A 70,991-nucleotide genomic window follows, 5' to 3' on the forward strand; every position below is an offset into this window, starting at 1 on the left:
GTGTAGAACTCAAGGATCATGTGCAGATCATATTTTGTCTATTTGAAGAACTCAAGGATCATGTGCAGATCATATTTTGTCTATTTGAAATACATAGAAATAGAGAAGGGATCATATTTTGTCTATTTGAAATACATAGAAATAGAGAAGGGGAAGTGCTTTGTCTATTTGAAATACATAGAAATAGAGAAGGGGAAGTGCATTTCTTTCCATCCACAAGGGGATTCATTCCTGCCTGATTTTGTAAAGGATGCATATATGTTATTAGAGTAGCATCATATCAGACTTGCGTTAGTTGTACGTGTTTAGCATCTTCAGCTTTTGCTGCAAATGAAAGTAAAAATGGATTGTAAGTATATCCTTCCTTCACACTTTAACATCTGATCTATATCTTTATATTTAATGGCATTTTAATATATATTATTATTTATAATTTATAAATGAACCGACTGTAGTATAAAGAGTAGGACGGCTGGAGTAGGAGAAGACACAGAACATGTTGTATTTGTGAGTTATGTTTTTCCTTTTTATTAAGTATTTTTGTTGGTCTATGATGTGTATCTAGTATAGCTTAATGTTATGAAATATATTGGAGGGTCCAAAATGATTTCATTTAGCAATGTTGTGAATGCAGGAATTGAAGAATCAACAATTCAGAAGAATAAGAAGATGGTGAGAGCGGATGCCCATCTCCATCCTCTACATACACCTACTTTGTCCATTTCAAATACATATAACAGAGATGTGGTTGATGGTAGACAACTAGACATGCGGGTTGATATATAAGTGCTTTAATATTTTAACCTTGCATTTAAGCTTAATTATTTTGCTTGCCATTTGCTGTGATTTTACCCAAAGTGTTCCTCATTTGATTCATTTGTCTGTTTAGGTGTAATTCTTGATAATTTAGATGAATTAAATGATTTCTGGAGCATTTTGTATGCATGGGAATCCATGGGAATCTTTGGGAGGGCAAACTAGCCAACAAGAGCAACAGCACAGTCCTCATGGTGATGAAACAGTCATTAATGAACACCACTCACCAGATCCTCCTTATGAGCAGCAAAGTCCAAACTCAATTGATCAGCCACTGCCTATGGACAATTCACCAGAGGTCTCCATTGATCCTCAACCTGGGATCCACTTATTGAATGAAAATGTCAATCAGACACAGCCTAGGAGATCCACAAGAACAAGAACTATCCCTCACAAACACCAGGACTATCTATGCCAGTCTACAAGAGTACAATGCCCTGGTAACAGAACTTCACCACATCCTATTGACAAGGTCATATCCTATGCTCATCTATCTCCTAGCCATAAAGTTTGTGCTTCCTCTATAACCTCCATACATGAACCTCAATCTTACAAAGAAGCTGTCAAGAATGAGGAATGGAGAAAGGCTATGCAGGCTGAAATAGAGGCATTAGTTCTTAACAATACTTGGACTCTNAGATCATATTTTGTCTATTTGAAATACATAGAAATAGAGAAGGGGAAGTGCATTTCTTTCCATCCACAAGGGGATTCATTCCTGCCTGATTTTGTAAAGGATGCATATATGTTATTAGAGTAGCATCATATCAGACTTGCGTTAGTTGTACGTGTTTAGCATCTTCAGCTTTTGCTGCAAATGAAAGTAAAAATGGATTGTAAGTATATCCTTCCTTCACACTTTAACATCTGATCTATATCTTTATATTTAATGGCATTTTAATATATATTATTATTTATAATTTATAAATGAACCGACTGTAGTATAAAGAGTAGGACGGCTGGAGTAGGAGAAGACACAGAACATGTTGTATTTGTGAGTTATGTTTTTCCTTTTTATTAAGTATTTTTGTTGGTCTATGATGTGTATCTAGTATAGCTTAATGTTATGAAATATATTGGAGGGTCCAAAATGATTTCATTTAGCAATGTTGTGAATGCAGGAATTGAAGAATCAACAATTCAGAAGAATAAGAAGATGGTGAGAGCGGATGCCCATCTCCATCCTCTACATACACCTACTTTGTCCATTTCAAATACATATAACAGAGATGTGGTTGATGGTAGACAACTAGACATGCGGGTTGATATATAAGTGCTTTAATATTTTAACCTTGCATTTAAGCTTAATTATTTTGCTTGCCATTTGCTGTGATTTTACCCAAAGTGTTCCTCATTTGATTCATTTGTCTGTTTAGGTGTAATTCTTGATAATTTAGATGAATTAAATGATTTCTGGAGCATTTTGTATGCATGGGAATCCATGGGAATCTTTGGGAGGGCAAACTAGCCAACAAGAGCAACAGCACAGTCCTCATGGTGATGAAACAGTCATTAATGAACACCACTCACCAGATCCTCCTTATGAGCAGCAAAGTCCAAACTCAATTGATCAGCCACTGCCTATGGACAATTCACCAGAGGTCTCCATTGATCCTCAACCTGGGATCCACTTATTGAATGAAAATGTCAATCAGACACAGCCTAGGAGATCCACAAGAACAAGAACTATCCCTCACAAACACCAGGACTATCTATGCCAGTCTACAAGAGTACAATGCCCTGGTAACAGAACTTCACCACATCCTATTGACAAGGTCATATCCTATGCTCATCTATCTCCTAGCCATAAAGTTTGTGCTTCCTCTATAACCTCCATACATGAACCTCAATCTTACAAAGAAGCTGTCAAGAATGAGGAATGGAGAAAGGCTATGCAGGCTGAAATAGAGGCATTAGTTCTTAACAATACTTGGACTCTGACAGACCTCCCAGCAAACAAGATCCCCATTGGCTGCAAATGGGTATACAAGGTCAAGCACAAGGCAGATGGCACTATAGAAAGGTACAAGGCCAGATTGGTTGCCAAGGGCTACACACAACAATTAGGAGTGGATTATCTTGAGACATTCTCTCCTGTAGCTAGAATGACAACAATCAAAACCTTCTTGGCAGTGGCAGTTGCAAAAGGTTGGGAAATTCAGCAGCTAGACATCAATAATGCCTTCTTACATGGTGACCTAGATGAGGAAGTCTATATGGTGCTACCTCCAGGTTTTCAAACAGACAAGCCTAATCAAGTTTGTAGGCTAATGAGATCATTGTATGGCCTGAAACAAGCAAGTAGGCAATGGAATGCAAAGTTAACCAAAGCCTTACAGGAGAATGCCTTCCAACAGTCCTCAGCAGATCCTTCTTTGTTCACCAAACACTCAGGAGGTTCCTTTATTGCTTTGTTGATTTATGTAGATGACATTCTTGTTGCAGGGACAGACCCTAATCAGATCAAAGAGTTGAAACAGATGCTAGACAGGTCTTTCAAANAACCTGGAAGGAACTCTACTTGAACAGCCTGAAATCTTTAGAAGATTGGTTGGGAAGCTCCTATACTTAACCAACACTAGGCCAGATATAACATATGCTGTCCAGCAGTTGAGCCAATTTGTTGACAAGCCAAGAGATAATCATTTGGTTGCAGCTCACAGGGTGCTGAGATATCTCAAGGGTTCACCTGGAAAGGGTTTGTTCTATTCCTCAAATCCTCACATTAAACTACAAGGATTTTCTGATTCAGATTGGGCAACTTGCACAGAAAGCAGAAAATCTATAACTGGCTATTGTATCTATCTTGGGAACTCTTTGATCTCATGGAAGACCAAGAAACAAGCAACTATATCTAGATCATCTTCAGAGGCAGAGTACAGGGCATTAGCCTCTACAACATGTGAAATACAGTGGCTTATATACTTATTAACAGACCTCAAGGTAGAAGTGAACAATCCTGTAGCCTTGTTTTGTGACAACACTTCAGCCATTGCCATTGGAGAGAACCATGTGTTCCATGAACGAACAAAACATATAGAGATTGACTGCCATGTGGTCAGACAGAAAGTTCAGGAAGGGGTGATTAAACTCCTAGGAATCAACTCCCACAATCAGATTGCAGATGGCTTCACTAAGGCATTGTCTAAACCATTGTTTGATGTGTATCATGCTAAGCTGGGCCTTCAAGATCTTCACGCTCCAGCTTACGGGGGGTTGATGAAGTGAGCAGCAGCAGCTAAAGAAATGCAGTTAGAAGCCAAAAAGGGCTTTCTTGTATTTCTACACTTACCTCTGGCAGTTATAACTGCCACCACCAGCTTTGTATATAAGAGTATTGACTCTGTTTACTTCACACTAAGTTTTTCCCTTCCATTGTATTCACTACATACATTCAGAGTTAAGCAGCAAACACTTTGCAGCCTTCTTTACTATGTGTTGAGTTTTTCATCAGTTAGAATCAACAAGAGCCAATGAGAAATTATGGAGATGCGGCAACACCTCTTGAAGAGTATGAGGAAATTGAATTTGAGATCCCAATTCAACAAGGATATGCACATTTGCATGATGTGCAGAAGATACTTTGTGTAGTTGAAATACATATATAGAAACAGAGATGGAGAAGTGAGCTGAGGTTCTTCCCATCCAACAGGGGATACTGTCCACATTTCACTTCAAGTCTTCAGAGATTCTCTACATTGCTGTATTCCAAAAGTTTTGAAGCATACATCCTTTGAAATCATTAACAGGGTTTTTTATCATAATGAGTTTGATGGAGTTGGTGTTAATGTGAGATGCATAAGCATTGGTTCTTGGATTCTATGGCAAAAAGCTGAAGAGCAGAAGATACAGAAGATGTATGTTGCAGCATTTGGGAGTTTATCCTTTTAAGTGTTTTTCTTGGGATATATGTTATGATGCATGCATGTGTAGCTAGTATCATGCATGCATGTGTAGCTAGTATCAACATCAGCTGTTAGAGTATGTAGCATCTGATATATATGGTCTTAGCAAAAAAGGCTTTTATATCCTTCACACCTCATGTATTACCATTTATCCCTTTTGTTGTATATTTAATGACATTTCATTCTAATTTTATATATGTATAGGCAGGTGGTAAGAGCAAGATTGGTAAACTAGTTTTTTTTTTTGGGTTACGAGGAGAACTTGCTGTCACTATTTGATACTATCAAGTGCGTGAGACTTATCGTGACGAAAGAGATAAGAAACCTGCAATTTCAAATTATTATTATTATTATTATTATTATTATTATTATTATGCCACAAGCAATCATCCAAATTAAATCAACCAAAAAAAAAAAAAAAGATGAGCTACACATAAGTATTAAGCTGAAGTTTACCGGTAATAGCGCAGCTCGTTGAAATGATTCAATTGTATTTCCTTTAAACTTTAGAGGCTATTTAAAACTTTTTTTTTTAGCTCAAGGACATAATTCAATTATTTCTAAATAGTTTGAGAGTTTATTTACCCATATTCCTTAAATTATATAACCTAATTAAGTACCTAATTGAGTTACTTTCAAAACACAACAAAGTACAGTCAAAATGTTTGCAAACTCTTAATTTGCATATTTTTAGTTTTCTTACACTCAAGTGCAAAAATCGAAACCCTCACTCTCGGGTACTTACATCCCGACCTTATAGAAATTCTAAATGAGTAAATTATGGTAATTTAAGTCTGATGACGAATGTATGGTGTTCACAAGAAATTACTCTATATATAGTACAAGAAGATGAAATTTCCATACTCCCACACTACGACTGTGATAGGACTCAAACCTAAGTCTTTAAGTATAACTTATCACCCAAGAATCAACTAAATTGCTCGTGATTACTACTTTTCTTATACTGTTAGAATGTTATACTTAACCATCAGAAAGGATAGCAAAACCTTACTGGCAGACTTCCATTAGCACTTAAAGAGTCAGTTATAGGTTATTTTCTGCCCATAACATTAGTGTACATAGGGTGGTTATTATCTAATAACATTAAAGTAAAGGTTATTATCTAAAAATTTCATTGGAGTTTGGCCATCATAGGGAGGAATTTTCCTATATGGACTTTTAAAAGTTCAAATCATCCTACTCAAAATGTTTATTATTACTTTTAGACCACTTTACAACTTGAGCACCAACCTCACTCTAAAGTGGCAAAATGGTGAATTCTGTCCGTGGTAACAATTCCAGTTATATTTATTTTTATTATTTATAAGAAATTTAGTTCCTTTCGAAAAAAAAAATTAGTTTCAAAATAATGAGATAGATGGGGAAAATGATATTTTTTTCTCCTTCAATTATATGCTTATAGTATTTTTTTTTCTTTGAATTATTCAATATCCACATTAGCCCTCTCAATTATTTAAAAAGTGGCGCGATTTTTCACATTTTCTGTTAATTAGATTTAAAAAGTGGCGCGATTTTTCACATTTTCTGTTAATTAGACATTTTTACTCTTAAAAATAAAATTTTCATTTATTTTTATTCTCTAACAAATTATTTCTTATATTTGAGAATCATAATAAATGCGAAAAAGAGTAGACACCATATTAAGGATTTGAGTAACTTAGTTGTTTGTAACATTGGATATGACATGAAATTCATGGGATTGAATCCCACTATTAGGATTTTTGTATATTTTACCTTCTTTTCTTTATTTGAGCTCCTTCAACCTTTAATAAATTAAATGTTCTTTTTTAGAGTATACTTTTTTGTGAATCATTTAGTTAATGTAGTTCACAAGTTTATATAATACTTCATCCTATTCAAATTAATTTAGAAAAACTTAAAGTTGATCTAATTAAAAGAAAATTAAAATTAAAGTATTTATAAATATANACTATTAGGATTTTTGTATATTTTACCTTCTTTTCTTTATTTGAGCTCCTTCAACCTTTAATAAATTAAATGTTCTTTTTTAGAGTATACTTTTTTGTGAATCATTTAGTTAATGTAGTTCACAAGTTTATATAATACTTCATCCTATTCAAATTAATTTAGAAAAACTTAAAGTTGATCTAATTAAAAGAAAATTAAAATTAAAGTATTTATAAATATAATGTATAGTATTTTCTATTCAAACTATTTTATCTATTTTATCTAATTGATTATGTTTTATATTTTACCATAAATATTTTTATAACATTTTAAAGTGTTTTAAAATTTCACCCTATCCAAGTATAGTTTTGGCTAGCCCCTAATTATCTTATAGTCTATCATAAATATTGTATTGTAATGTATAATGTATTTTATATTTAAAACATATTATGGGTGTTTGATATTTGGTCATTGACATTTCTAAAATCATTTGAACTACGCCCCACTCAAATAATTTTCTGGATCCGCCCTCTTTATATCACAATTTTATTAGTCAGTAATATATTTTATCAATTATCTAATGTATAAATTTGAAAGTGTATGTATTCAATAGCAAATACTGGCAAGGTTTCAAGTGTAAAATTTAATTAGGCATGAACCAAAGTACCAAAGCATGAGCACTTGATATGGTTAGGAAAATAATATACAAATTTTTTCATGTTGTAAAATTCCAGAGACAATTCAATTAATAAATTATGCACTTATTATAATATAATTGTCATTTTATGTACATTCAATGTATTTGCATGTATATAATCTATTTATTGAAGAGAGTAATTTGAATGTCAGTTTGGATCAAAGTCCATAATACAAGGTGAATCCTGCTTAATAGTATAATTCGCCATATTTTTATTATTATATCTTGAGCCTATAAAATGATAGGAACAGTAAGAATTGAACTTAAACTTTTGAAATAAAATCAAAGATTTATGATGTTTGTTAGGTTACAACTTACAAGCTATAATTTAAAGTTTAGGTTATAATAATCCAAGAAATTTCCTTTGACTTTCGCAATCATGGGAAGGAATTTTCCAGCAAATTATGCTATGGATCCGGGTCCATCTTGCAAGTTGAACTCGAGTCTATGTTCACAAATTTAGAATTCTATGTTCAAAAATTTAGAACTCTACGTTTACAATTTTAGATCTCAATATACAAAATTACATTACTCAATATTCACAACTTTTGAACTCTATATTCACAATTTTGTTATATAGATTCAAAAATTGTGTTATAATGTTGAACATAAAATTTTGATACTGTTGAACATAGAGTTATGAAATTGTGAACATAGAGTTATAAAATTGTGAACGTAGAATTATGGAATTGTGAACGTAGAGCTATGAAATTGTGACATGAAATTATGAAATTGTAAACATGAAGTTATAAAACTGTGAACATGGAGTTATAAAATTGTGAACATAGAAATATGAAATTATGAACATAGAGTTATGAAATTGTGAGCATAGATCCGAGTCCATGGCATAACATCCCGAATTTTCCTATATCGGCTCGAAACATCATCATTATACTAATATGTCAATAAGTCATATACTCATATATCCATCATCATTATATTAAAAGCTTTATTATGTATACTTTCATAGTTTTATTCTAATAAATAAGATATGTTCTTTTTATTATGTGAGTTCTCAAAAAAAAATATTCACATCAAGAATTTAAAAATATGAGTAGAAAATAAGAATCTACATCATATTTTTCTCATATTAACCTGCTAGATACTTCACTTAATTCCGTAATTATTTGATAATTTTCAAAAAAGTTTTTGACCTATAGTTAGATGTTTTATTTAAAATAATTATTACTAAATCTTAAAAGTAGAAATTAAATACACTTCAATATCTTATGCTTAATTGTACGTGACACTAACGTAAGAAAAAGTCATGATGGCCCTGGGCTGGTATGTACAATTATTGTCTAGGTACATNAAGTGGCGCGATTTTTCACATTTTCTGTTAATTAGACATTTTTACTCTTAAAAATAAAATTTTCATTTATTTTTATTCTCTAACAAATTATTTCTTATATTTGAGAATCATAATAAATGCGAAAAAGAGTAGACACCATATTAAGGATTTGAGTAACTTAGTTGTTTGTAACATTGGATATGACATGAAATTCATGGGATTGAATCCCACTATTAGGATTTTTGTATATTTTACCTTCTTTTCTTTATTTGAGCTCCTTCAACCTTTAATAAATTAAATGTTCTTTTTTAGAGTATACTTTTTTGTGAATCATTTAGTTAATGTAGTTCACAAGTTTATATAATACTTCATCCTATTCAAATTAATTTAGAAAAACTTAAAGTTGATCTAATTAAAAGAAAATTAAAATTAAAGTATTTATAAATATAATGTATAGTATTTTCTATTCAAACTATTTTATCTATTTTATCTAATTGATTATGTTTTATATTTTACCATAAATATTTTTATAACATTTTAAAGTGTTTTAAAATTTCACCCTATCCAAGTATAGTTTTGGCTAGCCCCTAATTATCTTATAGTCTATCATAAATATTGTATTGTAATGTATAATGTATTTTATATTTAAAACATATTATGGGTGTTTGATATTTGGTCATTGACATTTCTAAAATCATTTGAACTACGCCCCACTCAAATAATTTTCTGGATCCGCCCTCTTTATATCACAATTTTATTAGTCAGTAATATATTTTATCAATTATCTAATGTATAAATTTGAAAGTGTATGTATTCAATAGCAAATACTGGCAAGGTTTCAAGTGTAAAATTTAATTAGGCATGAACCAAAGTACCAAAGCATGAGCACTTGATATGGTTAGGAAAATAATATACAAATTTTTTCATGTTGTAAAATTCCAGAGACAATTCAATTAATAAATTATGCACTTATTATAATATAATTGTCATTTTATGTACATTCAATGTATTTGCATGTATATAATCTATTTATTGAAGAGAGTAATTTGAATGTCAGTTTGGATCAAAGTCCATAATACAAGGTGAATCCTGCTTAATAGTATAATTCGCCATATTTTTATTATTATATCTTGAGCCTATAAAATGATAGGAACAGTAAGAATTGAACTTAAACTTTTGAAATAAAATCAAAGATTTATGATGTTTGTTAGGTTACAACTTACAAGCTATAATTTAAAGTTTAGGTTATAATAATCCAAGAAATTTCCTTTGACTTTCGCAATCATGGGAAGGAATTTTCCAGCAAATTATGCTATGGATCCGGGTCCATCTTGCAAGTTGAACTCGAGTCTATGTTCACAAATTTAGAATTCTATGTTCAAAAATTTAGAACTCTACGTTTACAATTTTAGATCTCAATATACAAAATTACATTACTCAATATTCACAACTTTTGAACTCTATATTCACAATTTTGTTATATAGATTCAAAAATTGTGTTATAATGTTGAACATAAAATTTTGATACTGTTGAACATAGAGTTATGAAATTGTGAACATAGAGTTATAAAATTGTGAACGTAGAATTATGGAATTGTGAACGTAGAGCTATGAAATTGTGACATGAAATTATGAAATTGTAAACATGAAGTTATAAAACTGTGAACATGGAGTTATAAAATTGTGAACATAGAAATATGAAATTATGAACATAGAGTTATGAAATTGTGAGCATAGATCCGAGTCCATGGCATAACATCCCGAATTTTCCTATATCGGCTCGAAACATCATCATTATACTAATATGTCAATAAGTCATATACTCATATATCCATCATCATTATATTAAAAGCTTTATTATGTATACTTTCATAGTTTTATTCTAATAAATAAGATATGTTCTTTTTATTATGTGAGTTCTCAAAAAAAAATATTCACATCAAGAATTTAAAAATATGAGTAGAAAATAAGAATCTACATCATATTTTTCTCATATTAACCTGCTAGATACTTCACTTAATTCCGTAATTATTTGATAATTTTCAAAAAAGTTTTTGACCTATAGTTAGATGTTTTATTTAAAATAATTATTACTAAATCTTAAAAGTAGAAATTAAATACACTTCAATATCTTATGCTTAATTGTACGTGACACTAACGTAAGAAAAAGTCATGATGGCCCTGGGCTGGTATGTACAATTATTGTCTAGGTACATCGTAGTGGGAAATTATTAAGAAAGACCAAGTCACTGGACAAAGATTCAAAAATCTTTACTTTTAGACTTTTCGTACACTTGACAACTTAACACCAGCCCCACTGTAAAGTGGCAAAATATTTTAAATAGTGAATTTTGTCTGTTGGTAACAATTTCATAAAGGGTGTGTTTGGAAAGCAGGAAAATGACTTCTGAAAAATGTTTTCTGGAAAATGAGTCATTTTTCAGAAAATGGTTTAATTTTCAGTGTTTGGATGCATTCTGGAAAACTGTATTTGTGTGTTTGGTTCATTTTCCGGAAAATGGATAGAAATATATAATTATATATTTTTATTACTTTATTTAAAATATTAAAATATTTATAATAATATTTAAAATAATATTTATAATTTATAATAATAATTAAAATTTAAAATCCCCCCGTTTTCGGCGGAAACCATGGTATGGTTTCCGCCGGAAACGGTGATGTGTGTGTGTGTTGTTGTGGGCGGAAAATGACTTCCGCCCAAATTTGGCGGAAGTCATTTTCCGCCAAATGAAGCTTATTTTCTCCAGTCAACGGAAAATGATTTTCGTTGACTAGGTTTTCCAATGCTTGCCAAACACCCAAAGCTCGAAAAATGATTTCCGGAAATCATTTTCCGGGCTTCCAAACACACCCTAAAAGGAGCCCAAGAATGATCTTTTATAGCCCCACTTTAGTGGTCTACTACACGCATTTTCCAAATCTATTGAGTGAAAGTTGAAACCATGCATCTAGCTAGGATGTGAAGATGGTTTGAAGATGATTGAAATTTTGGCATGGGTAGTGTTGGTCCAACACAATAATATTCTTGGTCTTAAATTTATAGGTGACACCTCACTTTTAGTCATTTTTTATTAGAACATTCACATTTGGTCCTAGTATTATTTTGACATGACCATTTTGTTCATCTATCAACAAAACAGTTTTAATATGATTAAATACAAAGGCATTTCGGTCTTCAATTACTCACTTTTCAAAAAAAATAAACATAAAAATATCGCATGCTCAACTCACGTTGTATAAAATGATCGAAATGCCTTTGTATTTAACCACATTTCAACGATTTTGTTGACGGAGGAAAAAAAAATGGTCATGTCACAATAATACTAGGACCAAATGTGAATGTTCTAATAAAAAAAGACTAAAAGCATAATGTCATCTATAAATTTCATTTTAATTTCATAAACAACACGAACAATAATAATTTTTAAAATTAAATTATTGTGATATTTATATCTATTGGCTGGGATGAGGATATAAAAACATTTTTGCTTAAGGATAAATCATGAACACTTAATATGGTTGATGTTAAAGATGCAGGTGGGGTCTAGGAAAAAGACAAAAGTTATAACATGTCACGTGAATGATCCTGTACCATGATTGATGGAAATTATTTTATGTGGATGGTCCCATTACGTAGAATTATTGGTGTAGTGGGAAATTATTAAGAAGACGACCAAGTCAATCAAATATATGGTAGTGTACACATAGCAATCTTACGCAGGATTGTCTAAGAAATTTCCATTGAGTTTGGCAGTGGCCGGAAGGAAATTTTCACTACGGTATCGTCTGTGTACACATGCATTTCCCAAGCTCTTTAAATCTTTAGAAACTAGCAAATCAAGATACAAGATAGTGTTCTCAATTTCGAATATGGCTTCTTCTTCTTCATCTTCATCTAGTACTGCCTGGGTGTATGATGTTTTTTTGAGTTTTAGAGGAGAAACACGAAAATCCTTTACTGATCATTTATATGAAGATTTGCGTCAGGCTGGAATTAACACATTTCGAGATGATGAAGAAATCCGTAAAGGTGAGAACATATCTGATGAGATATTGAAGGCCATCGAGGGGTCCAAGATATCCATCATCCTATTTTCCAAAACATATGCCCAATCCAGATGGTGTCTTGATGAACTGGTGAAGATTCTAGACTGTAAGAAAAATTTGCAACAGATGGTTCTGCCTATATTCTATAACGTTGATCCTTCAGAGGTTCGTAAACAAACAGGTGAATTTGGTAAGGCGTTGACTCAACATCGACAACGATTTGATGATCAAAAAGTTGATGAGTGGAAAGTTGCACTCACTACTGTTGCTGATTTGTCCGGTTGGGATTTGCAAACCATGACAAACGGGTAATCCTCTTTTCAAATTTGTGTGTGTATTTTTTTTTTTTGCGTGATAATAGTATGTTATATTTGTCACAATTTGGCTCACTAACTCATTGTCAATAAAAAAAAAACTCATATTGTCAATAATATTAATTATGTTAGTTTCGCTAATTAATAATTGCGTCCTAGCATCTATACATGCATCTTTACGGATGGATTAATATTTTTGGTAAAACAAACATGCATCTTTACGGATGGATTAATATTTTTGGTAAAACAAGCATGCATCTTTACGGATGGATTAATATTTTTGGTAAAACAAGCTAAGAAGAATCTGGATGGATTAATATTTTTGGTAAAACAAGCTAAGAAGAATCTGCACTGTTTAATATTTTTGGTAAAACAAGCTAAGAAGAATCTGCACTGTGTATTTCTTTTGGTAAAACAAGCTAAGAAGAATCTGCACTGTGTATTTCAATTTATTTGTCATAAATATTAACTCCTTTTAGTAATTATAAGAGTTGTTTACCTCAAATTAAACAATATAATGGAACCATGAGAGACTAAATATACATATTTCGTGTTCCGTAACGTGTGCTCTATTTAATTTCTTAGTTTTATGTTTTCCACCTATATTTTCTTTAATGATTTATATTGACATGCATTCATTGGAAAAAATGTGATAGGTATGAATCTAAGTTCATCAAAAAAATTACTGAAGAGGTAATGCGGGAAGTGAATCGTACATACATTAATGTTGCAAAGTATCCCGTTGGAATTGAATCTCGTGTGAGTGATATACTTCATTTATTGTAAACTCAAAAACATAATGATATCAAGATGTTTGGAATTTTTGGCATGGGTGGTGTGGGAAAAACAACCCTTGCCAAAGCCATTTACAACTTGAGTTTTCAAAAGTTTAAAAGTTGTTGCTTTATCGCAAACATTAGATCACAAGCTTCGGATGGGTACAATGGTTTAGTTCGTCTACAAGAGACACTTCTTTGCAAAACACTTAATAGAAAGAAACTTGAAATAAAAAATGTTGATGAAGGAATAAGTTTGATAAAACAAAGACTGCGATCAAAAAGTGTTCTTATTGTTCTTGATGACATAGACGATACGTGTCAACTAGAATCATTAGCAGGGCAACGGAATTGGTTTGGTTCAGGGAGCACAATTATAATAACAACTAGAGATGTTCAATTGTTGAGTGATCTGGAAGCACATGAGAAGTACATGGTAGAAAAGTTAAGCCATGATGAATCCTTGCAACTCTTGAGTTGGCATGCATTTGGTGTTCCTATACCATTTGAGGAGTATGTTGAACTATCCCAATGGATAGCAAGATATACTGTTGGACTTCCATTAGCACTTACAGTTATAGGTTCTCATTTGCGTGGAAGATCCGTGCAAGAGTGGAGAGACAATGTTGAGAAATTAAGAAGAACGCCTAATGATAAAGTTCAAAATATTCTTAAAATAAGCTATGATGCACTTGATGAAGATACTAAGAATATCTTTCTTGATATTGCTTATTTTTTCATTGGGCATGACAAAAACGACACTTCTATGATATTGGAAGCTTGTGGTTTTTATGCTAAAATTGGAATTAAAACTTTGATAGAAAGATGCTTGTTGACAATAGATGGACGTGGAGAGTCTGGAATGCTTCAGATGCATGATTTAGTACGAGATATGGGAAGAGAAATTGTTCGAAAGGAATCCCCACGAGAGCCGGGCAAACAAAGTAGATTGATTGACCCAGATGATGTCTTTGATGTTCTTCACAGGAACAAGGTAAACCATTTCTTTTGTATTTGAGTTATTCTAGTTAATTCATTTGCTTTCTATACTAAACTTTATTAAAATCAAAAATTTCAAAATATCTAAAATCTAAAATATTGTTATATAAATGTTTTTTTTATAGGGCACAGAAGCAATTGAAGGGATGATTGTAAATACTTACATGTTAAAGAATGTGCTTTTGAGTACTCAAGTATTCAAAAGGATGGTAAAGTTGCGAATACTCATATTGGATGGTATGTGTCTCAGCGGATCTTTTAAATATTTATCCAATGAGCTTAGGTTGCTTAGATTACACAATTGCCAATTGAAGTGCATACCATCTAATTTTCGCTGTGAGAAACTTGTTGTGTTAGACATGAAAGGTAGCAATATCAAAGAATTCCAATGCAATATGCAGGTTAGTATGTCTAATGTTTCTTTAACATTAATTGCATATTTCTTAATTAAGAACTTTGACTAGAAAAATTGAAATTGATTAAACCTTTTTCTACTTTTTTTGAACAGCATTTTAGATGCTTGAAGATCTTAAAGTTTGATTATTGTAAACAACTTAAGAAAACACCAAACTTTACTGGGGCACATACTCTTGAAAAAGTATCCTTTAGGTGGTGTTCAAAGTTGGTCAAGGTACACCCATCAATTGGAAGTTTGGAGAGACTTGTTGAGTTAGACATGGAAGGTTGTAATATCAAAGAATTCCAATGCAGTATGCAGGTTAGTATGTCTAATGTTTCTTTCAACATTGCATATTTCTTAATTAAGAACTTTGACTAGAAAAATAGAAATTGATTAAACCTTTCTCTACTTTTTCTTTTTCTTTTTTTTCACAGCATTTTAGATGCTTGAGGATCTTAAAGTTTGGTTATTGTAAACATCTTAAGAAAACACCAAACTTTACTGGGGCACATACTCTTGAAAAAGTATACTTTATGTGGTGTTCAAAGTTGGTCAAGGTACACCCATCAATTGGATGTTTGGAGAGACTTGTCAAGTTAAGTTTTAGCTGTTGCAATAAACTCAAGGTTCTTCCAAGTAGCATTTGCAAGTTAAAATCACTTGAATATTTATATTTAAGTGAATGCGAAAAACTGAGGGAGCTTCCAATTGACTTGGGAAAATTAGAGCAACTAAGAGAGTTACATGCTTTTGGAACTGACATCTCACATATACCATTTTCTTTGGGATGTTTGAGAAATCTAAAGGAACTGGATCTGGGTCAGCACACTGAGAGATCACGTGATGGTTCTGTTTTTTTTCCACCTTTAGTTGCAAATTCGTGCTCCTTTGAAGTTATTGAGAATTTGACCTCATTGGTATATTTAAGTTTATCAGGAAGAATTTGTAATCTTCAAAGCTTATCCTTTCACCTTTGTCATCTTTCAAACTTGAAAGTTCTCTACTTGGAGGATTTCCAAAATCTTAGAGTACTCGTAGAACTTCCTCCTAGTTTGGTGAACCTCTTTGNTTACCCTTCCGCCTTTGTCATCTTTCAAACTTGAAAGTTCTCTACTTGGAGGATTTCCAAAATCTTAGAGTACTCGTAGAACTTCCTCCTAGTTTGGTGAACCTCTTTAGAGTACTCGTAGAACTTCCTCCTAGTTTGGTGAACCTCTTTGCAAGAAATTGTGTCTCATTGGAAAAAATAGTAACTATATCAAACTTGAAGAAACTTGAAGAGTTGGATCTTGAAAACTGTGAAAGTTTGGTTGAGCTTCCAAACATGGAGAGTCTTTCATCCTTAAAAAAGCTTAACATAAGGAATTGCAATGCTTTGAGTATTCGTGATAACTATTTGCATGAAGAAGATTTTCCAATTGCTCTTAGGAGTTTGTCCTCCTCGTTGAATGAAATAGATTTAATGGGGAGTTATTATCTTCAAAGTTTACTATTATGCCTTTCCCATCAATATTCCAATTTGGAGAGACTCTTCTTGGACGATCTGCAGAATCTTAGATCACTTCCACAACTTCCTCCTAATTTGAGGTTACTCTCTGCAAAGAATTGTGTTTCATTAGAAAAAGCAGATGTATCCAACTTGAAAAGACTTGAATGGCTAGATATTCAGAATTGCAAAAGTTTGGTTGAGCTTTCAGGCTTGGAGAGTCTTGAATCCTTCCTATTTCTTGGGATAGCAAATTGCAGTTGTTTGAGGATTCCTCCGATTGAAAAGTGGTTCAAGGTTAGTTAATTTTATATATATGTTCCCTTCATCTCAATCTGATATTATATTAGAAAATATGATAATAGCTAGTTATGGTATTATTAATTGTTATATTGTATGTATGTATTCCGTAATGTAGGTACATAGTAACTATATTTATGTGGTAGTACTTGGCCGGGGTAGAATAAACTGCCATTTTGGAGTCCTTGAAATCCTGCTGAATGTGATTGATCCCAGTGAAATTGATGGTGGTAATAGAATTGATTTGAGTGTGAGAAGCAAAAGCAGTGGTGCTAATTGGATTCTAATGGAACCCAAATATAAGCAAAAGCTGTTGTGGTGCTTGTTTGACGTTCCAATGACAATGATGGGAGAAGTATTGGAGGTGTATGTAGAAGTCCATGATTGGCAGAAGATATTTTGTGTAGGTGAAATACATAGAAACAGAGAAGGGGAGGTGCGTTTCTTTCCATCCCCAAGGGGATGCATTCCTTCCTATAATAAGGAAGATGGAGAGAGGAAGAGGAAAAGGAAGGTGGAGATAGGTAGAGGCGGACAGAGGGATTTCCTTCCAATCACAAGGGGATTGATTCCTTGTTTTATGATTAGACAATTATCGACACGACCCATTAACACGACATTGAAACCGGACACGAAAATAACGGGTTAGTTTTTAGCCTTAACCTATCCCGTGTCGTTAACGGGTTGACCCGTTAAAGACCTGTTAGGTTTCGTGTCTTAACGGGTCAACCCGTTTAACCCATTAAGAACCCGTTTAATCCGTTAATATTATCGTGTTAACGGGGTTAACACGAACCTGTTAATAACCCGCTATGAACCATTGTTATAATGTTATTTTACTTATTTAACCCGCTATGAACCATTGTTATAATGTTATTTTACTTATTTAATAATTAATATAAAAGGAAATTAAAAACTAAAAAGCCTAAAAGACTTAGAATTTGGAAAGTTATATTTATTCAAGTGGGAATTTACATGGTTTCTGGTTTTAGCTCAATTCTTACCGTGAAATTGTCAAAGGCTTCAAGAATAAACCTTAGATCTCCAAATACTCCCTTGAACTCTTGAAGGCTGAACTGTTGATGCTTTACAAATAATCTACTCCATAATACTTTGATCGTCACTACTTACGGTAAGTTCATAATACTTACAATTCTGTATGTTTAATTTCTTTGTATGTAATATGAAGCTTTCGGCTGTCATTGCAAACTGTAATTTATATATATATATATATTAGATCCATGTCTCCATTTGTAAACTGTATTATATGCATTATTATATTTAATATATATTGTATGCGTTTGTAAACTGTATTATATACATTATATTACTATTTATAAGTTTATTTATATTATATATTATAGATTTACATATTGGAATCTGGGATTAGGGAGTTTTTCAATTTTACCTACTGCTAGTCATTATATTGTTTAGAAATTTATATATATTAAGATTTACAGATTATAGATTTATAGTTTATTTTGATGGATTGAAGTGTAGGTTATATATTTTTAAATATATATAACTTTATTTCAAATTTTGTGTGTGTGTATATATATATATATATATATATATATATATTAATATTAATAGGTTTAGCGGGTTTAAACGTGTTTCGTGTTGACACGACCCGAAATTTATTAACAAAACGTGTCTATCGTGTCCGTGTTAAGAATTTCAACCCGTTAACCTTAACGTGTCGTGTCCGTGTTTAGTCTTATCGTGTTCGTGTCGTTATCGTGTCAACCCGTTAACGAACCCGTATACACGAATTGCCAGGTCTAGTTATGACCCAGCTGGGACAAGATGGACAAAGGAAGAGGAAAAGGAAGGTGCAGATAGACAGAGGCGGCATATCTATCCGGCAGAGGCGGTTATAATCTTCACCTTTTAATTTGCTGCAAAAAGGCCCCATTATTATTATAGTAACTTGTAAGTATATCCACCCTTCACACTTCACCACACTTCTTTAACATCTACATCTTTTCTTGTTTATTGAATGTCATTTTAATATTTATTTATTATTTATAATTTACGAATGAACCGACACTGTAATATTTGAATTATCACATTTTTTTATATTTTATTTATTTTGATTGAAGCGTAATTAACTAATTAAAAATATGACTTCACTTACTTTCATTTTTCATCCTATTTTACATCATATTTTTATGCTTCAAATTTAGTGATTAGGTTCAAAGAGCTTTTATTTGCTTTTGTGTGTGTGGACAGGTACAATTTAATTTGATCAAAGCAATTAACAGTGATTTTTATACCATTTGGATGGAGATGGAGTCAATGATGGGAGAAGAATTGAAGGTGTATGTAGAACTCCATCCTTGGCAGAAGATAATTTGTGATTATCTCTCTCTCCCCCTCTCTCTCTATTATAAAGTTCCACTGAATGATTAAAACGATGACTTCAAGTTCATATTTGGTCTTAGTTTATCTCATATTTAACTTTGTTTTTATGCTTAAAATGTAGTGTTTGTGTTCAAATTAAAAGAGCTTTTATTTGCTTTGTTTGTGTAGACAGGTACAATTTAACTTGATCAGAGCAATTATACATGAGTGGTTTTTATACCATTTGGATATGGATGGAATCAATTGGATGATGGAAACAAAAGGGATCGGAGATAAAAAAAAAAAAAATTGAACCACAAAGCCTCAAGTCAGACTGCATGTCAAGATTTTGCTTTAAGTATGTAATTAAAACATTTGCCTGTTGCATTATTCCAACGTTTTCGAGGCATGAATTTGTTTATATGTTTTCGATGGACTTTCGTTTTGGTCACTGCAGGCAATGGATCGGAGTTGATTGGTATCACTACCAGAAAGCAAAGCCAGTGGTGCCTCAGCAAGTAAATATCATAATATATTTATGCTATTGTAGGTTATTTTATATGTAATTAGCTAACAACTAATTTTACCAAATACATTTTACAATTAGCTAATACTATGTCAAACCAACTAACTTAATAAGCTAACTCAATAAGATATCAGCTATCCGCTAATTGTTATATGGAATCCAACAATGCAGGCATGTTGTGAAGGTGACAGTGTCAAGATTTCGCCTGATGAAGTGATACATTTGTCAGTTGCATTGTGCCAACGCTTTCGAGGCATGGATTCATTTATATGATTTCGGTGGGCTTTTGTTTTGGTGACTGCAATGGAGTTCGTATCGCTACGAGAAGCAAAACCAGTGGTGACTCAGCTTGGGTTGGAGATGAATGCTGTGTGGAGAAGAAGAAGAAGTATGGAAGAGTTGATTTTGAGGTGGCACTGTGGCAGTAATGGTGGGGAAGTAGTGGTAAGTGTTTGCAATAATCAAACTAGTGGTCTTCTCTTACAAGAATCATGTTTCACCCCACTCGATTATCTTTTGAGACTTTTTTCTTTTCTTTTTTAATCCATGTGTATTGCAAATTTGTGCTCCTTTGAAGTTATTGAGAATTTGACCTCATTGAAATATTTAAATTTATTAGGAAGAATATCTTCAAAGCTTACCCTTCCGCCTTTGTCATCTTTCAAACTTGAAAGTTCTCTACTTGGAGGATTTCCAAAATCTTAGAGTACTCGTAGAACTTCCTCCTAGTTTGGTGAACCTCTTTGCAAGAAATTGTGTCTCATTGGAAAAAATAGTAACTATATCAAACTTGAAGAAACTTGAAGAGTTGGATCTTGAAAACTGTGAAAGTTTGGTTGAGCTTCCAAACATGGAGAGTCTTTCATCCTTAAAAAAGCTTAACATAAGGAATTGCAATGCTTTGAGTATTCGTGATAACTATTTGCATGAAGAAGATTTTCCAATTGCTCTTAGGAGTTTGTCCTCCTCGTTGAATGAAATAGATTTAATGGGGAGTTATTATCTTCAAAGTTTACTATTATGCCTTTCCCATCAATATTCCAATTTGGAGAGACTCTTCTTGGACGATCTGCAGAATCTTAGATCACTTCCACAACTTCCTCCTAATTTGAGGTTACTCTCTGCAAAGAATTGTGTTTCATTAGAAAAAGCAGATGTATCCAACTTGAAAAGACTTGAATGGCTAGATATTCAGAATTGCAAAAGTTTGGTTGAGCTTTCAGGCTTGGAGAGTCTTGAATCCTTCCTATTTCTTGGGATAGCAAATTGCAGTTGTTTGAGGATTCCTCCGATTGAAAAGTGGTTCAAGGTTAGTTAATTTTATATATATGTTCCCTTCATCTCAATCTGATATTATATTAGAAAATATGATAATAGCTAGTTATGGTATTATTAATTGTTATATTGTATGTATGTATTCCGTAATGTAGGTACATAGTAACTATATTTATGTGGTAGTACTTGGCCGGGGTAGAATAAACTGCCATTTTGGAGTCCTTGAAATCCTGCTGAATGTGATTGATCCCAGTGAAATTGATGGTGGTAATAGAATTGATTTGAGTGTGAGAAGCAAAAGCAGTGGTGCTAATTGGATTCTAATGGAACCCAAATATAAGCAAAAGCTGTTGTGGTGCTTGTTTGACGTTCCAATGACAATGATGGGAGAAGTATTGGAGGTGTATGTAGAAGTCCATGATTGGCAGAAGATATTTTGTGTAGGTGAAATACATAGAAACAGAGAAGGGGAGGTGCGTTTCTTTCCATCCCCAAGGGGATGCATTCCTTCCTATAATAAGGAAGATGGAGAGAGGAAGAGGAAAAGGAAGGTGGAGATAGGTAGAGGCGGACAGAGGGATTTCCTTCCAATCACAAGGGGATTGATTCCTTGTTTTATGATTAGACAATTATCGACACGACCCATTAACACGACATTGAAACCGGACACGAAAATAACGGGTTAGTTTTTAGCCTTAACCTATCCCGTGTCGTTAACGGGTTGACCCGTTAAAGACCTGTTAGGTTTCGTGTCTTAACGGGTCAACCCGTTTAACCCATTAAGAACCCGTTTAATCCGTTAATATTATCGTGTTAACGGGGTTAACACGAACCTGTTAATAACCCGCTATGAACCATTGTTATAATGTTATTTTACTTATTTAATAATTAATATAAAAGGAAATTAAAAACTAAAAAGCCTAAAAGACTTAGAATTTGGAAAGTTATATTTATTCAAGTGGGAATTTACATGGTTTCTGGTTTTAGCTCAATTCTTACCGTGAAATTGTCAAAGGCTTCAAGAATAAACCTTAGATCTCCAAATACTCCCTTGAACTCTTGAAGGCTGAACTGTTGATGCTTTACAAATAATCTACTCCATAATACTTTGATCGTCACTACTTACGGTAAGTTCATAATACTTACAATTCTGTATGTTTAATTTCTTTGTATGTAATATGAAGCTTTCGGCTGTCATTGCAAACTGTAATTTATATATATATATATATTAGATCCATGTCTCCATTTGTAAACTGTATTATATGCATTATTATATTTAATATATATTGTATGCGTTTGTAAACTGTATTATATACATTATATTACTATTTATAAGTTTATTTATATTATATATTATAGATTTACATATTGGAATCTGGGATTAGGGAGTTTTTCAATTTTACCTACTGCTAGTCATTATATTGTTTAGAAATTTATATATATTAAGATTTACAGATTATAGATTTATAGTTTATTTTGATGGATTGAAGTGTAGGTTATATATTTTTAAATATATATAACTTTATTTCAAATTTTGTGTGTGTGTATATATATATATATATATATATATATATATTAATATTAATAGGTTTAGCGGGTTTAAACGTGTTTCGTGTTGACACGACCCGAAATTTATTAACAAAACGTGTCTATCGTGTCCGTGTTAAGAATTTCAACCCGTTAACCTTAACGTGTCGTGTCCGTGTTTAGTCTTATCGTGTTCGTGTCGTTATCGTGTCAACCCGTTAACGAACCCGTATACACGAATTGCCAGGTCTAGTTATGACCCAGCTGGGACAAGATGGACAAAGGAAGAGGAAAAGGAAGGTGCAGATAGACAGAGGCGGCATATCTATCCGGCAGAGGCGGTTATAATCTTCACCTTTTAATTTGCTGCAAAAAGGCCCCATTATTATTATAGTAACTTGTAAGTATATCCACCCTTCACACTTCACCACACTTCTTTAACATCTACATCTTTTCTTGTTTATTGAATGTCATTTTAATATTTATTTATTATTTATAATTTACGAATGAACCGACACTGTAATATTTGAATTATCACATTTTTTTATATTTTATTTATTTTGATTGAAGCGTAATTAACTAATTAAAAATATGACTTCACTTACTTTCATTTTTCATCCTATTTTACATCATATTTTTATGCTTCAAATTTAGTGATTAGGTTCAAAGAGCTTTTATTTGCTTTTGTGTGTGTGGACAGGTACAATTTAATTTGATCAAAGCAATTAACAGTGATTTTTATACCATTTGGATGGAGATGGAGTCAATGATGGGAGAAGAATTGAAGGTGTATGTAGAACTCCATCCTTGGCAGAAGATAATTTGTGATTATCTCTCTCTCCCCCTCTCTCTCTATTATAAAGTTCCACTGAATGATTAAAACGATGACTTCAAGTTCATATTTGGTCTTAGTTTATCTCATATTTAACTTTGTTTTTATGCTTAAAATGTAGTGTTTGTGTTCAAATTAAAAGAGCTTTTATTTGCTTTGTTTGTGTAGACAGGTACAATTTAACTTGATCAGAGCAATTATACATGAGTGGTTTTTATACCATTTGGATATGGATGGAATCAATTGGATGATGGAAACAAAAGGGATCGGAGATAAAAAAAAAAAAAATTGAACCACAAAGCCTCAAGTCAGACTGCATGTCAAGATTTTGCTTTAAGTATGTAATTAAAACATTTGCCTGTTGCATTATTCCAACGTTTTCGAGGCATGAATTTGTTTATATGTTTTCGATGGACTTTCGTTTTGGTCACTGCAGGCAATGGATCGGAGTTGATTGGTATCACTACCAGAAAGCAAAGCCAGTGGTGCCTCAGCAAGTAAATATCATAATATATTTATGCTATTGTAGGTTATTTTATATGTAATTAGCTAACAACTAATTTTACCAAATACATTTTACAATTAGCTAATACTATGTCAAACCAACTAACTTAATAAGCTAACTCAATAAGATATCAGCTATCCGCTAATTGTTATATGGAATCCAACAATGCAGGCATGTTGTGAAGGTGACAGTGTCAAGATTTCGCCTGATGAAGTGATACATTTGTCAGTTGCATTGTGCCAACGCTTTCGAGGCATGGATTCATTTATATGATTTCGGTGGGCTTTTGTTTTGGTGACTGCAATGGAGTTCGTATCGCTACGAGAAGCAAAACCAGTGGTGACTCAGCTTGGGTTGGAGATGAATGCTGTGTGGAGAAGAAGAAGAAGTATGGAAGAGTTGATTTTGAGGTGGCACTGTGGCAGTAATGGTGGGGAAGTAGTGGTAAGTGTTTGCAATAATCAAACTAGTGGTCTTCTCTTACAAGAATCATGTTTCACCCCACTCGATTATCTTTTGAGACTTTTTTCTTTTCTTTTTTAATCCATGTGTATTGCAAATTTGTGCTCCTTTGAAGTTATTGAGAATTTGACCTCATTGAAATATTTAAATTTATTAGGAAGAATATCTTCAAAGCTTACCCTTCCGCCTTTGTCATCTTTCAAACTTGAAAGTTCTCCACTTGGAAAATTTGCAAAATTTTAGAGTACTTGTAGAATTTCCTCCTAGTATGGAGAATCTCTTTACATATAATTGTATCTCACTAGAAAAATAGCAATTGTATCGAACTTGAAAAAACTTGAAGTTCTGTTTCTTGAAAACTGTGAAAGTTTGGTTGAGCTTCCAAACATGGAGAGGGTTTCATCCTCTTTTTTTTTTTTCATCCTTAGTACAGCTTAACATAAGGAACTGTAAAAGTTTGGTTGAGCTTCTTAACATGAAGAGTCTTTCATACTTAGTAGTGCTTGACATAAGCAATTGGAATGCTTTGACTATTCATGACAACTATTTGCATGAAGTAGATGGTGTTCCAATTGCTCTTAGGAGTTTGTCCTCGTTGAAAGAATTAGATTTAATGGGAAGATACCATCTTCAAAGTTTACCATTATACCATTTGAATGGAGATGGAGTCAATTGGAGGATGGGAACAAAAGGGAGATCAAGAATCTGAACCAAAAAGCCTCAAGTCAAACTTGTAATTACAGGATGTGAACAACGGCACATAAGAAGTATGTATCATCTAGTGTGCTAAAACTCAAGGAACAAAGCAAGGTGGACCTATATCTAGGGTAAAAGAAATGATTTTGAAGTCTCAACAATGATTGGAGAAAAGTGGTACAGTGGATGTGTATGCACAAGTGTAGAGCAAAATGAGTGGAATACTTAGGAGAAGATCGACACAGAAGATATTGCAGCAGCCTTTGGGAGTTTATCCTAGAGTATTTTCGTGGGATATGATGCGTAGCTAGCTGCCTAGATTAGTAACTAATTACTTAAAAATTTCTCTAAATTTCATATCTTATTGATGTTATTAGCGCTTTTAAGATGCTTGGTCATCATAAAACAAGCAATTGTTAATTGAGCGTCAGCTCTAGATTCTTGTGTTGAAAGGTCTAACCACTTTCTTCGTAATTATTTTTGATTGATCGATTTATGTTGAAAAGTTTTTAGTACTAGGCTATTAGCCCCAATCCACTCTTTTTTTTGTTGGAGATAACATTGTGACAATGACAATTATATTGTTTATTATCATAATTTTTTCTTCTTTCAAAAGTAACTTAGTTTTGCAATTTTACTAATAAAAATTCCAGTTTAAGCCAACAGTTCAAACTGAAACCTTTGGTTCGATCATTTTCAGAACCGAAATCACGAGTTCCGAACCGGAACTTTAGTCATAGGTAAAATGTAGTGGGAAATCATTAAGAAAGACCAAGTCAATGGACAAAAGATTCACAAATCTTTAGTTTTAGTACACTTGACAGCTTAGCACCAGCCCCATTGTTATAGTGGCAAAATAGTGAATTTTGTCTGTTAGTAACGATTCCAGTTATATTTATTTTTATTATTTATTAGAACTTTAGTTTTAAACTAATGAGATAGATTGAAGGGAAATTGATATTTTTTTCTTCTTGAATTATATGCGTATAGTATTTCTTTTTTCTCTAAATGATTCAGTATGCATATTAGCTCTCTCAATTATTTTAAAAGTGGTGATTTCTCATAATTTATATTAAATAGATATTTTTACTCATAAAAATAATTATTTTATTTATTTTTCTTCTCTAACAAATTATTGCTTATATTTGAGAATTATAATAAATGCGAAAAAAGAGTACACACCATTTGTAAATCATCATGTTTAATCCAAATATTCAAAAAGGCAAAGTATTTAGGGACAAGTTAAGTTATTCGGGTTTGGATTAATGAAGAAGTTTATGTATAACAATTTTATTAGTCAATCATATATTTTATCAATTAGCTAAGGTATAAATTTGAAAGTCTATACAATAGCAAATAACTATTGTTTTGTATGTATGTTCATGGCGAGGTTTCAAGGGTAAAATTTAATTAGGCATGAACCAAAGTACCAAAACATGAGCACTTAATATGGTTAGGAAAAATAATATATGAATTTTTCATGGTGTGGAATTGAAGACACAATTCAATTAATAAATTATGTAGCTATTATAATATCATTGTCATTTTATGTACATTATTCAGTGTAAAATCATGAACGGATAAACCGTTTTATCGTTCTCGTCCTGGGAATACAATCAATATAATTGTTTGTAGATATTAAAAGAGTAAACAAGTGATAGAAAGAGAATCACTAATCTTTATTATTCATCCTACCGTCGGCTACAAAGATACTTAGAATATTTAATGTACACGGAAACGAAGATGGGGAAGTGCATTTCTTTCCATCCACAAGGTCTACTTTGAATAAATTTTTGAAAGTGAAAAAACTCAGACGTCAAAAATGTCATTTTTCCTTATTATTCATTGAAAGAATAAGAATATATTAAATAAATAAGATTTTGCTTTTAACTGTAAAAATATGTCACATAAATAAAAAGAAAAAAATAAAGTCAAAATTAAGAGACTGATCTCTAATCTTTCTTTCCAAAATTTATCCATGCGACCAATTGAGTTGCTAATGCAGAAAAGACTATAACATTATTGGTATTATTAATGGTGGACAGTTGGGGGTCTAAGAAAATTAAAGTGACGTAACGTAACATATTTATATGTACAAGAATTTTCCTTTTGAGTTTTGCGTTCTTTGGAAGGAAATTTCCTATCTTGACTTTGAAATGTCTGAGTCACCGGTCGTCTACCACACCCAAGCTCTTCAAATCTATATTACTACCAAACTGCATCAAAACACAAGATAGTATACTCAGATATTTATGTGCTTATACATGTTACACATTAATTTATATCTATATAATAATTTAATAAATATAAATTTCATTTTAATTGCATAAACACAGCAACAACAATAATTTTTTAAAATTAAATTACTGTGATATTTATATCTATTGGATTGGGCTCGGGATATAAAAATGTTTTTACATAAGGAAAAATCATGAACACTTAATAAGATTTATGGTAGAAATGTAAGATATCACGTAAATATGTGGGGTCTAAGAAAAGGATGCAATATATATATCATAAGTGAGATGGTCCCGTTAGGTAGAATTATTAGTGGGAAATTATTAAGAAGACCAAGTGAATCAAATATATTGTAGTGCACAAATAGCAATCTTAGGTTGGTTGTCTAAGAAATAATTTCCATGGAGTTTGGCATTTTCCAAGCTCTTTATATCTTTAGAAACTAGCTAGCTAGCTAGCAAATCAAGATAGAAGATATATAGTGTTCTCAATTTCAAATATGGCTTCTTCTTCATCTTCATCTACTATTGCTTGCGTGTATGATGTTTTCTTGAGTTTTAAAGGAGAGACACGAAAATCTTTTACTGATCACCTCTATGAAGATTTGTGTCAGGCTGGAATTAACACCTTTCGGGATGATGAAGAAATTCGAAAAGGTGAGAACATCTCTGCTGAGCTATTGAAGGCCATCGAGGGGTCCAAGATATCCATCATCGTATTTTCCAAAACATATGCTCAATCCAGATGGTGTCTTGATGAACTGGTGAAGATTCTAGACTGTAAGAAAAATTTGCAACAGGTGATTCTGCCTATATTCTACAACGTTGATCCTTCAGAGGTTCGTAAACAAACAGGTGAATTTGGTAAGGAGTTGACTCAACATCGACAACGATTTGATGATCAAAAAGTTGATGAATGGAAAGTTGCACTCACTACTGTTGCTGATTTATCCGGATGGGATTTGCAAACCATGACAAACGGGTAATCCTCTTTTCAATTTTGTTTTATTTTTGTGTGTGATAGTATGATATATTTATCACAATTTGGCTCACTAGCTCATGTTGTCAATAATATATATTAATTATGTTAGTTAGTGTCGCTAATTAGTAATTGCGTTCTAGCATCTATACAAGCATCTTTACGGATGGATTAATATTTTTTTGGTAAAACAAGCTAAGAAGAATCTGCAAACTGCATTATTTCAATTTAGAAAATCGACGACGGCGAGAACTACGTCGCAAAATAACCCGACTTTTATTTAGAAAATTACCGACGTTAAAAGGTGTTTATGTAGTAGTGCATATAACATCCATATAAAATAATACTATACATATTTAAGTCAGACTTGTACGTACAGGATATATAGATTAATGAGTCAATTGGATGGTGGAAACAAAAGGGATCAGAGATCAAGAATTGTACCAAAAAGCCTCAAGTTAGAATTGTACGTACAGGTTGTAAAGAGTCACATATAAGAAGTACATGAGCCATCCAGTGTGCTGAAAGTGAAGGAACAAAGCAAGGTGGACCCCTATGTATAGAGTAAAAGAATTGATTTTGAGGTCTGAAGAATGATTGGAGGTGTACGTATAGTATGCACAACAAGTGTATAAGAGCAGGATGGTTGGAGTAGGAGAAGACACAACAAGCAAGTTGCATTTGCGAGTTAAGTTTTTCCTTTTAAGTATTTTTATTGGATTATGATGTGTAGGTAGTATGTATAGCTTAATGTTATGAAATTGGAGGGTACAAAATGATTGAATTTAGCAATGTTGTGAATACAGGAAGAATCAACAATTAAGAAGATGATGAGAGTGGATGCAAATTGCAGTGGTTTGAGGTTAAGTGAGTTTAAAAGAATTCACTTTAAGGTCCCAAGAGAAGTATTAGAGATGCATGTATGCAGAATTCAGTCCTACAGATCAGAGATGACATACACAGAAACAAAGATGGGGAAGTGCGTTTCTTTCCATCCACAAGGGGGTTTCAGCAAGATGAATGCAATGTGGAGAAGAAGAAGAATGGAAGATTTTGAGGTGTATGCAGAATTCCATCCTTTGCATACACTTTATGTATTTGAAATGCAAAGAAACAGAGAAGGACACCTGAAGGGATGTATTTGCTACTCTCTATGTACAAGAAGTTTCGCGTTCTTTGGAGTAGTGATACTACTACAATAACAACTATACAAACCTTTAATTTACTGCTTTATTAGTACACTTGCCGTATATACAAACCTCTATATAATTTTTGTGTGTGCGTGTATGTTTAGGGCACAGAAGTAATTGAAGGGATGATTATAAATTTTAACATGTTACAGAATGTAGCTTTTGAGTACCAAAGTATTCACAAGGATGGCATGGTTTTGGCCATGGCTGCGCCTGTTCTTGTGCCCAGCTCCTACAACATTTAAAAGATTTTGTGATTTGCTTTAAAGGGAGAACTCTTTTCACAAAAAAACACAACCTTCATTTTCCTTTCGATCATTTCCTAGTTAGGTTTAGCTATAATATAACTTAGATTAGACAACATATCTTGTTTTCTCTCCATTTCCAAGCTCAATAACTTAACATTGTAATCTTGGATACCAAAGCTTCAATATATAAGTTTTCTTCTTCATCTCTTTCATTTGCTTTTCTTATATGCTTTCAATGACTCCTTTATGTATCTATTGTTATGTTATGAGTAACTAAGTGTTTTAGGATTAGGATTTTTTTATTTCTTACTATTGATGCCTATTGAAAGCCTTATGTAGGCAACAAACAGAAACCGGTATGTAGTTTCTTCATATACACAGGGCACACCATAGCAACAATTTCATACCCAATGCTCAACTAGAAGGTAAATCTACTCACACCTCGATCTCATTATCTTGCTGATCATAAGTTTGTGTGGATTCTGGATAGTGATGCCACTCACCACATTGTTTGTGATAAAACTTGCTTACTAATTCAAGGAAGATGATTGGTATGGCTATGCTCAAAGAAGGATTATACTACCTTGTAATGCCAAAGTTGTCTACTTTGTAATCCGGTGTTCCATGAAAGAACTAAGCACATCGGGATAGATTGTCACTTTGTGAGGGAGAAATTGCGGAAGAAGGTTGTTAAATTCCTACATGTTCCCACAGGAAATCAGTTAGCTGATGTATTCACCAAATCTCGTGCTCCGGCTACCTTTACTGGCTTCATTTCCAAGCTTGGCCTACATAACATGTATGCTCTAGCTTGCGGGAGGGTGTTAGAGGACAACTCATCAGCTTGAGCTCCAAGCTTAATGCCAAAGCAGATCAGCTTACAACAAATTAACCGCTAGGCAACTGCTAGACTCTTAGAGTTGTTACTTCCTGCCTTTCTTTCTAGCTAGTATTTAGCCTACCCTCTAAATAAAATTACCTCATTCCTTGATAAATGCTAAAAGAGAATTTGTCATACACAGCATTCCTATGTAAATGATGTAGATGAAAACTTTTTGAAGACAAAACAGCAAATCAAATGATTCAAACCACCCCTCTACCCACATTCAAAAAAAGGGTCCTATTTCCACAGCATTCAATGTTAATGCAAAATGTAAATGATAGCAGCAGATAGCAACATCAATGATAGCATCAGGTGACGATTCCCACAAGTCACGATTCCCCCTGAGCGAGCTCCCGTACGTGCCTCCCGGAGCGAACGCGGGTGGACCCGGATTGTTAAACGGACGGAGAAAGACCCATTGAATTTACCACAAAAAAAAATTGATAGCATCAGGTTCAAGCTTCCATGGACAATTGCATATGATGACTATCATGTTCAAGCTTCCAATGGACAAGAGTGTGCCACTAGACCACAAGGTCTTGGCAAGTCAATACTAAATATTTTTTTTTTTGAGTACTACTGACTTTGTTACAATATAGTATCTGTTCATATCTACTTTCTCAACCTACTGAAGCACAAAGAGTTAACAGTTGCCTCCACTGAGACTCGAACCCACTCCCATCATCCATGTGGGAGTGTAAACCGGATAAAGTGCATTATTCTAACTAATAAAATACATTATCTTACCCTAAAAATTTCATTATTCTAACAAATACGGAGTATAAAATAATTATTCTAACACATCAAGTACATTGTTCTAACCCATTAAATAGATTATATTACCCCAAAATATTCATTATTTTAACTCCCGCGTGAAGAAAGGAATTTTTTTAATATTCATTATTTTACCACATGGGACCACATGGGAGGGTAAGATAATGTATTTAGTTTCTTAAAAAAAAAAAGAAGAAAAGAATTGAAGTTGAAGTCAATGGCTCCATGGGACAACATGCATTCGATTATTGCATTTTCAAAGCTCTAGGCAAGCTGCCTTCTTCTTCATCCTTGGCTAGTCTGCTACACAGGCTTTTTTAGCTGCCTTCTTCTAACTTGTACATTATTCTAAACCCATAAAATATATTATCTTACCATAAAAATTTCATTATTCTAACATATAAAATACATTATACATTTTTCTAACTCATAAAATACATTATTCTAACACACAAAGTATATTATTCTAAAACATAAAGTGCATTATTCTAACTAATAAAATACATTATCTTACCCTAAAAATTTCATTATTCTAGTAAATATAAAATAATTATTCTAACACATAAAGTACATTGTTCTAACCCATTAAATAGATTATATTACCCCAAAATATTCATTATTTTAACACCTGTGCGAAGAAATGAATTTTTTTAACATCAAAACGACATCGTTTTAGACTGTAATCCACACGATCCACACAGTTGTGTGAATGGTCCACACAATCATTTGTCCCTATTTCAAAGCACTCGAAGTTGTGTATCCAATATTGTTATGTAAAAATTTTAAACGGATTGAATAAGTCAACAAATTTGATAAAATTATTCATAGTTATAAGTGATCATTTTTAATTTTTTTAATAAATAATTTGTATAGCCAGTCTCTTATCATTTCAATTGGATTGTTGTGTCGAAAGGTCAAACGGCCAAAATTTTCCTTACTATAGCATCTGTTTATCCAATATAGTTTTGTAATTTTTTGTTAACAGATTGAATAAATCAACAAATTTGAATAATTTATTCATAGTTATAAGGTTTTAATTGCATTTTTAAAAAACTTGTGTGGAACCGTTTATGAATTCTTAACAGATCATATCAAGATGAAAAAGTGGTACTAATAAAGAATAAAACATTTGTTACTTATACGGAAAAATGTAATACTTTTAAAGAAAAAAAGTAATACTTTTACATTTTGATTTAAAAGTATAAATTTTTCTACAAAAGAATAACATTTTCCTTATGAGTAACAAATAATTTATTCCTGATGAATATTATATTCTTTCCGTACATAAACATTACATTTTCATATTGACCAAACTCATCTAATCACAGATAATAAGGATCATGAGACGATCTCATAGGAGAGTCAAACTTAAAAAATAATTTAATCTTATTGATTGCTTTGTTTGGATTGGAAAAAGTCAACATTTAAATAAATAAAAAAAAACCAACAAATTTGTTATCTTGAGAGTGGAGTTGTTGGAGGAGATAATGTCAATTGTTGTATTTTTTATCGTAGAAGATCTTTCATGTAGTGTAGTTGCTAATTGAATATTGGAGGAGATAATGTTAATTATTGTATTGTTTATCATAGAAGATTTTTCATGTAGTGTAGTTGCTAATTGAATGAAAGCAACAGTCGTTAAGGTCGCAGATATGATCGTAACGAATACGAAATCTTTTGAGCACGCTTCTGACTTCTGACTTATAATCTTATTTGAGTCATAACAAATTTTAATTTCATACTTCGAGCATGGTTGGGGACTTTTAAAAAGAAGAATAGAAAAAAGTGTCAAATAAGCCATTGACTTTATCGCTTTTGTGCAATTGGACCATTGAACTTAAAAAGTGTGCAATTCAACCATCAAACAAGCAAAATTTCTGCAATTACCTAGTATGGTAGAAGAAAATGATACTCTTAATACATATATGTTAGTAATATAATTGGATTTTACCAGAAAATTTTTGTAAAAATGGTCCAATTGCACAAATTTTGCTTGTTTGATGGTTAAATTGCACACTTTTTAAGTTCAATGACACAATTGCACGAAAGTGATAAGTTCAGTGGCCTATTTGACACTTTTTTCCAAAAGAATATAAGAATAATAACGAAGAACATGAACAAGAATATTATATTTCTTTGTGGTTATGGTAATTCACGTACAATTGACCTATTTATACTATATTACTAACATCTATAATAATTAAGCTACTAAAACAAGGTATGTAATGAGTTATTAGAATATACATAATTTTATTTTACTAATATGTAATCAATTATCCTCTAATTACACATCCTAATTGATTGTTTCCTTTCAAAAAACACATTAACCTCAAGGTGTAAAGAGAGATAAAATAGCCAAGGACCTTGTGGTCCAGTGGCATCAAACCCAACCTTCAATAGATTGAGAAAGTAATTATGAACATATACTGCATTGTCATAGAGTTAGTAATATTAAAAAAAAAAAAAGAAAGACAAAGTAGAATCATATCTGTAGGGCAAATTATACTGTGCACCACGGTGCACATAGCAATGTGCACCACGTACCTAAACGACGTCGTTTTGAGCACTGTAAACTAATCGTCCATTTTTTTTGGAAATCACGTTTCCCGTTTCGGTCGGTCTCTGTATTTATGTTAATATTTTGTGTATTCCAGGCAATCATTCTGTGTATTCTAGGCAACCGTTCTGTGTATTATAAGCAACCGTTATGTGCATTCATGTTAGTAACACATGTTGTGATTTCATGTTAGTAACACATGTTGTGATGCGTTTGTGCATTCGAATGTTTAGGAGGATGAGTTCTGTGTATTTTGTATAAATATTATGTGTATTCATGTTATTAACACAAGTTGTGATGTGTTTGTGCATTCGAATGTTAGGAGGATGGGTTCTGTGTATTATGGGCAAACATTCTGTGTATTCTAGGCAAACCTTCTGTGTATTCTATATAATGATTATGTGTATTATAGATAATGAATTCCCTGGAGTCATTCGCGTCCACTAACATCTGTGTATTTTGTGTCAATATTTTGTGTATTCTGGGCAAACATTCTGTGTATTCTAGGCAAACGTTCTGTGTATTATAGATAATGATTATGTGTATTATAGATAATGGATTCCTTGAGTTATTCGCGTCCGCGTCTACTAACACCGAAACGATGTCGTTTTACGTGCGTGGTGCACATTGCTATGTGCACCGTGGTGCAGGGTATAACGATTGTATCTGTAGCGGGCCACCATAGCTTACCATGGACTAATAAAAAATGATTCAATATATTTTTGAGTGTGATCACGGATTTGGGATGATTCTATGACTTGCATTGTCTTGTAATAGTTCTGTGACTTTTTTTTTTTTTTTTCAGACTTCCGTCTCCTAATCGTATTTGAGTCACGGCAAATTCTAAAGGCACACTTCGAGTGTGTGAGAACTCCAAGAAGAATAATAAAAAAGAATATGAACAAGAATATTATATTTCTCTATGGTTCTCATAATTCACATACAATTGACCTATTTATACTATATTACTAACACCTATAATTATTATTAAGCTACTATGCCCGTTAGGGCGGCCCAAGTGGTAAGAGAGTTACACCTGCAGTCAAGAGGTCATGGGTTCGAACCTCAAGCCCTTGGGTTTAAGCCAGTTGTGGTCCTTTGTTGGGGTTTACTTCGTTAATCCATATACATATATAATTTCCTTCTACTAATATGTAATCAATTATCCTCTAATTACACATCCTAATTATTGTTTTCTTTCTCCACTAATTAATTAGCCACCAATTATTTATTTTCTTTTATACATATTTTTTTTTGAAGATTCCTTTTATACATATATATCATTAAATTTCTTTAACTGATTGAATAAGTCAACAAATTTGATAAAATCATTCATAGTTATAACTACTTATAAGTGTTTAATTTTAATTTTTTAATATAAATAATTTGTATAGCCAGCCTCTTGTGGCTTCAATTGGATTGTTGTGCATGTCGAAAGGTCAATTGGTCAGAATTTTCTTTACTATAGTTTTGTGATTTTATCTAAACAGATTGAATACGTCAACAAATTTCATAAATTTACACCTGTTATGAAATATTACTACGAAAATAATATTTCTCAAAAAATAACAAAATAATATTTCTCAAAAAATAATAAGCACACGAGCCAAGCTTTTTTGGGTTCATTTTAGGATTTGATTCGCAAATCTATGCGAGGAAGAGAGTCTCTATGCTATACAATTCAATAAACCTTAGAAAGACTCTTGTATAATAAATAGTGGTGCAAACTCACTTTCCAAATCAATGCGAGACAAAAGCTACTTTAAAGTTTTTTCCTCCATTTTTCCCACTCAAATGAGTCTACTTTGAGAACCAATTTCTCATTCACCTATTATTCGTTTTGAGCGTACAATATATCAACCTCTTCGTCTCACTATAAAGAACCCGAATCCACTTTGATCCGACCCAAATCGGGAGTGGACCTCATATATATTTGTACCACAAAATAGTCACTTAAAATGTCATTTTATGCTATTTTTCCAACAATTCATAATTATAAGAGTTTGTTTTTTATTTTTTTTTAAATGGCAAAAACTTGTGTGAGATCATCTCACGGATCCTTGTTCGTGAGATAGGTCGGCTCAAAATGAAAATGTAATACTAAGGTTTACGTAATACTGTTAAATATGTTAATCCAATTACTATTCTCACTGCAATTGTAAATTAAAATATGGTAATAGAATTCGTAATAAAATATATTGTTTTTTACTCATTTTTTCGTAATACAATTTAGATTAAAATTACCAATCGCAATAATACAGTACATGTAATTCCATTCAACGCAATCTATACCATTAATAAAAACAAAATCATATATTTTAATTCTCGTCCAAAACACTCCTATACTATTAAGGTTTACGTAATATTGTTAAATATGGAAATACAATATCTATTTGTACTGCAATTGCAAATTAAAATGTGGTAATAAAATTTGTAATAAAATATATTGTTTTTTACACTCCTATTCGTAATACAATTCTATATTAAAATTACTAATCGTAATAATACAGTACATATAATTCCCTGCAACGCAATCTATACTATTAATAAAAACAAATCCTCCATTTTAATTACCTCCAAAACATTCTTATACTATTAAGGTTTACGTAATATTGTTAAATATGGTAATACAACTCAAATTTAAATTATTTATAATAACCTTTACATTTTAGTATATAGAAATTTTGATTTATTTGTTGTTTTAAATTATTGATTTACTCCAATTAATGTGTTAATTATTATGTACTTATTTTATTTTATTATTTCTCAAAAATTTTGTAGTGGTTAGCAAACCAAATAATATATATGCAATTAATATATAAGATTTAATATTACAAATAGGAGATGCAGTCATAATTGTGTATTTAAGTTACGAATAATTCTATGAGAATCGTCTAAATACTTATTGTTTTATGTTTTTTTTATTTAAAAAATGAGTTAGTATTCCAAATAACTTTTGGTTCTTCAACATTTAATCAAATTCATTTAAAATTTAATGGTGAGCAAATTTAATTTTCTAATAATCTATAGGCGCCTATTTTCTTTTGTATAAAATACAGCCCTCAATGCAATTATAACAAATCCATTCCGTGCTGGGGGGTACTGGTTAATTAAATAAAACAATATACTTATTAGCTTATCAGCTTATGCAGGTTACACACTAGTTTATATCTATATAATAATTCATAACATAAAACGTTTACATCAACGAAAAAATATCTATATAATAATTTAATAAATGAAATTTCATTTAACTGCTAAGCAACATCAACTATAATAATTTTAAAATTAAATTATTGTGATATTTATATCAATTGGCTGGGCTGAGGATATAATATTTTTATTTTTTATTTTGCTTACGTTGGATTCTCTAAGGCCATCCACAATAGTATGAGATTTTTGAAGAGATTTTACAGGTATAATTAAGAAAGAGAAGATGAAAGAGAAAGAGAAAAAAAATAAAAAGAAAAACTAAAAGAAAACAAAAACATTAAAAACAAAAAAAGCCAGAAACACTCACGCGCTCAGGGAAATTTGAAAGCAACGCAAATTGAAAACAACGCAACATGAAAGCTACGCGCTAATTTGGTCTGTTTTGTCTTCTCTGCGGACCCCACAAACTGACAAAATCCCATTGCTTGCGGGAGACATTTTTTTCTTCTCTTTCCTCCTTATCTTTCCTCCACATCATCTTCTTCTCTTAAAATTTCGTGTAAAAACTAATTATTGGGGAGGGCCTTAAGAAGAGCAAGTCAATCAAATATATGGAAGTACACATATAGCAATCTTGGGTTGGATTGTCTGAGAAATTTCCATTGAGTGTTGCAGTGGGCGAAAGGAAATTTCCATTACGGTATCGTCTGTCTACACACGCATTTATCAAGCTCTTTAAATCTTTAGAAACTAGCAAATCAAGATAGAAGATAGTGTTCTCAATTTCAAATATGGCTTCTTCTTCTTCTTCATCTTCATCTACTATTACTTGGGTGTATGATGTTTTCTTGAGTTTTAGAGGAGAGACACGAAAATCTTTTACTGATCATCTTTATGAAGATTTACGTCGGGCTGGAGTTAACATCTTTCGGGACAATGAAGAAATCCGAAAAGGTGAGAACATCTCTGATGAGCTATTGAAGGCTATCGAGGGGTCCAAGATATCCATCATCGTGTTTTCCAAAACTTATGCCCAATCCACATGGTGCCTTGATGAACTGGTGAAGATTCTAGACTGTAAGAAAAATTATCAGCAGATGGTTCTGCCTATATTCTACAATGTTGATCCTTCAGAAGTTCGTAAACAAACAGGCGAATTTGGTAAGGCATTGACTCAACATCGACAACAATTTGATGATCGAAAAATTGATGAGTGGAAAGTTGCCCTCACTACTGTTGCTGATTTGTCCGGATGGGATTTGAAAATGATGACAAACGGGTGATCCTTTTTTCAATTTTTGATTTTTTTTAATGTAATAGTATGATATATTTGTTACAATTTGGCTCACAAACTCATATTGCCAATAATATTAATAATGTTAGTTTTGCTAATTAATAATATAATTGCGTTCTAGCATCTGTACATGCATCTGATCTTTACGGATGGAGTAATATTTTTGGTAAAACAAGAAGATTCTGCACTGTGCATTTCGATTTATTTGTCATTAATATTAATTCCTTTTAGAAGTTATAATTATGGATTGATTATATCCGTTGATAAAAATATTCCAACAGTTGTTTACCTCAAACAATTGAATCATGAGAAACTAAATATACATATTTCGTCTACTGTAACATGTGCTCTATTTAATTTCTTAGTTTTATGTTTTCCACCTATATTTTCTTTAATGATTTAGATTGACATTATATTCATTGAAAAATGTGATAGGTATGAATCAAAGTTCATCAAAAAAATTACTGAAGAGGTACTGCGAGAGGTGAATCGTATATACATGAATGTTGCAAAGTATCCTGTTGGAATTGACTCTCGTGTCAAAGATATACTTCATTTATTGCAAACTCAAAGAAATGATGACACCAAGATGTTTGGAATTTTTGGCATGGGTGGTGTCGGAAAAACAACCCTTGCTAAAGCTATTTACAACTTGAGTTTTCAACGATTTGAAGGTTGTTGTTTTGTTGCAAACATTAGATCAAAGGTTGCGGAGGGTCACAATGGTTTAGTTCGTTTACAAGAGAAACTTCTTTGCAAAACACTCAACAGAAAGAAACTTGAAATAGATAATGTTGATGAAGGGATAAGTTTGATTAAAGAAAGACTACGATCAAAAAGTGTTCTTATTGTTCTTGATGACATAGACGATACTAGTCAACTAGAATCATTAGCCGGACAACGGAATTGGTTTGGTCCAAGGAGCACAATTATAATAACAACTAGAGATGTTCAATTGTTGAGTGACATGGAAGCACACGAGAAATACATGGTAGAAACGTTAAGCCCTGATGAATCCTTCCAACTCTTGAGTTGGCATGCTTTTGGTGTTCCTATACCATTAGAGGAGTATATTGAACTATCCAAAAGGATAGCAAGTTATACTGGTGGACTTCCATTAGCACTTCAAATTATAGGTTCTCATATGCGTGGCAAATCAGTGCAAGAATGGAGTGATGATGCGGAAAAATTAAGAGGGATACCTCATGATGATGTTCAAAAAATTCTTAAAATAAGCTATGATTCACTTGATGATGATACTCGAAATATCTTTCTTGATATTTCTTGTTTTTTTATTGGGCACAACAAAAATGACACTTCTATGATATTGGAAGCTTGTGGTTTTTATGCTAAAAGTGGAATCAGAATTTTGATTGAAAGATGCTTGTTGACAATAGATAGATTTGGAAAGTTTGAAAGGCTTCAGATGCATGATTTAGTACGAGATATGGGAAGAGAAGTTGTTCGAAAAGAATCTCCACAAGAGCCGGGCAAGCGAAGTAGATTGATTGACCCAAAGGAAGTCTTTGATGTTCTTCACGGGAACAAGGTATAACATTTCCTTTGTATTTTAGTTATTCTAGTTTATTCATTTGCATTCCATACTTAACTTTATTAAAATCAAAGATTTCAAAATATCTTAAATCTAAAATATTGTTATATAAATGTTTTTTTTATATAGGGCACGGATGCAATTCAAGGGATGATTGTAAATTCTAAGATGTTAAAGGATGGGCCTTTCAGTACGGAAGCATTAGAAGGGATGAAAAATTTACGGATACTCATATTGAATGGTGTGTGTCTCAGCGGATCTTTTGAATATTTATCCAATGAGATTAGGTTGTTTAGATTATACAATTGCCATTTGAGTTGCATGCCATTTAATATTCGCTGTGAGAAACTTGTTGAGTTAGACATGGAAGGTAGCAATATCAAAGAATTCCAATGCAATATGCAGGTTAGTATGTCTAATGTTTCTTTCAACATTGCATATTTCTTAATTAAGAACTTTGACAAGAAAAATAGAAATTGATTAAACCTTTTTCTACTTTTTTTCAACAGCATTTTAGATGCTTGAAGATCTTAAAGTTTGATTATTGTAATCTTGAGAAAACACCAAACTTCATTGGGGCACGTACTCTTCAAAAAGTGTCCTTTGTGGGTTGTTGGAATTTGGTCAGGGTGCACCCATCAATTGAACGTTTGGAGAAACTTGTTGAGTTAGATTTCACATTTTGCCAGAAACTCGAGGTTCTTCCAAGTAACATTTGCAAGTTAAAATCACTTGAAGTTTTGAAGTTATATGATTGCTACAAACTGGGGGAGCTTCCAGTTGACTTGGGAAAGTTAGAGCAACTAAGAGATTTATTTGCTGGTGGAACTGCCATCTCACATATACCATTTTCTTTGGGATGTTTGAGAAATCTAAGGGAACTGGATCTGCATCAGTGCACTGAGAAATCAGGTGATGGTGCAAATTTGTGCTCCTGGGAAGTTATTGGGAATTTGACCTCATTGGAATCTTTAAATTTATCAGGAAGAAGTTATCTTCAAAGCTTACTCTTCCGCCTTTGTCATCTTTCAAACTTGAAATGTCTCCGCTTGGACGATTTGCAAAATCTTAAAGAACTTGTAGAACTTCCTTCTAGTTTGGAGGTACTCTCTGCAATTAATTGTGTCTCATTGAAAAAAATAACAGTTGTATCAAACTTGAAGAAACTTTACTGGTTGGATCTTGAAAACTGTGAAAGTTTGGTTGAGCTTCCAAACATGGAGACTCTTTCATCCTTATCAATGCTTTGCATAAGGAATTGCAATGCTTTGAGTATTCCTGACAACTATTTGCAAGATGAAGATCTTCCAATTGCTCATAGGAGTCTGTCATCATTTAAAGAAAGAGATTTAATGGGAAGATATTATCTTCAAAGTTTACCATGCCATCAATATTCCAATTTGATATGTCTCAACCTGAACAATTGGCAGAATCTTAGATCACTTCCACAACTTCCTCCTAATTTGATAGAACTCTATACAATAAATTGTGTCTCATTAGAAAAAATAGCAGATCTATCCAACTTGAAAAGACTTCGATGGCTATATATTCAGAACTGCAAAAGATTGGTTAAGCTTTCAGGCTTGGAGGGTATTTCATCCTTATGTGGTCTTGGGATAGCAAATTGCAGTAGTTTGAGGATTCCTCCGATTGAAAAGTGGTTCAAGGTTAGTTATATCTGTTCCCTTCATCTCTGATATTATATTAGAATAGATGGTAATAGTGATGGTATTATTAATTGTTATATTGTATGTATGTATTCTATAATGTAGGCACCTTCTAAAGGTGATAGTGTCCAGATTGCGATTCGAGTGGACGAAGGAGAGATATTCTGCGATTTTCCTTCAATGATTTCATTCTGTGAACGCGATGATGATTTAATTGATAATTATGTAATTGATGGTTGTACTTTGAGCGTGAGAAGCAAAAGCAGTGGTGCTTGGATTCTAAAGGAGCACAGTCAGATCATATATATTCATCATTTTGAGGTTCCAACAATGATGGGAGAAGTACTGGAGGTGTATGTAGAACTCCATCCTTTGCAGAAGATATATTGTTTAGCTGAAATACATAGAAACAGAGAAGGGGAAGTGCGTGTCTTTCCATCCACGAGGGGATGCATTCCTTCCTATAAGGAAGAAGATGGAGAGAGGAAGAGGAAAAGGAAGGTGCAGATAGGTTGAGGCGGCACAAGTATCAGGCAGAGGCGTTTTTTTCCAATCCATAAGGGGATTGATTCCTTCTGTTATGACCCTGGGACAAGATGGGCAAAGGAAGGTGCAGATAGGCAGAGGCGGCAGATCTATCAGGCCGAGGCGGTTATAATCTTCAGCTTTTAATTTGCTGCAAAAAGGATTATTATTATTGTAACTTGTAAGTATATCCGCCCTTCACACTTCACAACACCTCTTTAACATCTACATCTTTTCTTGTTTATTAAATGCCATTTTAATATTTATTTATTATTTCTAATTTATGAATGAACTTACTGTAGTATTTGAATTATCAAAATTTTAAAATATTTTATTTATTTTGATTAAAGCGTAATTAACTAATTAAAAAGATGACTTCACTTACTTTCGTATTTCATCCTATTTTACATCATAGTTTTATGTTTAAAATTTAGTGATTAGGTTCAAAGAGCTTTTATTTGCTTTTGTGTGTGTGGACATGTACAATTTAATTTGATCAAAGCAATTAAGAGTGATTTTTATACAAATGGAGGATGGAAACAAAAGGAAGATCAAGAATTGAACCAAAAAGTCGCAAGTCAGACCTATATGTATATGGGATGTGATCCAGACGACGGTGCTGCTCGGTGAAAAAGCTAAGGGGTAAGATGTGATTTGTATTCAACTGGATTGATTTTCCATTAGTATTCTTTTAGTTGGGTTATTCATCAGAATTTGATAAGAGTACTCTCTTGTTTGCAGGATATTCTTTTGACAGTAATAATTGGAGATAGCTAGCAGTCCACATTTTGAGTTTCTGCAATTACTCTTCAAGAAGTGATCATTTAATATATTTAATTTCCAGCATGCTCAATCTATGCCCAAGTGTCTCCCACTTGACAGATTTCAGCATTCTTATGTTCAACCCCGGTTGGTAAGACCATAAAATATATCTAATATTTTCAGAGATTTGTCTGTTCTCTTTTGTTGCACATGTACAATATGAATCTTTGTTTTTTTGTTTTTTGTTTTTAATATTTGGTTTAAACCTCTGTTTCACATATGAATCTTTTTTTTTTTTAAGAGAAAGAGATACATCATGAGGTTCTTTTAAAAAAATCGACCTTGTATCTCTATTTTTTAAAAAAGATACAACGTATTTTAATTTTTTTAAATGACATAACTTCGGCGAGAACTACACCGCAAAATAACCGACGTTAAAAGATGTTTATGTAGTAGTGCATATAACAACCATATAAAATACTATACATATTTAAGCCAGACTTGTACATACAGGATGTAGATTGAGTCAATTGGATAGTGGAAACAAAAGGGATTGGAGATCAATAATTGTACCAAAAAGCCTCAAGTTAGAATTGTAGGTACAGGATGTAAAGAGTCACATATAAGAAGTACATGAGCCATCCAGTGTGCTGAAAGTCAAGGAACAAAGCAAGGTGGACTCCTATGTACAGGGTAAAAGAATTGATTTTGAGGTCTCAATTCAAGAATGACTGGAGGTGTACGTATAGTATGCACAACAAGTGTATAAGAGCAGGATGGTTGGAGTAGGAGAAGACACAACAAGCAAGTTGCATTTCTGAGTTAAGTTTTTCCTTTTAAGTATTTTTATTGGGTTATGATGTGTAGGTAGTATAGCTTAATGTTATGGAATTGGAGGGTACAAAATGATTTAATTTAGCAATGTTGTGAATACAGGGAGAATCAACAATAAGAAGAATAAGAAGATGGATGGTGAAAATTGCAGTGGTTTGAGGTTAAGTGAGTTTAAAAGAATTCACTTTGAGTTCCCAAGAATAGTTGAAGAAGTATTAGAGATGTATGCAGAATTCAATCCTATAGAGGTACATAGTCTATTTGACATACACAGAAACAAAGATGGGGAAGTGCGTTTCTTTCCATCCAAAAGGGGGTTTCAGCAAGATGAACCAACTTAAAAATAAAAAGTTTGGTAAGAATTGAATGTTGTTAATATATTGATCATGCAGATATTTTCTAATGTATCTTTTGATTGAGTGTGATTTTTCTCTTGTTATTGACCTCTTCTAGTTAATCACAAGAGTTGCTCTTTTTTGGATAAATCACACTAGGAAGATTGTGTGACGGACTGGCTCAAGCTTGAAAAGACGGGAAAAGTTGTATTATCCCACCTGCAAAAGGTTAGCTGAGCTTACAAATTGCAATGTAATAGGGTCAGTTGTATTTAAAAAAAAAAAATTAACTCTTATATGGAATGCATTAATATATAATGCAGGCATGCATGTTGTGAGTGAAGGTAACATCGGGAAAAGTTGGTATCTTCAAAGCTTACCCTTCCGCCTTTGCCATCTTTATAATTTGAGAAGTCTCATATATATTAAATGATTGGCAAAATCTAAGAGCACTACTATAACTTCCTCTTAGTTTGGATCATCTCTTTGTAAAAAATTGTTTCATTAATTGGAAAAATAGAAGGTATACCAAACTAGTGTGCTGAAAGTCAAGGAACAAAGCAAGGTGGACCCTCTATACAAGATAAAAGAATTGATTTTGAGGTCTCAACAATGATTGAAGGTGTACGTATGCACAAAAGTGTATAATTAAGAGTAGGACGGCTGGAGTAGGAGAAGACACATAACATGTATTTGTGAGTTACGTTTTTCCTTTGAAGTATTTTTGTTGGGCTATGATGTGTAGCTACTAGCTAGTATAGCTTAATGTTATGAAATTGGAGGGTCCAAAATGATTTCATTTAGCAATATAATGTTGTGAATGCAGGAATTGAAGAATCAACAATTCAGAAGAATAAGAAGATGGTGAGAGCGGATGCACATTTCCATCCTCTACACCTACTTTGTCCATTTCAAATACTTAGAACAGAGATGTGGTTGATGGTAGACAACTAGACATGCAGGTTGATATACAAGTGCTTTAATATTTTAACCTTGCATTTAAGCTTAATTATTTTGCTTGCCATTTGTTATGATTTTACCCAAAGTGTTCCTCATCTGATTCATTTCCACTNTTTTTTTTTTTCGGGTTTTAGTCGCTCAATTGCTTTATTTTTTTGACTTCAATGGTTTATTTGGGGTTATTTGAGTTGGATGGCTTAATTGCTTGTTTCCAAATAGTACGATGACTTATTTGTATTTTATCCCAAAAATTAATTACCAATTTGGTCCCTTGACTATAGCAAAATTACCAATTTGGTCCTGATTTAACGGATATTTAATAGCAAAATAAACGGAGGACCAAATTAGTTAAATTTTTCAAAGTCGAGGGACTTAATTGGTCAAGTTAAATTGTTGAGTACCAAATTGGTAATTTCGCAATAGTCGATGGACCATTTTGGTAATAAACTCTAAAAAAAATATATAAATATTGAAGTATGTAAAAAAATTCAATTTTTTTTTTGTTAGCAACTTCATTACCGATGTGCCCTAGAAATTAAAGTGATGAAAAAATCATCACCAGGTAAGAATTTAATCGATATATTTTATTTTTTCAATTTTCAAAATCATTTACAACATACTAGCTAGGTATGTTGATAAGAAAAATATATTAATCGAAAGGTTATGAAGGCTTTGAAGATTCAAAAATTGAGCTTCGGAGAGCTAAGATTTTATAAATTGTGCACAACCAAGCAGTGGCTGCCGACACTATTTGAATCAACTTGTTATGTATGGAATAGTTGATTTTGATTTTAATTCCATTAGAAAGAACTCTGCATTGTCCTTTCCTCCTAAGTTAAGTGGTTTAATGTTGTGTCACTTTCACTAATTTGATCCCACAATCTATACATCTAGATCTTGACCTCCAAATGTTGTATCAATTTTGGTGGAAAAAAATGATGCATTATATAATATAAGAGCATTGTCTATAATATGTCAACTTAATGTGTAATATTATCTCAAAGTGCAAGCCAAATTACAGCAGTTAGTGGCAAAAACTTGTCAACTTCTTCAAATTGGGCAATTCATAGGCCTTATTACAAGCAAAATGATGGATAGCAACCAATCTCCAATCCCTATTTACACCTAAATCCCTTTTTCTTGCATTAAAAAAAAAAAAAGTGACATAGCTGCGCTGTTTGCTTGAATGCATGTACTCCTCGAACTATATTTAAATAAGAATGTTGTAAAAAAGCCCGTCTAGGCACCCCTAGATTAAAAAAGAAGAAGGGGAAATAAACCTTCTATGCAATGAGCTAATTAGGCATCTAACTTGGCTGTTATTTATTTTAATTTTGATTATATTGCTTTGTTCATATGTGTTATGGTTAAAGGAGTATTATATATATATATATATATATATATATATATATATATATATATATATATATTATACGTGTATAGAGTATTATGTGCTATTGGACATCTATATTTTAAGGGAGGAATGCTTGTTATACCCAAAACAAACAAAAAAAAAAAAAAAAATCAAGTTCTTTTAGTTGTGCATTTAGGCATGTCTAGGTGGCTTAGGGAAAATTATATTGTGGACCTTCAGTTTTAATATACTTAAGATACATCATTTGTATATTGAATGTTATTTATTATTTAAAGTATACAAAATAATATAATGTACCTTTAGTACTCAAATAATGTACCTTCTGAGCTGCACTTGGCTGAGAAGAGTTAGCGAGAGGGATACATATTAAGGTACCTAGAGTTTGCCGGCCACCTCCATCTTGATCTAAAAAAAATAAAATAATGTACCTTCAAAAACTAAACCTTAGCTTTAATGTGTTAAAAAAAAAAATAATGCACTTAGTTTCGACAAATGTTGATCTTATCCTGGGCGAGAAAAAAAAATGATGACGAAGACCCAGATCTTTGATGAAGCTTTAAGCTCCCTGAAGGAACATAGCTTCATAGTTATGAAACAGTCTGCAGTTCAATTTTTCTATAGCATAGTTAGAAAAGTTGTTTCTATGTCTGACTGTAAGGAATGGTTTACCATTTCATTGATTTATACGTTTTATGTTATGAATTAATGGAATAACTACATTTACCTTCAAAAAAAAATGTATTTTAAGTATATTAAAAAATTCTTATGTCAAAGATCCACCTTACCAGTGGCTTAGGTGCCCATCAAATGCCGGAGGAGCTTCAAGCTATTTTAACAACATTTTTAAATAAAGAACCATCTCAAATAAAATAAAAATAATATTTATTGGAAAATGACAACCTAGATTGGTTTAATTACCTCATTGTAGTTCTTTACTGGCTAGCGATTTAGTGCACAATCTCAGATAGTGGCTACATGCTTTCCTCGTTACCAAAAAAAATAGCGCTTCTACTATAACACCAAGCTAATCGATAGATAAAAGTAGGATTATGTAACGCGTTTGCACTTTGCAAGTATGTGTAGCTCAATTGTCACGGAGATAAAATTTTGTCACAAGAGATCAATGATCGAGTCGAGTCTTACCAGCGACAGTGTGAGAGCAAGCTCTCAAAATGAGGGGCTCCGATCCTTGTGCGTAATGAGCAAAAGAAGGCACACCTCACAACAGAGGAAAGGCATGAAGACAACTATATACGTCCTTAGGAATAAAGATAGATTTCATTGCATAGTTATAAACAAAACTCAAATCACATTTTAGACAAATTGATCAAACTAGAAATTTTGTACTCAGAAACTAGAAATTGAGACGAAAAACTAAAAAATTAAAGAAGAAAGGGCAGAATAGAAAAACAAAACATGCTGATTAACTAAAAATAAATAAAAGTAAAAGAGCTCAGTGTGTGTTTGAGTTTTACTAATAAGAAATAAAAATGTTTATGCTTATAATAAAAAATAGGAATAAGGGTCAAATAGACTACTGTACTGAACTACACACAAAATTACAATTAGGTCATCGAACTCGAAAAGATTGCAATTGGGTCCCTAAACTACACAAACACATGCAATTAAGTCCAAATTGATTTGTTTACCTATTATTGTGCTGACGTGGCGGATAACAATTTTTAAAATAATTTTTTAAATATAATTTTAAATAAAATAATTAAATTAAAAAAAAAAAAAACAGAACTGCCGGAGACGATCTCCGGCAGTCTTCGTCTCCATGGCCGGAAACGAAGACCTTCGTCTCCAGCCATGGAGACGAAGGCTGTCGGAGACGATCCGTCTCCGGCAGTTCATCTGTTTTTTTATTATTTATTTTATTTTTTTATTATTTATTTAAATTATTTAATTATTTTAATTAAAATTATTTAAAATTTTATTTTAAAAATTGGTAACCGCCACGTTATCACAATTGTAGGTAAACAGGTCAAATTGGACTTAATTGCATGTGTTTGTGTAGTTTAGGGACCCAATTGCAATCTTTTCGAATTCGATGGTCTAATTGTAGTTTTGTGTATAGTCAGTGGTTTATTTGACCCTTATTCCTGAAAAAATATAATACTTTTGAAGACAAAATATAATATTTATTGATTTAAAAACAAAAGGTCAAGACTAAGAGATAAATACTAGTGGAAATATGCTAGGCCCTTATCAAGTGACCTACGAGAACTTCCCTTTTGAGTGTCGCGTTCTTTGGAAGGAAACTTCCTATCTTGACTTTTTAATGTCTGAGTCACCGGTCGTCTACTACACCCAAGCTCTTCAAATCTATAGATTACTACCAAACTGCTAGCAAACCAAGACACAATCAAGATAGTATACTCAGATAAATTTCAGCTATGGCTTCTTCTTCATCATTCACGGTCTGGTCGTACTATGGTTTCTTGAGTTTTAGAGAAGAGTGAAAGTTGTGTAAAAGGGTTAATAGAACGATTTTGTTGACGGGGAACAAAAAATGTCATGTCATAATAATACTAGGACCAATGTGAAAGTTCTGATAAATTAAAAAAACTAAAATAGACTGTCATCTATCAATCTAAGACTAAAAAAGAAATTAACTCTTATATCTATATATAATAATTTAATAAATGTAAATTTCATTTTAATTGCATAAACAACACGAACAATAATCATTTTTAAAATTAAATTATTTTGATATTTATATCTATTGGCAGTGATGAGGATATAAAAACATTTTTACTTAAGGATAAATCATGAACACTTTTTTTTTGAACCAATCATGAACACTTAGGTCCCTTTGGAAAGTAGAAAAATGACTTCTGGAAAATGAGTCATTTTTCGGAAAACAGTTTCATTTTCAGTGTTTGGATGTATTATGAAAAACTGTCTTTGTGGCATCACCATCAATGGTTTATTGTGGGTTTTTGGAATGAGTTCTAGTATACATACTCACAAATTCTACTCTCTTATCTGAGGTGGAAAACAAGGATTGATTATTTTCATTATTTGGGTCCACAGGAAAGTATCTACATCAAGAACATGTGAGAGGAGTAAAGGTAGGGAGTATAATAAAATGAGAGTCTACCAAGTATTTTCCATTTGGAATAGTAACGTATGACATGATGGAAAGAGAAAGGAGGAATTAGAAGAATGGGGATCATATGCAAGAGAGGTATTTTGGAACAGTGCAAATATAAGAGAAGGGACAGTTGTTGTGCTCGTTTCGTGCACAGAAGGTTTTTTTCCTCCCATTATTTTCTCTTTTCTAATCACACTTACAAAAACTTTTCAAAAATTACAAAAAAAAAAAAATTTCACTACTAAGGACGCAATTCACCATGCATGTGGGGTGTAGGAAAAAGACAAAAGTTAAAACATGTCACGTGAATGATCCTGTACCATGATTGCTGGAAAATATCATAACGTTTTATACTTTTATGTGGATGGTCCCATTACGTAGAATTATTGGTGTAGTGGGAAATTATTAAGAAGACCAAGTCAATCAAATATATGGTATTGTACACATAGCAATCTTACGTTGGATTGTCTATGAAATTTCCATTGAGTTTGGCAGTGGCCGGAAGGAAATTTCCATTACGGTATCGTCTGTCTACACACGCATTTATCAAGCTCTTTAAATCTATAGAAACTAGCAAATCAAGATAGAAGATATATAGTGTTCTCAATTTCAAATATGGCTTCTTCTTCTTCATCTTCATCTACTACTGCATGGGTGTATGATGTTTTCTTGAGTTTTAGAGGAGAAACACGGAAATCTTTTATTGATCATCTTTATGAAGATTTGCGTCAGGCTGGAGTTAACACCTTTCGAGACGATGAAGAAATTCGAAAAGGTGAGAACATCTCCGATGAACTATTGAAGGCCATCGAGGGGTCCAAGATATCCATCATCGTATTTTCCAAAACTTATGCCCATTCCAGATGGTGTCTTGATGAACTAGTAAAGATTTTAGACTGTAAGAAAAATTTGCAACAGATGGTTCTGCCTATATTCTACAACGTTGATCCTTCCGAGGTTCGTAAACAAACAGGCGAATTTGGTAAGGCATTGGCTCGACATCGACAACGATTTGATGATCAAAAAATTGATGAGTGGAAAGTTGCACTCACTACTGTTGCTGATTTGTCCGGATGGGATTTACAAACCATGACAAACGGGTAAATCCTCTTTTCAATTTTTTTTTTTTTTTTTGGTGATAGTATGATATATTTGTCAGAATTTGGCTCACAAACTCATATTGCCAATAGAAAAAAAAAAAAAAACTCATATTGTCAATAATATTAATTATGTTAGTTTCGCTAATTAATAATTGCGTCCTAGCATCTATACATGCATCTTTACGGATGGATTAATATTTTTGGTAAAACAAGCTAAGAAGAATCTGCACTGTGTATTTCTATTTATTTGTCATAAATATTAACTCCTTTTAGAAATTATAATTATGGATTGATTATAAGAGTTGTTTACCTCAAATTAAACAATATAATGGAACCATGAGAGACTAAATATACATATTTCGTGTTCTGTAATAACGTGTGCTGTATTTAATTTCTTAGTTTTATGTTTTCCACGTATATTTTCTTTAATGATTTAGATTGACATGCATTCATTGGAAAAAATGTGATAGGTATGAATCTAAGTTCATCAAAAAAATTACTGAAGAGGTAATGCGGGAAGTGAATCGTACATACATGAATGTTGCAAAGTATCCCGTTGGAATTGAATCTCGTGTTAGAGATATACTTCATTTATTGCAAACTCAAAAAGCTAATGATATTAAGATGATTGGAATTTTTGGCATGGGTGGTGTGGGAAAAACAACCCTTGCCAAAGCCATTTACAACTTGAGTTTTCAAAAGTTTGAAAGTTGTTGCTTTATCGCAAACATTAGATCACAAGCTTCAGATGGGTACAATGGCTTAGTTCGTCTACAAGAGAAACTTCTTTGCAAAACACTGAATGGAAAGAAACTTGAAATAGATAATGTTGATGAAGGAATAAGTTTGATTAAAGAAAGACTGCGATCAAAAAGTGTTCTTCTTGTTCTTGATGACATAGACGACACTTGTCAACTAGAATCATTAGCAGGACAACGGAATTGGTTTGGTTCAGGGAGCACAATTATAATAACAACTAGAGATGTTCAGTTGTTGAGTGACCTGGAAGCACATGAGAAGTACATGGTAGAAATGTTAAGCCATGATGAATCCTTGCAACTCTTGAGTTGGCATGCTTTTGGTGTTCCTATACCGTTAGAGGAGTATATTGAACTATCCGAAAGGATAGCAAGTTATGCTGGTGGACTTCCACTAGCACTTACAATTATAGGTTCTCATTTGCGTGGCAAATCAGTGCAAGAATGGAGTGATGATGCTGAGAAATTAGAAAGGATACCTCATGATGATGTTCTAAAAATTCTTAAAATAAGTTATGATTCACTTGATGATGACACTCAGAATATCTTTCTTGATATTGCTTGTTTTTTTATTGGGCAAAACAAAAATGACACTTCTATGATATTGGAAGCTTGTGGTTTTTATGCTAAAAGTGGAATAAGAATTTTGATTGAAAGATGCTTGTTGACAACATATGGAGGTGGAGAGTTTGAAAGGCTTCAGATGCATGATTTAGTACGAGATTTGGGAAGAGAAATTGTTCGAAAAGGATCTTCATGTGAGCCGGGCAAACAAAGTAGATTGATTGACCCAAAGGATGTCTTTGATGTTCTTCATGGGAACAAGGTAACACATTTCCTTTGTATTTGAATTACTCTAGTTAATTCATTTGCTTTCTATACTTACCTTTATTAAAATCAAAGATTTCAAAATATCTAAAATCTAAAATATTGTTATATAAATGTTTTATTTTTATAGGGCACAAAAGCAATTGAAGGGATGATTGTAAATTTTAACATGTTAAAGAATGTGCCTTTGAATACTCAAATATTCAAAAAGATGGTAAAGTTACGAATACTCATATTGAATGGTACGTGTCTTAGCGGATCTTTTAAATATTTATCCAATGAGCTCAGGTTGCTTAGATTACACTATTGCCATTTGAGTTGCATACCATCTAATTTTCGCTGTGAGAAACTTGTTGAGTTAGACATGAAAGGTAGCAATATCAAAGAATTCCAATGCAATATGCAGGTTAGTATGTCTAATGTTTCTTTCAACATTGCATATTTCTTAATTAAGAACTTTGACTAGAAAAATAGAAATTGATTAAACCTTTCTCTACTTTTTTTTTTTCACAGCATTTTAGATGCTTGAGGATCTTAAAGTTCGATTATTGTGAACAACTTAAGAAAACACCAAACTTTACTGGGGCACATACTCTTGAAAAAGTATCCTTTAGGTGGTGTTCAAAGTTGGTCAAGGTACACCCATCAATTGGAAGTTTGGAGAGACTTGTTGAGTTAGACATGGAAAAATGTAATATCAAAGAATTCCAATGCAGTATGCAGGTTAGTATGTCTAATGTTTCTTTCAACATTGCATATTTCTTAATTAAAAACTTTGACTAGAACAATATAAATTGATTAAACATTTTTCTACTTTTTTTCAACAGTATTTTATTTTCTTGAGGATCTTAAAGTTTGATTATTGTAAACAACTTAAGAAAACACCAAACTTCACTGGGGCACATACTCTTCAAAAAGTATCCTTTCGGTGTTGTTCAAATTTGGTCGAGATACACCCATCAATTGGAAGTTTGGAGAGACTTGTTGAGTTAGATTTTGAAAGGTGCAAGAAACTCAAGGTTCTTCCAAGTAGCATTTGCAAGTTAAAATCACTTGAAGTTTTAAATTTGAATTCTTGCCTAAAACTGAGGGAGCTTCCAATTGACTTGGGAAAATTAGAGCAACTAAGAGAGTTAAATGCTTTTGAAACTGACATCTCACATATACCATTTTCTTTGGGATGTTTGAGAAATTTAAAGAAACTGTTTCTGCATCAGCACACTGAGAGATCAGGTGATGGTGCTGTTTTTTTTCCACTTTCAGTTGCAAATTCGTGCTCCTTTGAAGTTATTGAGAATTTGAGCTCATTGGTATCTTTATATTTATCAGGAAGAAGTTGTTATCTTCAAAGCTTACCCTTCCGCCTTTGTCATCTTTCAAACTTGAAAGATCTTGGCTTGGAGGATTTCCAAAATCTTAGAGTGCTTGTAGAACTTCCTCCTAGTTTGGTGAAGCTCTTTGTAAACAATTGTGTCTCATTGGTGAAAATAGTAACTGTATCAAACTTGAAGAAACTTAAAGTGTTGAATCTTAAAAACTGTGAAAGTTTGGTTGAGCTTCCAAACATGGAGATTCTTTCATCCTTAGAATGTCTTAACATAAGCAATTGCAATGCTTTGAGTATTCCTGACAAGTATTTGCATGAAGAAGATTTTCCAATTGCTCTTAGGAGTTTGTCCTCCTCGTTGAATGAAATAGATTTAATGGGAAGTTGTTATCTTCAAAGTTTACTATTAAGCCTTTGTCATCAATATTCCAATTTGGAGATACTCTACTTGGACGATCTGCAGAATCTTAGATCACTTCCACAACTTCCTCCTAAATTGAGGATACTCTCTGCAAAGAATTGTGTCTCATTAGAAAAGATAGCAGATCTATCCAACTTGAAAGGACTTTGGTCACTAGATATTCAGAACTGCAAAAGTTTGGTTGAGCTTTCAGGTTTGGAGAGTCTTGAATCCTTTTGTAGTCTTGGGATAGCAAATTGCAGCAGTTTGAGGATTCCTTCGATTGAAAAGTGGTTCAAGGTTAGTTATATCTGTTCCTTCATCTCGATCTGATATTATAATAGAATAGATGGTAATAGTTATGGTATTATTAATTGTTATATGTATTCCATAACGTAGGTACCCTCCAATGGTGATAGTGTCGAGATTATGATTCGAGTGGACGTTGGAGAGCTATCCGCCCTCTATGTTTCTTTAATGGTTTCATTTGAATGGGATGATGTAATTGATCCCAGTGAAATTGATGGTTGTAACGTAATTCGTTTGAGCGTGAGAAGCAAAAGCAGTGGTGCTTGGATTCTGAAGGAACGCAAATATTTTAACATTGAAGCCAGTTGGGATGTAGAATACAAATATTTTAGCATTGAGGTTCCAACGACAATGATGGGAGAAGTATTGGAGGTGTATGTAGAAGTCTACCCTTTCCAGAAGATATATTGTTTAGCTGAAATACATAGAAACAGAGAAGGGGAAGTGCGTTTCTTTCCATCCACAAGGGGATGCATTCCTTCCTATAATAAGGAAATGGAGAGAGGAAGAGGAAAAGGAAGGTGGAGATAGGTAGAGGCGGGCAGAGGCGTTTTCTTCCAATCACAAGGGGATTGATTCCTTGTGTTATGACCCAGCTGGGACAAGATGGACAAAGGAAGAGGAAAAGGAAGGTGCAGATAGACAGAGGCGGCAGATCTATCCGGCAGAGGCGGTTATAATCTTCACCTTTTAATTTGCTGCAAAAAGGCCCGATTATTATTATTATTGTAACTTGTAAGTATATCCCCTTCACACTTCACCACACTTCTTTAACATCTACATCGTTTCTTGTTTATTGAATGCCATTTTAATATTTATTTATTATTTATAATTTATGAATGAACCGACACTGCAGTATTTGAATTATCACATTTTTTTTATATTTTATTTATTTTGATTAAAGCAATTAAGAGTGATTTTTTTGCTCAAAGTTTAGTAATTAGGTTCAAAGAGCTTTTATTTGCTTTTGTGTGTGGACTGTGGACAGGTACAATTTAATTTGATCAAAGCAATTAAGAATGATTTTTATACCATTTGGATGGAGATGGATTCAATGATGGGAGGTGTACGTATAGTATGCACAACAAGTGTATAAGAACAGGATGGCTGGGGGAGTAGGAGAAGACACACAGAACATGTCACATTTGCGAGTTATGTATGTTTTTTCGTTAAGTATTTTTATTGGGTTATGATGTGTAGCTAGTATGTATAGCTTAATGTTATGAAATTGGAGGGTACAAAATGATTTAATTTAGCAATGTTGTGAATACAGGAAGAATCAACAATTAAGAAGATGGTGAGAGTACGTGGATGCAAATTGCAGTGGTTTGAGGTTAAGTGAGTTTAAAAGAATTCAGTTTGAGGTCCAAAGAATAATTGGAGAAGTACTAGAGATGCATGTATGCATTTGGTATTAATTAACTCTTATATGGAATATAATGCCATAATATATAATGCAGGCATGCATGCTGTGAGTGAAGGTGACACTGCATGTCAAGATTTTGCTTTAAGTATGTAAAACATTTGCATTATTCCAACGTTTTCATCAGACGCATGGATTCGTTTATATGTTTTCGATGGACTTTCATTTTGGTCGCTGCAAGCAATGGATCGGAGTTGGTTGGTATCACTCCCAGGAAGCAAAGCCAGTGGTGCCTCGGCAAGTAAATATCATAATATATTTATGCCATTGTAGGTTATTTTATATGTAATTTTACCAAATACATTTTATAATTAGCTAATACTATGTCAAACCAGCTAACTTAATCAGCTAACTCAATAAGATATCAGCTATCCGCTAATTGTTCTATGAAATCCCACAATATATGCAGGCATGTTCTGAATGTGACAGTGTCAAGATTTCGCTTGATGAAGTGATATTGTGCCAACGTTTTCGAGGCATGAATTCATTTATATGATTTCGATGGGTTTTGTTTTGGTGACTGCAATGGAGTTCGTATCGCTACGAGAAGCAAAACCAGTGGTGCCTCAGCTTGGGTTGGAGATGAATGCAGTGTGGAGAAGAACAAGTATGGAAGTGTTGATTTTGAGGTGGCAGTAACGGTGGGGGAAGTAGTGGAGGTGTTTGCAGAATTCCATCCTTTGCATACACTTTTTGTATTTGAAATGCAGAGGAACAGTGATGGACAAGAAGGCCTTCCCTGCAATTTCATCAACCTCAATTACAAGTGGTAGAGCAGCATCATGTTTGGGCTTAGCATATACTATCTCATAGTTTGTTAAATTCTGCACAGACAGGTTCAACTGAAAAGTGTTTGCAATAATCAAACTATTGGTCTTCTCTTACAAGAATCATGTTTCACCCACTCAATTATCTTTTGAGCATTTTTCTTTTCTTTTTTTAATCCATGTGTATTGCAAGGATGACAGAATTTGACATCATCACTCTTTTGGAGTCCATGCTAGTTTCATTATAACAATATTAAAGTATCATTTTAATTCTACTATAATTTCATTTGATAATATACAGTATTGCTTGAGCTCTATTTTTTTATTTCATTTTTTACACAGACTAGTTTAATTATAGTAATATTAAAGTATTATTTTAATTACACTTCAGGTCATTTGACAATATATGTCGTTATTGTATGACTTTGAATTTTAGTTTCCTTAATTTCTATGCACACTAGTTCCATAACTTCCATTATAGCAATAATAAAGTATCATTTTAATTATACAACAGTTTCATTTGATAATAATGTGCTCTGATTTTTAGTTTCGTTTTCTAAACATACTAATTTTATTTTAGTAACACTAAAGTATTATTTTAATTTTATCATGATCTAGATAGCGATATGTGGACCATGTTCCACCGGATAACAACGGTGAAATTATTTCTCAAAAAAAAAAAAACGGTGAAATTATTGTCTAGGTACAACAAGTGGGAAATTATTAAGATTCACAAATCTTACTTTTAGACTTTTAGTACACTCAACGAATCTTTACTTTTAGACTTTTATAGTCGTCTACTATAGTACTATACGCATTTTCCAAGCTCTTTTAATCTATTGAGAGTTGAAACTATCTAGCCAGGCAAGGCTGCTAGCATAAACAAAAACTAACAGAAGCAAAGATAGTGTTGTGATCTCAATTTCACTTCAAGCTACTATGGCTTCTTCTTCATCATCATCGCGTTCTCATTCGAAGTATGCTGTCTTCTTGAGCTTTATGGGCGAGACGCGGAGATCATTCAGCGATCATCTCTACACAAGCTTATGGGAAGCTGGGGTTGCAACCTTTCGGAAAGGCAATGAAATTTCTGATGAGTTGAAGCAGGCCATTGAGGGGTCTGAGATATCCGTTGTTGTATTCTCCAAAAATTATGCCCAATCTAGATGGTGCCTTGACGAGCTGGTGAAAATGGTGGAGTGTAAACAGAAATTGGGACGAAAGATTCTTCCCATATTCTATCATGTAACTCCTTCGGAGGTTCGCAAACAGACAGGCGAGTTTGGCATCGCACTGAATCAACATATAGAGCGATTTGGAGAAGAAATAGTTAATGGGTGGAAAGCTGCACTTACTACAGTTGCTGATTTGTCTGCATGGGATTTAGAAATCATGAAAGACGGGCAATTTTAGATTGTTTTAATTTAATTTTTTATGTGATATATAGTATGTTATATATATTTGTCACAGTCTGCACTGTTAATTATATAGGCAATACTATCATATTATTATATATAGTATATAGTATATTTGCTAATTAAAATTTGGGGGTTTGGTAAATTAGCTGATTGGATTGGTGGGTTTGACTAGTCTATAGCATTAGTTGATTCTAGAGAAGTGTTTGATAAATTAGCTGATAGCTGATTAAATGCAAAATGATTTTTTCAAAAAATTGATCGGAAAAGCTACTTTGAACAACTTTTTAAATTTAAGCATTTTGAAACAAAAAGCTAATTAATTAAATGTTCATATTGATTGTTTAACCAAGTCAAACGGCTAATAATGATCAAATAAATTAAAATTGGCTGATAAATTACCAAACAGGGCCTTTGCCTTCTAGCTATACTAGCATCTATCNTGTTTGGGCTTAGCATATACTATCTCATAGTTTGTTAAATTCTGCACAGACAGGTTCAACTGAAAAGTGTTTGCAATAATCAAACTATTGGTCTTCTCTTACAAGAATCATGTTTCACCCACTCAATTATCTTTTGAGCATTTTTCTTTTCTTTTTTTAATCCATGTGTATTGCAAGGATGACAGAATTTGACATCATCACTCTTTTGGAGTCCATGCTAGTTTCATTATAACAATATTAAAGTATCATTTTAATTCTACTATAATTTCATTTGATAATATACAGTATTGCTTGAGCTCTATTTTTTTATTTCATTTTTTACACAGACTAGTTTAATTATAGTAATATTAAAGTATTATTTTAATTACACTTCAGGTCATTTGACAATATATGTCGTTATTGTATGACTTTGAATTTTAGTTTCCTTAATTTCTATGCACACTAGTTCCATAACTTCCATTATAGCAATAATAAAGTATCATTTTAATTATACAACAGTTTCATTTGATAATAATGTGCTCTGATTTTTAGTTTCGTTTTCTAAACATACTAATTTTATTTTAGTAACACTAAAGTATTATTTTAATTTTATCATGATCTAGATAGCGATATGTGGACCATGTTCCACCGGATAACAACGGTGAAATTATTTCTCAAAAAAAAAAAAACGGTGAAATTATTGTCTAGGTACAACAAGTGGGAAATTATTAAGATTCACAAATCTTACTTTTAGACTTTTAGTACACTCAACGAATCTTTACTTTTAGACTTTTATAGTCGTCTACTATAGTACTATACGCATTTTCCAAGCTCTTTTAATCTATTGAGAGTTGAAACTATCTAGCCAGGCAAGGCTGCTAGCATAAACAAAAACTAACAGAAGCAAAGATAGTGTTGTGATCTCAATTTCACTTCAAGCTACTATGGCTTCTTCTTCATCATCATCGCGTTCTCATTCGAAGTATGCTGTCTTCTTGAGCTTTATGGGCGAGACGCGGAGATCATTCAGCGATCATCTCTACACAAGCTTATGGGAAGCTGGGGTTGCAANCGCGTTCTCATTCGAAGTATGCTGTCTTCTTGAGCTTTATGGGCGAGACGCGGAGATCATTCAGCGATCATCTCTACACAAGCTTATGGGAAGCTGGGGTTGCAACCTTTCGGAAAGGCAATGAAATTTCTGATGAGTTGAAGCAGGCCATTGAGGGGTCTGAGATATCCGTTGTTGTATTCTCCAAAAATTATGCCCAATCTAGATGGTGCCTTGACGAGCTGGTGAAAATGGTGGAGTGTAAACAGAAATTGGGACGAAAGATTCTTCCCATATTCTATCATGTAACTCCTTCGGAGGTTCGCAAACAGACAGGCGAGTTTGGCATCGCACTGAATCAACATATAGAGCGATTTGGAGAAGAAATAGTTAATGGGTGGAAAGCTGCACTTACTACAGTTGCTGATTTGTCTGCATGGGATTTAGAAATCATGAAAGACGGGCAATTTTAGATTGTTTTAATTTAATTTTTTATGTGATATATAGTATGTTATATATATTTGTCACAGTCTGCACTGTTAATTATATAGGCAATACTATCATATTATTATATATAGTATATAGTATATTTGCTAATTAAAATTTGGGGGTTTGGTAAATTAGCTGATTGGATTGGTGGGTTTGACTAGTCTATAGCATTAGTTGATTCTAGAGAAGTGTTTGATAAATTAGCTGATAGCTGATTAAATGCAAAATGATTTTTTCAAAAAATTGATCGGAAAAGCTACTTTGAACAACTTTTTAAATTTAAGCATTTTGAAACAAAAAGCTAATTAATTAAATGTTCATATTGATTGTTTAACCAAGTCAAACGGCTAATAATGATCAAATAAATTAAAATTGGCTGATAAATTACCAAACAGGGCCTTTGCCTTCTAGCTATACTAGCATCTATCTATAATCTATATATACCTCATGAATTCGTATTTGTAGATGGTTAAACCAAGAAGAATCTACCTCGTGTTCAATTTGGTTTCTTAAACTTGTGTTTTTTTTTTTCTCGTGTTCAATTTGGTTTCTTAAACTTGTGTTTTTTTTTTTTTCTTAACTTTTCTATTTTAGATTGAGTGGTTGATATTTATTTAATAAATTTAAATGTAATCAGGTATGAGTCAGGGTTCATCAAAAGATTGAGCTTTATGGGCGAGACGCGGAGATCATTCAGCGATCATCTCTACACAAGCTTATGGGAAGCTGGGGTTGCAACCTTTCGGAAAGGCAATGAAATTTCTGATGAGTTGAAGCAGCCATTGAGGGGTCTGAGATATCCGTTGTTGTATTCTCCAAAAATTATGCCCAATCTAGATGGTGCCTTGACGAGCTGGTGAAAATGGTGGAGTGTAAACAGAAATTGGGACGAAAGATTCTTCCCATATTCTATCATGTAACTCCTTCGGAGGTTCGCAAACAGACAGGCGAGTTTGGGCATCGCACTGAATCAACATATAGAGCGATTTGGAGAAGAAATAGTTAATGGGTGGAAAGCTGCACTTACTACAGTTGCTGATTTGTCTGCATGGGATTTAGAAATCATGAAAGACGGGCAATTTTAGATTGTTTTAATTTAATTTTTTATGTGATATATAGTATGTTATATATATTTGTCACAGTCTGCACTGTTAATTATATAGGCAATACTATCATATTATTATATATAGTATATAGTATATTTGCTAATTAAAATTTGGGGGTTTGGTAAATTAGCTGATTGGATTGGTGGGTTTGACTAGTCTATAGCATTAGTTGATTCTAGAGAAGTGTTTGATAAATTAGCTGATAGCTGATTAAATGCAAAATGATTTTTTCAAAAAATTGATCGGAAAAGCTACTTTGAACAACTTTTTAAATTTAAGCATTTTGAAACAAAAAGCTAATTAATTAAATGTTCATATTGATTGTTTAACCAAGTCAAACGGCTAATAATGATCAAATAAATTAAAATTGGCTGATAAATTACCAAACAGGGCCTTTGCCTTCTAGCTATACTAGCATCTATCTATAATCTATATATACTCATGAATTCGTATTTGTAGATGGTTAAACCAAGAAGAATCTACNTTTTTTTTTTTCTTAACTTTTCTATTTTAGATTGAGTGGTTGATATTTATTTAATAAATTTAAATGTAATCAGGTATGAGTCAGGGTTCATCAAAAGAATTACTGAATGTGTACTAAGGGAATTGAATCATGCATACATGAATGTTGCAAGGTATCAGGTCGGAATTGATTCTCGTGTGAAACATATAGAGAATTTATTGCAAAGTCAAACAAATGATGGTGTGAAGATGATTGGAATTTTTGGCACGGGTGGTGTTGGGAAAACAACCCTTGCTAAAGCTGTATACAACAGGAATTTTCTAAGGTTTGAAGGGAGTGGTTTTATCGCAAACATTAGATCTGAAGTTTCTGGGGGACGACATGATGATTTGGCTCGTTTACAAGAGAAACTTGTTTGCAAAACGCTCAAGAGAAAAATACATGAAATAGATAATGTTGATAGCGGAATATCTTTAATTAAAAGAATACTGCCATCAAAAAAGGTTCTTATTGTTCTTGATGACATAGACCATAGAAATCAACTAAACTCATTAGCAGGACAACGAGATTGGTTTGGTTCAGGTAGCATAATTATCATAACAACTAGAGATGTTCAGTTGTTGAGTAACCTTAGAGCACACGAAAAGTACGAGGCCAACATGTTAAGCTTTAATGAATCTTTTCAACTCTTGAGTTGGCATGCTTTTCTCGTGTTCAATTTGGTTTCTTAAACTTGTGTTTTTTTTTTTCTTAACTTTTCTATTTTAGATTGAGTGGTTGATATTTATTTAATAAATTTAAATGTAATCAGGTATGAGTCAGGGTTCATCAAAAGAATTACTGAATGTGTACTAAGGGAATTGAATCATGCATACATGAATGTTGCAAGGTATCAGGTCGGAATTGATTCTCGTGTTGAGCTTTATGGGCGAGACGCGGAGATCATTCAGCGATCATCTCTACACAAGCTTATGGGAAGCTGGGTTGCAACCTTTCGGAAAGGCAATGAAATTTCTGATGAGTTGAAGCAGCCATTGAGGGGTCTGAGATATCCGTTGTTGTATTCTCCAAAAATTATGCCCAATCTAGATGGTGCCTTGACGAGCTGGTGAAAATGGTGGAGTGTAAACAGAAATTGGGACGAAAGATTCTTCCCATATTCTATCATGTAACTCCTTCGGAGGTTCGCAAACAGACAGGCGAGTTTGGGCATCGCACTGAATCAACATATAGAGCGATTTGGAGAAGAAATAGTTAATGGGTGGAAAGCTGCACTTACTACAGTTGCTGATTTGTCTGCATGGGATTTAGAAATCATGAAAGACGGGCAATTTTAGATTGTTTTAATTTAATTTTTTATGTGATATATAGTATGTTATATATATTTGTCACAGTCTGCACTGTTAATTATATAGGCAATACTATCATATTATTATATATAGTATATAGTATATTTGCTAATTAAAATTTGGGGGTTTGGTAAATTAGCTGATTGGATTGGTGGGTTTGACTAGTCTATAGCATTAGTTGATTCTAGAGAAGTGTTTGATAAATTAGCTGATAGCTGATTAAATGCAAAATGATTTTTTCAAAAAATTGATCGGAAAAGCTACTTTGAACAACTTTTTAAATTTAAGCATTTTGAAACAAAAAGCTAATTAATTAAATGTTCATATTGATTGTTTAACCAAGTCAAACGGCTAATAATGATCAAATAAATTAAAATTGGCTGATAAATTACCAAACAGGGCCTTTGCCTTCTAGCTATACTAGCATCTATCTATAATCTATATATACTCATGAATTCGTATTTGTAGATGGTTAAACCAAGAAGAATCTACCTCGTGTTCAATTTGGTTTCTTAAACTTGTGTTTTTTTTTTTCTTAACTTTTCTATTTTAGATTGAGTGGTTGATATTTATTTAATTAAATTTAAATGTAATCAGGTATGAGTCAGGGTTCATCAAAAGAATTACTGAATGTGTACTAAGGGAATTGAATCATGCCATACATGAATGTTGCAAGGTATCAGGTCGGAATTGATTCTCGTGTGAAACATATAGAGAATTTATTGCAAAGTCAAACAAATGATGGTGTGAAGATGATTGGAATTTTTGGCACGGGTGGTGTTGGGAAAACAACCTTGCTAAAGCTGTATACAACAGGAATTTTCTAAGGTTTGAAGGGAGTGGTTTTATCGCAAACATTAGATCTGAAGTTTCTGGGGGACGACATGATGATTTGGCTCGTTTACAAGAGAAACTTGTTTGCAAAACGCTCAAGAGAAAAATACATGAAATAGATAATGTTGATAGCGGAATATCTTTAATTAAAAGAATACTGCCATCAAAAAAGGTTCTTATTGTTCTTGATGACATAGACCATAGAAATCAACTAAACTCATTAGCAGGACAACGAGATTGGTTTGGTTCAGGCAGCATAATTATCATAACAACTAGAGATGTTCAGTTGTTGAGTAACCTTAGAGCACACGAAAAGTACGAGGCCAACATGTTAAGCTTTAATGAATCTTTTCAACTCTTGAGTTGGCATGCTTTTGATGTCCCTGTACCATTAAAGGAGTATAGTGAACTATCTAAAATGATAGCAAGCTATACTAAAGGGCTTCCATTAGCCCTTGAAGTCATAGGTTCTCATTTACATGGAAAATCAGTGCAGGGATGCGGGCACTATGCTGAGAAATTAAAAAAGATACCTCATGGCAATGTTAAAAAATTTTTAAAATAAGCTATGATGCACTTGATGATGATGATACTCAGAACATCTTTCTTGATATTGCTTGTTTTTTCATTTGGGATGTACAAAAAACACTATTAAGATATTGGAAGCTTGTAATTTTTTCCCTGGAAGTGGAATCGAAACTTTGACAAGAGATGCTTGTTAACAATAAATAAATCTGGAAAATTTGAAATGCATGATTTAGTTCGTGATATGGGTAGAGAAATTGTTCGAATGGAATCCCCACAGAGCCTGGCAAACGCAGTAGATTGGTGGATCCAAAGGATATCATTGATGTTCTTCAGGGAAAGAAGGTATAACATTTCCTTTCTACTTAATTGAGTTATATATTCTAGTTTATTCATTTGCTTGTAGTATTTAATTAGTTTCATTAAAATATGATGATTTTTATAATGTCTAACATATTTCTATATAAAATGTTTTTTTTTTTCTTAATTAGGGCACTGATGCAATTCAAGGGATGATTTTAAATTCTAGGATGTTAAAGGATGAGCCTTTCAGTACCGAAGCATTCGAAGGGATGAAAANGCATCTATCTATAATCTATATATACCTCATGAATTCGTATTTGTAGATGGTTAAACCAAGAAGAATCTACCTCGTGTTCAATTTGGTTTCTTAAACTTGTGTTTTTTTTTTTCTTAACTTTTCTATTTTAGATTGAGTGGTTGATATTTATTTAATAAATTTAAATGTAATCAGGTATGAGTCAGGGTTCATCAAAAGAATTACTGAATGTGTACTAAGGGAATTGAATCATGCATACATGAATGTTGCAAGGTATCAGGTCGGAATTGATTCTCGTGTGAAACATATAGAGAATTTATTGCAAAGTCAAACAAATGATGGTGTGAAGATGATTGGAATTTTTGGCACGGGTGGTGTTGGGAAAACAACCCTTGCTAAAGCTGTATACAACAGGAATTTTCTAAGGTTTGAAGGGAGTGGTTTTATCGCAAACATTAGATCTGAAGTTTCTGGGGGACGACATGATGATTTGGCTCGTTTACAAGAGAAACTTGTTTGCAAAACGCTCAAGAGAAAAATACATGAAATAGATAATGTTGATAGCGGAATATCTTTAATTAAAAGAATACTGCCATCAAAAAAGGTTCTTATTGTTCTTGATGACATAGACCATAGAAATCAACTAAACTCATTAGCAGGACAACGAGATTGGTTTGGTTCAGGTAGCATAATTATCATAACAACTAGAGATGTTCAGTTGTTGAGTAACCTTAGAGCACACGAAAAGTACGAGGCCAACATGTTAAGCTTTAATGAATCTTTTCAACTCTTGAGTTGGCATGCTTTTAAATTTAAATGTAATCAGGTATGAGTCAGGGTTCATCAAAAGAATTACTGAATGTGTACTAAGGGAATTGAATCATGCATACATGAATGTTGCAAGGTATCAGGTCGGAATTGATTCTCGTGTGAAACATATAGAGAATTTATTGCAAAGTCAAACAAATGATGGTGTGAAGATGATTGGAATTTTTGGCACGGGTGGTGTTGGGAAAACAACCCTTGCTAAAGCTGTATACAACAGGAATTTTCTAAGGTTTGAAGGGAGTGGTTTTATCGCAAACATTAGATCTGAAGTTTCTGGGGGACGACATGATGATTTGGCTCGTTTACAAGAGAAACTTGTTTGCAAAACGCTCAAGAGAAAAATACATGAAATAGATAATGTTGATAGCGGAATATCTTTAATTAAAAGAATACTGCCATCAAAAAAGGTTCTTATTGTTCTTGATGACATAGACCATAGAAATCAACTAAACTCATTAGCAGGACAACGAGATTGGTTTGGTTCAGGTAGCATAATTATCATAACAACTAGAGATGTTCAGTTGTTGAGTAACCTTAGAGCACACGAAAAGTACGAGGCCAACATGTTAAGCTTTAATGAATCTTTTCAACTCTTGAGTTGGCATGCTTTTGATGTCCCTGTACCATTAAAGGAGTATAATGAACTATCTAAAATGATAGCAAGCTATACTAAAGGGCTTCCATTAGCCCTTGAAGTCATAGGTTCTCATTTACATGGAAAATCAGTGCAGGGATGCGGGCACTATGCTGAGAAATTAAAAAAGATACCTCATGGCAATGTTTAAAAGATTTTTAAAATAAGCTATGATGCACTTGATGATGATGATACTCAGAACATCTTTCTTGATATTGCTTGTTTTTTCATTGGGCATTACACAAAAAACACTATTAAGATATTGGAAGCTTGTAATTTTTTTCCTGGAAGTGGAATCGAAACTTTGACAGAGAGATGCTTGTTAACAATAAATAAATCTGGAAAATTTGAAATGCATGATTTAGTTCGTGATATGGGTAGAGAAATTGTTCGAATGGAATCCCCACGAGAGCCTGGCAAACGCAGTAGATTGGTGGATCCAAAGGATATCATTGATGTTCTTCAGGGAAAGAAGGTATAACATTTCCTTTCTACTTAATTGAGTTATATATTCTAGTTTATTCATTTGCTTGTAGTATTTAATTAGTTTCATTAAAATATGATGATTTTATAATGTCTAACATATTTCTATATAAAATGTTTTTTTTTTCTTAATTAGGGCACTGATGCAATTCAAGGGATGATTTTAAATTCTAGGATGTTAAAGGATGAGCCTTTCAGTACCGAAGCATTCGAAGGGATGAAAAATTTACGGATACTCATATTGGATGGTGTGCGTCTTAGTGGATCTCTTGAATATTTGTCCCATGAACTTAGAATGCTTTGGTTATGTAATTGCCATTTCAGTTGCTTACAATGGCCATCTGATTCCTTCTTTGGGAAACTTGGGAACCTTGTTGAGTTAAACATGTCTCGTAGCAAAATCAAAGAATTTCAGCCAGATATGAAGGTTAGTATGCCTAATGCTTATTTAATTTTAACATTACATATTTTCTTAGAGCTTTGAATTTTTTTTTTTTAAAATAGAAATTGATTATAACTCTCCTTTATTTAAACAGCATTTGACATGCTTGAAGATCTTAAAACTTGATGGTTGTGAAGTTGAGAAAACGCCAGACTTCACTGGAGCACATAGTCTTGAGAAAGTCTCCTTTCGTAGTTGTTCAAAATTGGTCGAGGTGTACGTGTCAATTGGAAGTTTGAAGAGACTTGTTGAGTTAGATTTCTACTCTTGCAGTGAACTAATGGAGCTTCCAAGTAGCATTTGTGGGTTAACATCACTTGAGGTTTTAAATTTATTTTCTTGCATGAAATTGAAGGAGCTTCCAAGTAGCATTTGTGGGTTAACATCACTAGAGGTTTTAAATTTAGGTTCTTGCATGAAATTGAAGGAGCTTCCAGCTAAGTTGGGAGATTTAGGGAAACTAAGAGAGTTAAATGTTAGGGCAACTGCCATCACAAATATGCCCTTTTCTTTGGGATGTTTGAGAAATCTAAAGAACCTGGACTTGAGTTCACTACGATCAACAAGAACTACTCGTGGTAGTGCTGGTTTACTTCCACCTTCTGTTGCGGAATTATGCTCGTTGGAAAGACTGAGTACTCATAGCTGTTGGGAAAAATCCCACTTCCTGTGACAATCAAAATCACAGACCCGACACGGTACACAAATACGAGATAATACACAATAGCCCAAAAATAAATATGAACACAAGGAACACAAGATTTACGTGGAAAACCCCAAAACCGCGGGGAAAAACCACGAGCCACCAACAACAAAATATTCCACTATATCACAAATCTTGGGTACAAAGTTTCAGGCTACCACACGAGCCAAACATCTACAAATCATCAAATACAACAACTCCTAGGCCAAATACATTCTTATAATATTCACAGGCTAAAAGGAATAATATCTCGTACTCAAAATATTCAATTTCCAAGACTAGGATAAAAATGAATAGAAATATTACGAGATTATCCAAAGAGATGCCTGGAATAAATAAGCTGACCTCTGTAAATATTTGATGAAGAAAATACCCAAGAGCTAGGCAAACCCACGACAAAATAGCACGGCAAAACTACACCAAAGATGAAGGAGAAAATAGTTTGTTCCTTCTGTTGATGAACCGCCGAACGCCAAAAGAAGAGGAAGAAGAAAGATGAGTTTTTCTTCCTCTGCTGAACTGCCGAACTCACTGCCTCTCTGTGTTTCTCTCTACTGGCCGAAAAAAAAAGAAAAGAGAGAAGAATGGGAATGATATTTTTACACTTGCTGCTGCCCACTACTGCCGAAAAACAACAACAAAAACAAAATGGGAATAATTGGAGAATGGAGCTACAGTGAAAGTTGCAGTCCACATGCGCATGATGTCTCCACTTGCTGCAAAGTCATGCTCCTTTTTCCTTCCACTACATTGTGTTTTTGTTTTATTTATTTTATTTTATTCCATTCACATAGGAGGGACCCAACAATAGCAACAACCTGTATGAAAGAGATCTTCCAATTGGTCTTGGGAGTTTGACCTCATTGACAAATTTACATTTATCAGGATGTTTCTATATTCAAGATTTACCATTCAGCCTTTGTGATCTTTCTAACTTGAAAAATCTCAACTTGGATGACTGGCAAAATCTAAGAGTACTTAAAGATCTTCCTCCTACTTTGGAGTCTCTCTCTGCAGGAAATTGTGTGTCATTAGAGAAAATAGCAGATATATCAACTTTGCAAAGACTCCAAAAATTGAATATTCCCAACTGCAAGAACTTGGCTCCGATTCCAGGCCTAGAGACTCTTGAAAACTTACAGTTGCTTGAGATAAGAAATTGCAGTCGTTTGACTCCTGTTGAAAACTGGTTCCAGGTTAGTTAGTTAGTTATGTTTCCCTGAGATGAGAACTATCAGTTTGTGTTTTTGTAGCAGCTATATATATATAAATTAGATTATTGTTATTGTTTAAGTATTAATTGTCATATTGTAATCCATATATAATAATGTAGGCACGTTCTGAAGGTGGTNGGGCAGAGGCCTAGCAGACCAAGTGAAGTTAAGTCCAGCATCCTGACTGCTACAAGCAATAGACGTGGCTAGGGCATTTGGCATGGTGGTAAGCGGTTTGATCCTAAAAATTGTGGAGTTGTAAGTATATATATACATATTTTTTAAAGTTGGTAATAATATTATAAATTTATTGATGATTGATCAGATATTTTCTAATATATGTATCTTTTGATTTCATGTATTTTCTAATATTCCAGAAGAGAGGAAAAATCAAAAGGGGTGGGAGTTGTTATTGACCTCTTCTAGTTAATCGCAAGAGTTGCTCTTTTCTGGATAAATCAAACTAGGAAAACCATGTGTGACGGACTGGCTCAAGCTTGAAAAGACAAGGAAAAGGTTGTATTTTCCCAACTGCAAAAGGTTGGCTGAGCTTCCAGGTCTACAGAGTCTGGAATCCTTACAAATTGCAGTGATTTGGGGAATTCCCTCTGATCAGATTGAAAAGTGGTTGCAGGTTAGTTTATGAACCACTGATCTCCATCACTTTCTGTCTCTCTCTCTCTGATGATTTGGTGTATTGAGAAGGTGACAGTGTCAAGATTTTGCTTCAAGTATGTAAAACATTTGCCTGTTGCATTATTCCAACGTTTTCGAGGCATGGATTTGGTGACTGCAATGGAGTTCGTATCTCTATCAGAAGCAAAACCAGGTAGGGGTGCAAATGAGCCGAGCTGCTTGGTCAAAGCTTGGCTCGAGCTCGAGCCGCTCGTTTAGTAATAGAGCCGAGCTTGAGCTCAAATATGTTAAGCTCGTGGCTCGACGAGCCATATATATATAAACTTACCAGTCTTACACTCTTACACTCTTACACTATGCAGTACGCACCAAAGCAAAGCCAACTGCTCTCCAAGAGTCCACTGACGATGACGAAGCTGCTGCCGACGAGGGCTCCGCCTCCCCTGCGATAGCCGCCGACAAGGGCTCTGCCTCCCCTGCGTTTCAGCTGTTCTGCTTTTTCCCACTCTTTGCCCACCGCCAGTAGGTTTTTCTTTTTATCTTATTTTTTACTTTCTTGGCTGCAATTCTAGTTTTCTGTGTGTATGTGTGCTGAAGTTTTCTATATTTTTGTTTATATATGTGTATGTGTGCTGTTAATCCTGTGTAGGAGTCCAAAATAACGAAGTGATTGCATGGATGGGTGGTAGGATTCCAATAAATGGTCAAAAATAACGAGGTTATATGTCTAGTTCTATATTTGTTTATACGTGTATGTGTGCTGTTAATCCTGTTATTTGTAACATTTTCCTTATGTATGCATCATATGCTCCAAGAAGAATTTCCCTTGTGTTAATTCAATTCATGGCTTATGCTGAAGAACAATAATGTTGGCACTGTATCATTCTACTTTGGTCCTGTTTGGTAAATGGCTGTTGGCTGATTGGGTTCGCTGTTTGGGTTAGAAGGTATGGTATGATTTGTTAATAACATTAGCTGATTGTAAAAAGTTGGCTGATTGGGTTGGCTGTTAGCTGATAGCTGTTGGGTTCTCAAAAAGCTAATTGAAAATGCTACTTTGAGTAGCCTTTTGAATTTTAGTATTTTAGAGTTACAAAAAGGCGAAAAGCTTATTAACCAAACAACTAATAGTGATCAAATAAGCTAAAATTGACTGATAGGCTGATTATTTACCAAACAGGGCCTTTGTGTTTTAGGAGTAGTGTTTGAATTCTCGCATGAAGTTGTAGTTGTTGCTCCAAAGTTGATAGGACTTTGAAATGATTTCCATGTCTCAATTGATTTTGTAATTCATACCATTTTGTGTGTTTTACTAATTCAATCAAATACACAGTGATTGGCAAAAATGAAA

The 70,991-nt window shown here is 33.0% G+C and overlaps 8 protein-coding genes and 2 long non-coding RNA genes across 28 annotated transcripts; all 10 read left to right on the forward strand.

Moving 5' to 3' along the window:
• Positions 1–12,391: 12,391 nt before the first annotated feature.
• LOC116025180 (toll/interleukin-1 receptor-like protein) lies at positions 12,392–13,986 on the forward strand. The gene is made up of 2 exons (XM_031266317.1): positions 12,392–13,017; positions 13,680–13,986. Exons 1-2 carry the CDS (start codon positions 12,533–12,535, stop codon positions 13,807–13,809), a joined length of 615 nt encoding a protein of 204 aa, XP_031122177.1. The 5' UTR covers positions 12,392–12,532; the 3' UTR covers positions 13,810–13,986.
• Positions 13,813–16,268, forward strand: LOC116024406 (TMV resistance protein N-like; the record flags this gene model as incomplete). The annotated part of the gene is made up of 4 exons (XM_031265298.1): positions 13,813–14,793; positions 14,924–15,199; positions 15,307–15,516; positions 15,633–16,268. Coding segments are annotated over exons 1-4 (2,082 nt in total), but the record flags the coding sequence as incomplete, so codon positions are not given.
• Positions 16,269–16,405: 137 nt separating this feature from the next.
• On the forward strand, positions 16,406–24,632 carry LOC116025179. Of its 8 annotated transcripts, none has more exons than XM_031266310.1 (13): positions 16,406–16,981; positions 17,103–17,628; positions 19,517–19,685; positions 19,785–19,845; positions 20,025–20,297; positions 20,473–21,162; positions 21,284–21,809; positions 22,144–22,255; positions 22,903–23,055; positions 23,356–23,444; positions 23,656–23,824; positions 23,924–23,984; positions 24,164–24,632. In XM_031266310.1, the coding sequence occupies exons 5-8, from the start codon at positions 20,157–20,159 to the stop codon at positions 22,161–22,163; spliced, it is 1,377 nt and encodes a 458-aa protein (XP_031122170.1). In that variant the 5' UTR covers positions 16,406–16,981; positions 17,103–17,628; positions 19,517–19,685; positions 19,785–19,845; positions 20,025–20,156; the 3' UTR covers positions 22,164–22,255; positions 22,903–23,055; positions 23,356–23,444; positions 23,656–23,824; positions 23,924–23,984; positions 24,164–24,632. The 8 variants fall into 8 exon arrangements, with proteins under 8 accessions (XP_031122170.1, XP_031122172.1, XP_031122171.1 ...); XM_031266312.1 differs by having other exon boundaries at positions 19,521–19,685; XM_031266314.1 differs by lacking the exons at positions 16,406–16,981; positions 17,103–17,628 and adding exons at positions 18,899–18,916; positions 19,217–19,340 and having other exon boundaries at positions 22,116–22,255.
• A 3,173-nt stretch (positions 24,633–27,805) lies between these two features.
• Positions 27,806–29,692, forward strand: LOC116025181 (TMV resistance protein N-like). Its single transcript, XM_031266318.1, has 3 exons — positions 27,806–28,369; positions 28,746–29,053; positions 29,173–29,692. Exons 1-2 carry the CDS (start codon positions 27,888–27,890, stop codon positions 28,861–28,863), a joined length of 600 nt encoding a protein of 199 aa, XP_031122178.1. The 5' UTR covers positions 27,806–27,887; the 3' UTR covers positions 28,864–29,053; positions 29,173–29,692.
• Positions 29,693–37,897: 8,205 nt separating this feature from the next.
• On the forward strand, positions 37,898–38,637 carry LOC116025184 (TMV resistance protein N-like). The gene has a single exon (XM_031266328.1). The coding sequence runs from the start codon at positions 37,963–37,965 to the stop codon at positions 38,452–38,454; it is 492 nt and encodes a 163-aa protein (XP_031122188.1). The 5' UTR covers positions 37,898–37,962; the 3' UTR covers positions 38,455–38,637.
• A 327-nt stretch (positions 38,638–38,964) lies between these two features.
• Positions 38,965–42,200, forward strand: LOC116024407 (TMV resistance protein N-like). The gene is made up of 4 exons (XM_031265299.1): positions 38,965–40,014; positions 40,147–40,422; positions 40,527–41,684; positions 41,790–42,200. Exons 1-4 carry the CDS (start codon positions 38,965–38,967, stop codon positions 42,198–42,200), a joined length of 2,895 nt encoding a protein of 964 aa, XP_031121159.1.
• On the forward strand, positions 42,201–45,179 carry LOC116025191. 3 transcript variants are annotated; one of them, XR_004099609.1, is made up of 8 exons: positions 42,201–42,390; positions 42,742–42,851; positions 42,951–43,122; positions 43,485–43,792; positions 43,908–44,160; positions 44,259–44,368; positions 44,464–44,835; positions 44,967–45,179. It is a non-coding gene; the product is annotated as an uncharacterized LOC116025191 (long non-coding RNA). The 3 variants fall into 3 exon arrangements; XR_004099608.1 differs by lacking the exon at positions 42,201–42,390 and having other exon boundaries at positions 42,607–42,851; XR_004099610.1 differs by lacking the exon at positions 42,201–42,390 and having other exon boundaries at positions 42,607–42,851; positions 44,300–44,368.
• Positions 45,180–50,041: 4,862 nt separating this feature from the next.
• On the forward strand, positions 50,042–56,762 carry LOC116025173 (TMV resistance protein N-like). 10 transcript variants are annotated; one of them, XM_031266294.1, is made up of 10 exons: positions 50,042–50,675; positions 51,146–52,259; positions 52,392–52,667; positions 52,775–52,984; positions 53,089–54,288; positions 54,388–55,032; positions 55,286–55,453; positions 55,571–55,682; positions 55,758–55,989; positions 56,130–56,762. In XM_031266294.1, exons 1-6 carry the CDS (start codon positions 50,191–50,193, stop codon positions 54,826–54,828), a joined length of 3,726 nt encoding a protein of 1,241 aa, XP_031122154.1. In that variant the 5' UTR covers positions 50,042–50,190; the 3' UTR covers positions 54,829–55,032; positions 55,286–55,453; positions 55,571–55,682; positions 55,758–55,989; positions 56,130–56,762. The 10 variants fall into 10 exon arrangements, with proteins under 10 accessions (XP_031122154.1, XP_031122157.1, XP_031122153.1 ...); XM_031266297.1 differs by having other exon boundaries at positions 55,571–55,661; XM_031266293.1 differs by having other exon boundaries at positions 55,571–55,635.
• A 580-nt stretch (positions 56,763–57,342) lies between these two features.
• Positions 57,343–60,024, forward strand: LOC116025185 (disease resistance protein RLM3-like). Its single transcript, XM_031266329.1, has 2 exons — positions 57,343–57,503; positions 59,452–60,024. The coding sequence occupies exons 1-2, from the start codon at positions 57,427–57,429 to the stop codon at positions 59,846–59,848; spliced, it is 474 nt and encodes a 157-aa protein (XP_031122189.1). The 5' UTR covers positions 57,343–57,426; the 3' UTR covers positions 59,849–60,024.
• A 9,123-nt stretch (positions 60,025–69,147) lies between these two features.
• On the forward strand, positions 69,148–69,440 carry LOC116025193. The gene is made up of 2 exons (XR_004099612.1): positions 69,148–69,230; positions 69,382–69,440. It is a non-coding gene; the product is annotated as an uncharacterized LOC116025193 (long non-coding RNA).
• Positions 69,441–70,991: the final 1,551 nt, after the last annotated feature.

The sequence above is a fragment of the Ipomoea triloba genome, chromosome 7 (genome assembly GCF_003576645.1).
Source record: "Ipomoea triloba cultivar NCNSP0323 chromosome 7, ASM357664v1".
NCBI lineage: Eukaryota > Viridiplantae > Streptophyta > Magnoliopsida > Solanales > Convolvulaceae > Ipomoea > Ipomoea triloba.

Bases quoted from the DNA above. Each gene is read 5' to 3' on its own strand.
- LOC116025185 (XM_031266329.1), top strand. From the start codon at position 57,427: ATGGCTTCTTCTTCATCATCATCGCGTTCTCATTCGAAGTATGCTGTC. The intron at 57,504-59,451 runs ATCATTCAGCGA...CGAGACGCGGAG, and splicing joins TTTATGGGCGAGACGCGGAG to ATCATTCAGCGATCATCTCT.
- LOC116025173 (XM_031266291.1), top strand. From the start codon at position 50,191: ATGGCTTCTTCTTCTTCATCTTCATCTACTACTGCATGGGTGTATGAT. The intron at 52,668-52,774 runs GTTAGTATGTCT...TTTTTTTCACAG, and splicing joins AATTCCAATGCAATATGCAG to CATTTTAGATGCTTGAGGAT. The intron at 54,289-54,387 runs GTTAGTTATATC...TCCATAACGTAG, and splicing joins CGATTGAAAAGTGGTTCAAG to GTACCCTCCAATGGTGATAG.
- LOC116025180 (XM_031266317.1), top strand. From the start codon at position 12,533: ATGGCTTCTTCTTCTTCATCTTCATCTAGTACTGCCTGGGTGTATGAT. The intron at 13,018-13,679 runs GTAATCCTCTTT...AAAATGTGATAG, and splicing joins TTGCAAACCATGACAAACGG to GTATGAATCTAAGTTCATCA.
- LOC116025181 (XM_031266318.1), top strand. From the start codon at position 27,888: ATGGCTTCTTCTTCATCTTCATCTACTATTGCTTGCGTGTATGATGTT. The intron at 28,370-28,745 runs GTAATCCTCTTT...TTGTACGTACAG, and splicing joins TTGCAAACCATGACAAACGG to GATATATAGATTAATGAGTC.
- LOC116025184 (XM_031266328.1), top strand. From the start codon at position 37,963: ATGGCTTCTTCTTCTTCTTCATCTTCATCTACTATTACTTGGGTGTAT.
- LOC116024407 (XM_031265299.1), top strand. From the start codon at position 38,965: ATGAATGTTGCAAAGTATCCTGTTGGAATTGACTCTCGTGTCAAAGAT. The intron at 40,015-40,146 runs GTATAACATTTC...TTTTTTATATAG, and splicing joins ATGTTCTTCACGGGAACAAG to GGCACGGATGCAATTCAAGG. The intron at 41,685-41,789 runs GTTAGTTATATC...TCTATAATGTAG, and splicing joins CGATTGAAAAGTGGTTCAAG to GCACCTTCTAAAGGTGATAG.
- LOC116025179 (XM_031266310.1), top strand. From the start codon at position 20,157: ATGGAGTTCGTATCGCTACGAGAAGCAAAACCAGTGGTGACTCAGCTT. The intron at 20,298-20,472 runs GTAAGTGTTTGC...TAAATTTATTAG, and splicing joins GTAATGGTGGGGAAGTAGTG to GAAGAATATCTTCAAAGCTT. The intron at 21,810-22,143 runs GTTAGTTTTTAG...AAATTGTCAAAG, and splicing joins ACCGGACACGAAAATAACGG to GCTTCAAGAATAAACCTTAG.